The sequence below is a fragment of the Mesoplodon densirostris genome, chromosome 16 (assembly GCF_025265405.1).
Source record: "Mesoplodon densirostris isolate mMesDen1 chromosome 16, mMesDen1 primary haplotype, whole genome shotgun sequence".
NCBI lineage: Eukaryota > Metazoa > Chordata > Mammalia > Artiodactyla > Ziphiidae > Mesoplodon > Mesoplodon densirostris.
This window is the reverse complement of record NC_082676.1, coordinates 44,132,905-44,188,682: the sequence shown is the minus strand read 5'-3', so window position 1 is coordinate 44,188,682 and position 55,778 is coordinate 44,132,905. Positions and strand designations below refer to the sequence as shown.

The window sequence follows — 55,778 nt, the reverse complement described above, 5'->3', positions numbered from 1 at the left end:
TGACCCATGCAAAGATCTGGGGGAAAAATACTCCAATCAGAGGGAAGAGCCGATGTGCTGGCCTTGAAGAACTGCAAGGAGGCCAGTGTGGCTGGAGTGGGGGGAACAAGGGCTCAAAGAGAAGGAGATGAGCTCAGAGAGGCAAGGGTGGAGGCTGGGACGACAGATCATGCAGGGCCTGGTAGGTTATGGCAAGACTGGCTTGGACTCTCAGTGAGGTGAGGAGACTTTGTAAGCTTTTGAGCAGAGGAATAATATATGCCTTGCGTTTTGAAAGGCTCCCTCTGGCTACGATGTTGAAAACTGACTTTGTGTTGTTGGGGGGAAATAGAGAAGCAGTGGGGCACAGACAAGGTCTAAGGCTCCATTCCAGGTGGGACAATGGTGGCTTCCACAATTTTGGTAACTGTGAAGTTGGTAAGGAGGGGTCATATTTTTGGACATATTTGAAGGCAGAGCCGTAGGATTTCCTTATGACTTTCACTCTGAGTGACTGGAAGTGTTACTGACCAGGATTTTTGGCCTTCCCCAATCAACTGAAATTGAGAAGAGGCCAGTGAGGAACTTCAGGCAAGTTTGTATTGGGGTTCCTGCAGCTGTAGGAGGGGGCAAAAACAAGTAACAGGTTTCCTTGCTCGCTCCCTGAGGGGGGCGGGGATGAGCCAGCTCCTTGTATGGGGTGAGGGTAGGGGTGTATCTGGGGGTTGGGCTGGAGGCGTGGCTTAGATGGTTTGCCCACCCCTTAGGTGGTGTTGAGTGCAGGGGGCATGCGCAGTACCCTGTTTTAGCTCCCTTTTCTTCAGAAGTGGCAGTTGCGTTTGTGGGGTTTTTTTGGTCTTTTTGTATCTTTTGTCCAGAATTTGCCCCAACAGCGCATGCATGCAGTTATAGCCCCTTACAGTTTCTTTGTATTTTGTTGCTCAAGGAGACATTTGTCCGGATGCAAGCATTATAGCACTGCAGCAAAGAGTCCCAGGCCCCAGCCTGTCTCACAAGGACACTACTGCCACTGATTGAGAGTGGGGGAATAGCACCGCCATGGTGCCCCCAGCCACCTGGCACTACCACACGGGCCACACAGGCAAAGGCTTGAACCACAGCTCGTCTGAGTTTCAGCAGAACGTCTGTGATCTTTCTGGAACAGAGGATGAGGAGCTGCTTGGGGGCCACCCCCTATTCGCCTCCTACGTCCCTTAGAAGGGTCTCAGGAGTTATGACTCATGTCCCAGGTTCTGACTGTGTATGAGGCTTTCTGCCTCACTCACTGCCCCCTGCCCCCCAAAAGAGCTCCAGATTAAAACTGCTTTGTCTCTTAGTCTAGGATATACCCTCCCTTTTTTGGTACCGTCCTTTTTGATGTGTAGGATGACTATGGAAGGATTGGTTTTGCTGTCTATGTAAGTAATAAACTGTATGAACCTAACGGTGGCTCATTGTAACTTTACCGGTGGAATCAGTCGTGTCTTGGCCTAGCCTTGTCTCATGCACTTGAGGCTGAGATGGGCCCAGATGTGGGAAGCATGATTGGGAGTGATCAGGAGTTCAGGTCTAGACATACTTGGTTTGTGGAGCTTGTCAGACATGGGGCGAGCCATTGGCTATCCGAGTCTGGAGCTCAGGAGAGGTCTGGGATGGAGACAGAAACCGAGGATCATCAACATATGGGTGATGTTTATAGCCCTGAGCCCACCTAAGGACAGGAGTAGGTAAAAAAAGAGGCCCAAGGACTGAGCTCTGGAATCCTCCTTACCAGGTTGGGGAGAAAAGGAGGGATTGGCCAAAGAACCTCGACAGAGAGATGGAGGTGAAGGAGAAACAGGTGAGTGAGGGTCCTTGGAAGTCAATATACAAATTAATCCCAGGAAGGAGCGGGCAAATGTGAAAAGCTGCTGCGGAATCCCTTAAGATGAAGATTGCAAACCAATTCTTGGAGTTAACCATTTATCCTTGGTGACAGTGATGAAAAGTTTTGGTGAAGTGGAGGCTGGGGTGGGGCAAAGGCTGGAATGGAATGGGTTCAAGGGAGCATGGGAAGGGCAGACCTGGGCACGGCAAATACAGACAACTGCTCTGGAATCTGCTTTGCAAAAGGGACGCAAAAAAATGGGGCAGTGGTTGGTGGGGGAAGTGGGATCAGATAAAGTTTGTTTGATTTTTCATTAAAAGAAATATATTAATTCCAGTGGGAATATCAGATTTTTGTATATACCAGTATTGGTTTTATGTATTTGGTTTTATGTATTTATTCCAGAACCAACACCTTACCTTTGCTTATCTGACTTTAAGGTAGTGCTGTGATATGGCATGTCTGGCTATGGAATGGAGTTATGTAATAAGGTATGCTTCATAGTTTTCTAGGCTATTCTTGTGTGTTTTCTCCTCCAGGTGATTTTTAGAATCAGCTTGTCAAATTCAATAATAATCCTATTGGGTGAGGTTACACTGAATTACTGAGTAATCTGACGGAGAACTGATATCTTTATAATGCTAAGCCTTGTCCCCCATGAATATGGCATCTCTCTCTATTCTTTTATGTCCTTCAGGAAAGACTAATAGCTTAAAAAATAAATAGTTCATACATATTTCATGTTAGATTTATGCTTACGTGTTTTATAGCTTTTTGGTGCTACGAATGGTGTTTTTCCTATTATATTTTCTAATCAGGAAATTAGTCTTAGCTGAACAAGAAATGGATTACATTTTTATATGTTGATCTTGCTGAATAAGATTAGTTCTAACAAGTTATCACTTAATGGTCTTGGGTTTTCATACTTTCTGCAAATGATGACTTTTTTGCCCATTGAATCTGCCTCAAGTAGGAAATAGGGTTATGATTGGATGTTCCTGCTGCCCATCATTTTTGCCCTTGGGGAGGAAACAAAAGTTTCTTCTCTTTGAAGTGGTTTTCCACAGAGTTGGGCTGTGGGTTCTGGTTACCGTAATTTACTCAGATTCAGAAAGAAGATAATTGCACCAGGGTGATACGTAACACTGGAAACTTGCATTATACTGACTTGGGTAGAAAACAGATGGGCAATAAAAAAAAAAATTGACAAATATAGGAAAGTAAAATTTCCTTCTAAAAGCTTATTTTAAACTCTTCAGTAAATGGAACTGGAAAATTATTTGTTCATATGGACAAAACTGAAACTGGATTCCCTGTTTCACACTGCACACAAAAAATTCAACAGTACACAAAGTAAGAAGTTAAATAACGGAAGGAAAAGAAGTATTTGAGAAGAATATATAGATGAAAAAAATTTTTTCTAACTCTGGAGATTTATTAAAGAAGTTACAGAAAAGACTAATAATAAATTTGGCCACATGAAACAAAAGAACTTCTGCACAAGAAAGATGATAATTAGAATTAATAATAGCATCTAACTCATAGTTTGAGCATGAGTATCAGAAGAGATTATGTCTGTGAAAGGGACCTGTAAATCACTAAGCAAATGGTGGGTTTTTTTTAAAGTATAATTTCCGTTTTATTGTCTTTCCAGGGGACCGTATTTCTTTAGTCTTTAAGGACTTAGCTCCTTACATGGGCTATGGTGGAGGTCGTGGCGCAGCACCAGCATGTCTAAATCGGGGTGGAGGTGTTCGGTCCTTCCGGGCTTCCCGAGAACGATTCCTGCCTACCTTGCTGTGAATGGCACAACTCACGCAGTAATGTAGTTTCACATACAGCTTGGGAAACACATAGGACAGTTCGCGCCAGGAGCTCACTCACCGTCGAAAACACTCGCTTCGGAAATGTCCCTGACGGCTGCGGCCTCTACGATGTTCCAAATGACGAACTTCTTAATGGCCTTATCCTCGGGCACGCATCGGGCACAGCTGGTGCAGCGAATAGGCTGCACGTGGCCGCGCCCCTTTTTGGCACGACCATTATTCCTTCTTTTCCTGGTCGTCTTGGAAGCAAGGAGGCGAGAGAGCATAGTGGTTGTTTTTAACCTGACCCAGCAAAGCGCCTTATGCTCTATTTAGATTGATTTGATGTTAGGAACACTGGTTCACTCAAATTATTTCAAGTTTTGAAGATTTTGTAGTTAAGATTCCATGATAGGCATCATAAACGGATGGGTTCTTGACACCTTGGTTCCTACAAGCTTCATGCAACCTGCTCCTGCAAAGCTTGCCATGGGATTGCAGTTAGTGAGGGGTTGGTAGCTGCTACAGTGCTAAGAGCTGAAATACACAGAAATTAACCACAGGTCTTTTTTTTTTTTTTTTTTGGTGCATTATAGACTCAGAGCTCTTAAATAGTTACATCAGAGAGATCCTTCTGGTACAATTGCTATCTAGTTGGGGAGGAAGGATTCTTGGTGCTTGCTACCCTGCCCTCTTTCCAGAATTCTCTCTCTGAGGGAGGGGCGGGGGGCATCTCTCTTATGAACCAGGCACTCTTCTGTGCACTGGAAATAGAGTGATGAGCAAGACAGACAAGAATCTCTGCTCTCTGGAGCTTATAGACTCTAGCTGGGGAGTCAGACAATAGATAGATTAATAAATATGTAATATAATTTCATGTAATAGTGAGTGCTATGAAAAAATATCTGAGTATCTGTAGCAGACACTGCAATTGCTCCATTCACGTCCCATCAGTGTTTATCATTCTCATGCAAGCTGGCCAGGTTTCCAGCTGCCAGTACCTGCCTGCCTGAGGGCTCTCTCTGGCTTCTGGAGCCTTCTCTGCCTGGGTGCAGGGCAAATTGGATGCACCAGAGAAGTTAGGCTTTCCCGGAGAGCAGCCCTCCACTGATAGCTGATGTGAGTTGTGGATAAATACCTAGCCCCCTCTCCTCTCAGGTGGATAACTCTGAGGCATGTTTTACCCTGGATTTCAGAGTTCCTCAGTGTATTGAGCTCCAATCATCCACAGCAGTAACTTGTTCCATCTCACAACTTTTATGGGCTCACTTCTGCACCAGTGTTTCCTGGATTACCTCTCAAATAAATTACTTCCCCTTGTCTCAGTGTTCATGTACAGGGAAACCCAAGCTAAGCTTTCGTCAAGAGTAGGGGTAGGGGATAGATGGGAGCTTATAGCTAGGTGCCCACCTGTGGTTACCTGGTCAGGTGCACACCATAGGGTGGGTCATTAAGAAAGGCTCTGGGGGTTGGACAATCTTTCTGAGATATTGCCTATGCCTTTAAAGTGGGCCCTTGGCCACTGCTAAGGGCACAGAGGGGCCGTGATATCCGAGCAACTTCCTGTGGTGATCAGAGTGTGAAAGTTTTTTTTATCAAAAATAAACCCAGCTTATTTATTTATTTATTTTTGCATTCATTCTTTTTTATTAAAAAAATATTTATTTATTTATTTGGTTGCGCCGGGTCTTAGTTGCAGCACGTGGGCTCCTTAGTTGTGGCATGCGAACTCTTAGTTGCAACATGCATGTGGGATCTAGTTCCCTGACCAGGGATCGAATGCAGGCCCACTCCATTGGGAGTGCGGAGTCTTAAGCACTGTGCCACCAAGGAAGTCCCACCAGCTTATTTATTAAAATATGTCCCCACACCCTGGTTGGTAGCTTCTCATCCTGATCCAATGGTCTTATTTCTTTTTCCTCAGCCTCCTTTCCTGCTAGCAAGAATGGGCCCTTTGTTGTTTAAATTACTTTTTGGTGTTTTCCTTTTCTTTCTGATTATAAACGTCACTCTTTTTTTTTTTGTATAAAAGTTTTAAGTACACAAATATATATAGAAGAAAATTTAAATCACCCTGTGGCAGATTAAAGTTGATCACAAATTCTTTGACACGCCTCCCACTGAGAGGTGATATCTTTGTCCCCCTCTCTTAGAATATGGTCGAGCTCTGTGACTGCTTGACCACTAGAATATAGTAGAAGTGACTCTGTGACAGTTTCCAGATCAACACCTTAAGATACTGGGAACTTTCAATTCTTATCTCTTGGAATATTTGCTCTTGAAGTCTAACCACTATGCTGTGAGTAGCCCAAGCCACATAGAGAGGCCACATGGAGGTCCTCCAGCTGACAGCTCTAACCGAGCTCCTGGCCTGCTGATGGCACCAACTTCCAGCCACGGGAGTGATCTGTTTTGAAAGTCCAGCTGAGCTGAGTCTTCGACTCCAGCCCCAGTCACAATCTGACTGCAGCCATCTGAGATTCCCTAGTGAGAACTGCTGAGGCTAGACAATCCACAGCACCATGACACAATGAGAAGTTGCTGTTTTAGACTTGTGGTTGCCAAGGGAGAGGGGATATGGGGGAGGGATGAACTGGGAACTTGAGATCAGCAGATGCAAACTATTCTGTATATGTATAACTGAATTACTTTGTTGTACACCAGAAACTAACACAACATTGTAAATCAACTACACTTCAATAAAATAAATTAAAAAAAAAGAAGTCGCCGTTTTATTTGGAGTAGTTTGCTCTGCAGCAATAGAGTAGAACCGACCCATTGTCCTATGATCCAGTGACCACCACTATTAACATTTTGGTTTTCCTACACATACGTATTTTTAAAGAGGTAATTTTAAAACAAAATGTTCAGAATTTTAATGGAATTTTTTTCAGAACGCACACATTTCTTTGCTCTGGTTATTAAGAAAGCAGAACTAAGGGCAAGAGAAAATATGTTGGAGAGAGAATGAAAAATGATTGGCTTGGGGATCACACTAGCAGACACACACAAGTATGGTTTGGTGTTCTATGTAATTTCATGAAGATATGCTCCTGTGTCTTTTTAAATTTTTTTTATTTTTACGCAGGCCTCTCGCTGCTGTGGCCTCTCCCGTTGTGGAGCACAGGCTCCAGATGCGCAGGCTCAGCGGCCATGGCTCACGGGCCCAGCCGCTCAGCTGCATGTGGGATCTTCCCAGACCAGGGCATGAACCCGTGTCCCCTGCATCGGCAGGCTGACTCTCAACTACTGTGCCACCAGGGAAGGCCGCTCCTGTGTCTTTGAAAACAGCTTGTGCAGACATCTTTGACTGTACTTCTCAGATATTTCTTAGGATAAATTCTTGGAAGTGAAAATTCCAGGGCAAAAGAGTTGGAGGCTTTTTTTTTTTTTTTTTTAAAGCAAAATAATATTAAAAAAGCACCACGTAGAGGACTTCCCTCGTGGTGCAGTGGTTAAGAATCCCCCTGACAATGCAGGTGACATGGGTTCGAGTCCTGGCCCAGGAAGATCCCACATACTGTGGAGCCACTAAGCCCGGCACCACAACTACTGAAGTCTGCGCACCTAGAGCCTGTGCTCCGCAACAAGAGAAGCCACCTCACTGAGAAGTCTGCGTGCCACAGTGAAGACCCAATGCAGCCAAAAATAAATACATAAATAAATAAATTTATATAAGAAAAAAGCACCGGGTTTCTCTGTACCTGAGTTGACCTTACTGATGGCCACACAGGAGGATAGCTCTAGCTGACAGGTATTCCCACTTCCCTGGGCAGGAGGGAAGGACATTTTGCAAAGCGTGCTTTCAGGGAGACATGTTCTGGGGGGCAGGTCATAAGTCTGTGCTTTGCTGTTCATAATGTTTCTAGAAGCAGGTGGGCAAACAAAGCCACCTATGGGTTAGTGACCCTGATGGTTTGGGCCGGGAGGCTGGGTAGAGGGGGCAGGTCTGGCAGGGCTGTGTGCTCACTGAGCCTCCGACCTCTTCCTTTGAGTCTCTGACAGACTTCTGCCTCCTACTTCCCTTTTCTGGTCCTTCCTGGCTTTGGTGGCTACCTTGAAGTGGCTCAATGGTGCCTGCAGTCTCACGGCTCCTGCTCTCTCCAGCTATGACTCACAGAGTCCTTCTACTAACAGGTGCGCCAGGAGTTGGGGGGCCCTCAGAGTGAGGAGGAGGGGAGTTTTTGGGTTTGTGAGTTTGTGGAAAGAAAGGGTACAGAATATTTAGGAGTTAGGCTGGGAGAGACAAAGGGGATTGGGGGAAGGTTAAGGGATTCAAGAAGCAGAGTAGAGCTAGACCGAGATGGGATGAGCAGAGAAGCTTGGATAAATGACTCAATTCATGGTCTATGCAAGGGGGTTTGGCTGGTCCTTTCTTCACAGAGGAGGAAACTGAGGCCCCGAGAGGTGAAATGACACGTCTAAGTGTGCACAGCAGGTCTTGGCTTCTCTTCTTGGAGTGTTTCTTCTTGGATTCTACCTCACCTCCTCCTATTGGTCTCCTCTTTTCCAAGGACTCAGGTGTAAATGTTTGTTGAATGACTGACTGATCAAAATGATTCAAGTTTTTTTCCTTTGTGTCTGTGTTTTGTGGACTAAGAGCCAGAGAAGGGAAAGAAATGCTTGAAAGTTGCATAGGAAGAAAATTACCTAACTGAGCCTTTAGGAACTTGATTGTTGGGCAAATCAGTGGGGTGGGAACCCAGGGAGGGGTTCAGAGAGGGGCTGAATGCACCCGTTGATGGAAATAATCAATAAACAAGAAAAGAGTTTTCTTTGAGCCAAACTGAGGACTATAACTCAGGAGACAGCCTCTCAGAGAACTCTGAGGAACTGCTCCGGAGAAACATGGTTTTCAGCACAGTTCTATATCTTGTCAGAACAAAGAACATCAAACAAGTCAGGGATATGTTCCTTTAAGGTTAAAAACAAAACAAACAACAGATCAGCATGTACACAGCCAGTCAGTATGGCCTTGGCACCTGGGAGTCTTATCATCAAAGGAGTAGCAGCGCTGGCGTCCTGGGAAGGGAGGCGTTTAATCTTTATTTTTAACATGGACGTTCTTTACTTCTGGACAATGCACCCTTTTCTTTAATTATTAAAATAGTTGTACGATGTATGTTTGATAGGCTACACACAGGCTGTTTTACTTAGCATGAAATTCAAGCTAAATCATGTATAAGCCAGAATGACTTCCCCATAGCTCAATATGTGAAAATTTCTTCCATTACACCCTGTTGGTGGTTCTTAGGCCAGGAGTCAGCAAACTGTCCTCTGTGGGCATAAGATGAGGGCTCCACCATGTGTTTTTGTACAACCTGGAGCCATAGGTCCCAGATGAACATTTATAATCGATTCATGACAGGGAACACTAACTTTGAGTCATTTTGAACACTAACTTTGAATGGCGTGCAATGTTATTTCTCCTAAAGAATTCCACTTGTCTCATCAGTAATTTGTATTACAAAAAAAATTGTACTCAATTATTATATTTTGAATTTCCTTTATGAAAAATTTGTAGACATGCATTTCCTCTTTTCTTATATAGGTACGTACATAATAGACTCCATTTGCCTCTTGGTCCACAAAGCCTAAAATATTTACTATCTTGCCCTTTATAGAAAAAGTGTGGCGACCTCTCTCCAGGCTGGGATGTGGGAGGCACCCATGTCCATGCTGGGTTAGGGTGAATCCCACCAGGAAGATGCTTGGGGCAGGAGGGAAGGCTGCTTTCTTTTATTTTTTTAAAAAATAAATTTATTTATTTATTTATTTATTTTGGGCTGCGTCGCGCCTTCGTTGCTGCGAGCTTTCTCTAGTTGCGGCCAGCGGGGGATACTCTTTGTTGTGGTGTGCAGGCTTCTCATTGTGGTGGCGTCTCTTGTTGCGGAGCATGGGCTCTAGGCACGTGGGCTCAGTAGTTGTGGCTTGCGGGCTCTAGAGTGCAGGCTCAGTAGTTGTGGCGCATGGGCTTAGTTGCTCTGCGGCATGTGGGATCTTCCTGGACCAGGGCTTAAACCCATGTCCCCTGCATTGGCAGGTGGATTCTTAACCACTGCGCCACCAGGGAAGTCCCCAGGCTGCTTTCTTTTTTTTTTCTTTTTTTTGCGGTACACGGGCCTCTCACTGCTGTGGCCTCTCTCGTTGCGGAGCACAGGCTCCGGATGCGCAGGCTCAGTGGCCATGGCTCACGGGCCCAGCCGCTCCATGGCATGTGCGATCTTCCCAGACCGGGGCACGAACCCGTGTCCCCTGCATCGGCAGGCAGACTCTCAACCACTGTGCCACCAGGGAAGCCCCCCAGGTTGCTTTCTTAACTGTCTCCTTCTGTCCTCCTGACTCCCGCCCTCCTTGTTCTCCCTGCAGCCTTGGCCTTATGTCACGGGTTCAACCTGGACACGGAAAAAGCAGTCATCTTCCAAAACAATGCAAGGGGCTTCGGGCAGAGTGTGGTCCAGCTTGAGGGATCCCGGTAAGGGCCACAGGGGGACTCCCTGCTCACACACTTTCCCTCCAAGGCTTAACATACCTTAAAAAAAATCACAATTTCCTTGATTTGTTTTTTTTCTTAATTTATCAGAGTTCTACATTCAAAAGATACAAAAGAGTGTGATAGTAAGAAAGTCTCTTCCTCAAACCCTTCCCCCAATTCCCTCCCTAGCAGGGTCCTTGTTGAATGGTTTCTCATATGTTCTTTTGGAGAGATTCTACAGTGCATAAACCTCCACATCATCCTGCACACAATTTGTAGTATACATTATACTCAAACTACAACCTGCTGCCTACTTTTGTAAATACATTTTATTGACACTTGGCTACCCCTACTCCCCACTTGTCATTTATTATTATTTTTTTTTATTATTTTCCAATACTTAAAAAAATTTTACTGGAGTATAGTTGATTCACAATGTTACATTAGTTTCAGATGTATAGCAAAGTGATTCAGTTATTCATATACATATATTCATTCTTTTTCAGATTCTTTTCCCATATAGGTTAGAAAATTGAGTAGAGTTCACTGTGCTATACAGTAGGTCCTTGTTGGTTATCTGTTTTATATATAGCAGTGTGTGTGTGTTAATCCCAAGCTCCTAATTTATCTCTCCCCCTCTCATTTCCCCTTTGGTAACCATAAGTTTGTTTTTGAAATCTGTGAGTCTGTTTCTGTTTCGTAAATAAGTTCATTTACATCATTTTTCTCTGTGTGACTTACTTCACTTAGTATGTTAATTTCTAGTCATTTATTTTTTAGGGCAGTTTTGGAGCTATAGTAGCAGAACAGAGAGGCTGGGACAGAGACTCTATGGCCTGCAAAGCCTAAAATATTTACTTTTACAGAAATAATATTTATGGAAATAATGTTACTTTTCTAGAAGAAAGTTTGCTGGCCTCTGCTCTATACTGTCCTTTGCATTTTATTTTTTTAGAGTTTGCTGATTTTACCAAATAAATGAAAAAAGAGCTTACTTGTTCTTTTTAATGCTTACATCATATTCCATTATTTGGAAGTACTGTAATTTACATTTATATTACATTTAAATCTATTTTTTAAATTTATTTATTTATTTATTTATTTAGGCTGCCCTGGGTCTTAGTTGCGGCACACAGGATTTTCGTTGCGGCATGTTTAGTTGCGGCATGCAGGATGTGGGCTCTTAGTTGCAGCATGTGGGATCTAGTTCCCCTACCAGGGATTGAACCTGGGACCCCTGAATCAGGAGTTCAGAGTCTTACCCACTGGACCACCAGGGAAGTCCCAAAATCTCCTCTTAATGGACATTAGATTGTTTCCAAACTTTTGCTATATGAACAATGTTGGCATTTTTTACATGTGCAAGTATATTTTGGAAGTAAATTCCTAGAACTAGGATTGCTGGATCCAGGGTACATGTGCATATGTAATTTTAATAGATTTTTCCAAATTACCCTCTATGAGGGTGGCAACAATTTGCACTCACACCAGAAGTTTATGCAAACACCTACTTCCCCACCCACTTGCCAACCCAAAGTGTTAGCAAACTTATGATCTTTGTAAATTGAACAGGTGAGAAACGGTCTCTCAATTTAGTTTTAAATTGAATTTCTTTTTTAAAAAAATTAATTAATTAATTAATTTATGGCCATGTGGGGTCTTCTCATTGTGGTGGTCTCTGTTGTTGTGGAGCACGGGCTCTAGGCACGCAGGCTTCCGTAGCTGTGGCTCGAAGCCTCTAGAGTGTAGGCTCAGTAGTTTTGGTGCACGGGCTTAGTTGCTCTGCGGCATGGGGGATCTTCCCAGACCAGGGCTCGAACCCACGTCTCCTGCGTTGGCAGGCGGATTCTTAACCACTGCGCCACCAGGGAAGCCCTGCATTTCTTTTTTAAGGAGAGATTTATTTCCTTTTCTGTGAGCATTTTTTTCCTTATCTGTTGCCCATTTTTCTCTTGTTTTTTTTTTCCTTACTGGTTTGTGGCAGCTCTGACTATACTGAGGAAAGTGGTCTGGGGTATGAGTTGCTCATCTCCCTCCCCCCGTTTATCGTTTGTTTTCTGACTTTGCTTTTGGTAGTTGATCAGATACAGAAATTTATTTAAAATGACTGTGGAGTTGAATGTATTCACTTTAAAATGACCTCTGGGTATTATGTCATTCTTAGAGAGGCCTTTCTCACTCCAAGATTAAACATTTTCCCATTTTTGGACTGTACATAGATTAACTCATTTAATCCTGATAATAACCTTGAGGTAGGTACTGCTATTATCCATATTTTAGAGATGAGAAAATTGAAGCACAATAAGGTAATTAATTGACTTGCCCAAGGTCACACAGGAAGTAAGGGTGGGACTAAATTTTAATTTCAGGCAGTAAAACTCCAAGGCCTCTATTCCTGTCCTCTATGCAATATTGCATCCCTGCCTGAATGGGGAAGTGATTCCAAGTTGGGAAGGTAGACTGTCTACCTTCAATGTTTGGCCTTCAGGATTTGGAAATTCTTGAATTTACTGAAATGACCCCTGGGAATTCAAATGACTGGTTTAGGAGAATATTCACAATAAACAATCAGTGGTTAAAAAAAATTCCCATGTTTTTCTTTGCTGAATCTTCTTCCTGTTTCTGGGGGTGAGGGAATCCCTGTGAGGTTGGCTCCCCCACTTTTATTTTGGGTGGCGGAACTTCCACGGTCTCCTTCTCTCCCCAGATGTCATAGCATTCTCTTGTCCCTGTGGTGAGCTGTTCCCACCTCTCCCCCCAGGCTGGTGGTTGGAGCCCCCCAGGAGATAAAGGCTGCTAACCAGACGGGCGGCCTCTACCAGTGCGACTGCAGCATGGGCAAGTGTGAACCCATCCCCCTGCAGGGTAAGTCACTGCCCCTCGCTGGGACCTAGGGCTAGGGTTCCACCTCTGCACACATATGGACTTGCCAGACGTTGCCTTTGTCTTGGGATCTGTGATGGGGGCCCAGGGAGCCAGCTCCCTGGCCTCTGAGCTGTATGCAGGCACCCTCGGACACCCCTCTGTGTCCCTTTCCATGACCTACGTGCCTCCTTGAACCCCTCACACCTCCATGTCTCCCTGGTTGAGGTTCCTGTCCATCCCCTGTCCAGCTCTTACACAGTCCCGTCCATCCCCGAGGGTGACCATGTATATATCTGTCCCCTCAGTCCCCCCGGAGGCTGTGAACATGTCCCTGGGCCTGTCTCTGGTGTTCGCCACCAAACCTTTCCGGCTGCTGGTGAGTTGCGTTGGGTCATGGGAGTGTCCCAAGGGAAGGAATTGGGGGCCTAAGACTGCTGGGGCTGGGGTCTTGTTGGGTGGAGGTGCTGGGGTGAAAGGACAGGAAGCAGGGACAGCCCCTCCCACCTGTTCCCTGCCCCCTAGGCCTGTGGCCCCACCGTGCACCAAATCTGCAAGGAGAACACCTATGTGAACGGCTTCTGCTTCCTGTTTGAATCCAACCTACTGCTGCAACCCAGAAGGCTCCCAGAGGCCCTCAGAGGTGGGTACAGACGAGCAGCATGAGACTGGAGGGAGCTGGCAGGACTGGGCTGAGGGGCTCATAGTATGGGGGTTTATTTAAAAGTCTTGGTGCAGAAGCGTGAGGGAACTGGGTTCCAATGCAGAGATGGGCTCTGGAGAGGTGCTAGGATCTTGCACTTTGAGGAAAGTCCTGATATAGCCACCCATCTTTGTGAGACAATGTCCCAACCATTGTCCTTAGAGTTAGTGCCTGGACTCAGCCTGGCCATAGTGCCTGACCGTAGCCTTTGAGGCTCTAGCTGGTGTAGCCCTTGTCCACCTCTCCAACTTCTTTCTCAACTCTTCTACCTTAGTCACTGTGTTCCAGCTGCCTTTCTTCTCCAAGAACCACACCAAGCTGTCCCTGCCTCAAGGGCTTTGCACTTACTATTCCTTCAGCCTGGCATGCTCTTTCCCCAGATCTCAGCTGACAACCTATTACTGTCATCTCAGCTCAAATGTTAACTCTTCAGAGAGACCTTCCCTGAGTGGCTCTTCTAATCATTTCCACCATCACGTCCTACCACATTGCCCTGCTTTGCCCTATTCATACCTATATATCCATATTTTACTTTTTTTTTTTTTTTTTTTTGCGGTATGCGGGCCTCTCACTGTTGTGGCCTCTCCCATTGCGGAGCACAGGCTCCAGACGCACAGGCTCAGTAGCCATGGCTCACGGGCCCAGCCACTCCACGGCATGCAGGATCTTCCCGGACCAGGGCACGAACCCGTGTCCCCTGCAGCGGCAGGCAGACTCTCAACAACCGCGCCACCAGGGAAGCCCTTTACTTATTTCTTAAATGTCCTTTCTTCTGGGATGTAGGCTCTGTGATAGCCAGAGATTTTGTCGAGCTTGTTCACTTGCTGCTTGACAAATTGCCCCTGAACTTAGCAGCCAAAAACAAGAAACATTAATTATCTTACAGTTTCTGTGAATCAGGAATCTGGACACAGCCTAGTTGGGGATCTCTGTCTCATGGTCTCTCAAGAGCTTGAGGTTGTCAAACCAGGGGTGTGGTCTCATCTGAAGGCTTGACTAGGGGAAGATCCACATCCAAGCTCACTTACAAGATGGTTGGACTGAGGGCCTCAGTCCACACTGACTGCTGGCTCCTGCTTCCCTCACTTGCTTGTCCCATGGGCTTCCCCACAGAACAGCTCACAACATGGCAGCTGGCTGCCCTCAGGGTGAGTGAACAAGGCAGTGAGAGAGCAAGAGAGTAAGAACCCAAGATGGAAGTCACAGTCTTTTATAATCTAATCTCAGAAGACTTCTGCCATATTGTATTCTTTGGGAGTGAGTCAAAAAGTCCAGCTCACAGGGAGGATGTAGAGAAAAGGGAACCCTCCTACACTGTTGGTGGGAATGTAATTTGGTACAGCTACTATGGAGAACAGTATGGAGGTTCCTTAAAAAACCAAAAATAGAGCTACCATATGATTCGGCAATCCCACTCCTGGGCATATATCTGGAAAAGACAAAAACCCTAATTCAAAAAGACACATGGACCCCTGTATTCTTAGCAGCACTATTTATAATAGCCAAGACATGGAAGCAACCTAAGTGTCCACCAACAGAAGAATGGATAAAGAAGATGTGAGATACACACACACACACACACACACACACACACACACACATAAACAGAAACAATGGAATACTACTCAACCACAGAAAAGAATGAAACAATGTTATTTGCTGCAACATGGATGGACCTAGAGAATATCACACTAAGTGAAGTAAGTCAGAGAAAGACAAATATTACATGGTATTACTTATATGTGGAATCTGAAAAATAATATAAATGAACCTATATGCAAAACAAAAACAGACTTACAGACATAGAAAACAAATTTATGGTTACCAAAGAGGAAAGGGAAGTGGGAGGGATAAATTAGGAGTCTGGGATTAACAGATACACACTACTACATATAAAATAGATAAGCAACAAGGATTCACTGTATAACACAGCAGACAACATTCAATATCTTGTAATAATCTAAAATGGAAAATAATCTGAAAAATATACTTGAATCACTTTACTGTACACCAGAAACTAACACAGTATTGTCAATCAACTATACTTCAGTAAAAATAAATAAATAAAAACTCCAGCCCACAATCAAGATGAGGAGATTATGCAAGGGTGTTAACTCTATCAGGAGGTGAGAATCTTGGGGACCATCTTGGTGGCTCCTTACCCTTGTTCCCCAAACATCTGTTGATTGAAAGAGAGTTAGTAAATGAATGTTTTTATCCAGCTGATTTCTTTCTTTCTTTCTTTCTTTTTTTGTGGCTGTGTTGGGTCTTCATTGCTGCACGTGGGCTTTCTCTAGTTGCAGCGAGCGGGGGCTACTCTTTGTTGCAGTGCGCGGGCTTCTCAGTGCCGTGGCTTCTCTTGTTGCGGAGCATGGGCTGTGGTTGTTGAAGCACACAGGCTCAGTATCTGTGGCACGTGGGTTCCAGGGCGCACGGGCTTCAGTAGTTGTTGCACGCGGGCTCAGTAGTTGTGGAACATGAGCTTAGTTGCTCTGTGGCATGTGGGATCTTCTTGGACCAGGGCTCGAACCCATGTCCCCTGCATTGGCAGGAGGATTCTTAACCACTGCGCCACCAGGGAAGTCCCATATCCAGCTGATTTCTGACACCAATTTCTTCAACTGCTTGGCCATCTTTTTGCTTGTTTCCAAGTTGGTTCTGGAACCAAGGGCAGATATGTCTTCCTTTTACAGTTTTTTTTCTTTTCTCAAGCTCCTTTGAACTTCATTCTCAACCAATAACCTTCCCTCCTTCTTCACAGAATAAACCAAGGCTGCCAGGTGTAAACTCCCTCCACATCCTCCTTCTCCTTGTCCAGATTTCCTCAATGGCACCTCTCTTGGCAGCATCTCACTGGTTTTAGAGGAAGACCTGTCCTTTCCATGAGTAATTTTTCCATCTGGGCTTTTGAGACTCTCTCGCATCACCACCTCTGGGGTTCACATCTTTAATCACTTGCTCTCTCCAGGAACCTAAATCCCACCCCCTCCTTTGAATGTAAACCTGCTCATGCTACCCATAACTTAAAAACAATCAACCACTCAAACTGATAGCAATGAAAATAACCTTCCCTTCCCCAGTCTCCTCTCCATCTCCTGCCCTCTCTCCTTCCCTTCATCACCAACCTTCTTGGAAGGGATCTCTCTCCTTGCCTCCTTTGCCCCCATGCTGTGATCCTTCGCCCTTTGACATCTGGCTCCTGCCCACCCATCATATAGACCTTGCTGTTGCCAGTGGCATCTGTGACCCTCTAAAGGCCAAATCTCTATTCTGTCCTCATGTTCTCTGACTTTTCCAATGTGACCTGCAGATCACCTCTTCCTTCCCCCAGCACCTTGGCTTCAGACACCTCTCCTCTCCTCTCTTCTCTTTCTCTTACTTGTGCCCCTACTGAGGGCTTCTACGAAGCTCCAGCTCCAAGCTGTCTTCCTCTCCCTCCCCTGCCGACCTAAGGGCACCTGATTACAGCTTCTGTTCTTGCCCATGTGCTCTTCGTGTCTGACTGCATCCAATTCTGTGGCTTCAGCTCCCACCCCCACGTTTCTCTCTTCAGTCCTCACTCTTAAGCGTTCCAGACTCTTCTTTTTGAAAACATTTTCATTTCCTTAAAAATAGACAAAACATGCACTCGGCTCAAAGTTCAAAAGGCACTAAGTGATATACTATAAAAACCTCTCCTTCTTGGGTCTCTGAGCCTCCCCTTTCCTTCCTGAGAGGCAGCTACTGTTACCAGCGTCTCATGGCTTCTTCTGGAGGTACTCCATGTACCAATATTTACTGACATAGGCGTCTGTATACTTCACTTTGTGCCACAAAAGGTAGCGTGCTCTACACACTGGATTGTACCTTGATTCTTTTCACTTAGTGTACCTTTGAGATTTTCAAGAAAATTTCTGGCTTATCTTCCCTGTTTATTTTCTATATAAATGTTAGAATCTGCTTGTCTATTTTTTAAAAAGCCAATACTTTTTCTGGATAATTTTATCTTATTTTTTTCACTGATGATACAGTAAAATTGACCTTTCTTTCCCTTGTAGTGTACAATTCCATTAATTTAAAGACATGCTTAGATTTGTGTAAACAGCAACATGAACAGGATATGAAAGAATTCTTTTACCTACTAAAAAATCCTTTGTGCTGGGCTTCCCTGGTGGCGCAGTGGTTGAGAGTCCACCTGCCGATGCAAGGGACACGGGTTCATGCCCCGGTCCAGGAAGATCCCACATGCCGCAGAGCGGCTGGGCCCGTGAGCCATGGCCACTGAGCCTGTGTGTCCGGAGCCTGTGCTCCACAATGGGAGAGGCCACAACGGTGAGAAGCCCGTGTACAGCAAAGAAAAAAAAATTTGTGCTATCCCTTTCTACACTGGACCCTTGAAAAATGGCCAGTTTAAACTGCGTGGGTCCACCTATATGTGGATTTTTTCCTCACTAAATTCATGCTACAGTACTACTGGATCTGAGGTTGGTTGAATCCGCAGATGCAGAATTGCGGATATGGAATTGCGGATGTGAAGGGCAGACTGTGAAGTTATACACGGATTTTTAACTGCATGGAGGGTGGGGACCCCTCATCCTTGCGTTGCTCAAGGGTCAACTGTATTTATTTTTTAATATTAAAAATTTTTTTTTGTGGTACACGGGCCTCTCACTGTTGTGGCCTCTCCCGTTGCGGAGCACAGGCTCCGGACGCGCAGGCTCAGCGGCCATGGCTCTCGGGCCCAGCCGCTCCGCGGTATGTGGGATCTTCCCGGACCAGGGCATGAACCCGTGTCCCCTGCACCAGCAGGTGGACTCTCAACCACTGCGCCACCAGGGAAGCCCGGGTCAACTGTATTTAGAAAGGGACTAATTATAAAGGTGTGGCAGGGTCTAAAGAAGCTACAAGGGAAGGTCCAGAAAACCAGGGTGAACAACAGTGGAGCTATTGCCACCCTAGGCTGATGGGACAAGGAGAGGCAGAAATCCCCAGAATCTGGAAGGACAGGGAGTCATGGGAGTGGGCCTCCTTGAGAGGAGCACTGATCTGTTGAGGGACACGGTTGGCCCAAAGCAACCTTGCAGGAAGGGAGCTGAGGGACATACTCTGATCTCACCCTCTTCCCTCCCTCCAGTCTCCTGTTGAGGCTCCTAATTGGGCAAACACAGCTAGAAGCCAGAGGTTGAAAGAGCCCTGTTGACACGTCCCATGTGGGCTGAGCTCCGGGCAAAGTGGGGAATGGTAGAAAGTGGATTTGGGGCTGGGGCAGAATGGGGGGCTGGAGGGAGGACATCCAGCATACGTTTATACCCACTGTTCCTTTTTTCCCCTGTAACTTATTTCTCCCTTCGTATTTTTGGCAAATTATTTCCTATTCTTCATGAGGTAGCTCCGATAGCACTGCTTTCCCTGACTGCCTTGAGCAGAATGAACCATATTTTTCCATACCACTCTGTCTCATGTTTTTATTTAGCTAGGCACATGGGTTGCATCTTGTTTACCTTTCATTCTCATTGCTCAGCAGAGAGCTGACATGCAAAAAATGAACCCTGAGTCTCTTGTAATCAATTCCTTTTCCTTTTTCCCCAGGGTGCCCTCAGCAAGACAGTGACATTGTTTTTTTGATTGATGGCTCTGGTAGCATCAACCCGACAGACTTTCAGCGGATGAAGAACTTTGTCTCAACTGTGATGAGTCAATTTGAAAAGTCCAAAACCTTGGTAAGGGTCAGTGGGTAGGTTAGGGAACAGCTTGCCTAAGGCTGGCAAATACGTGGCAACCAGGCTGCCACGTTCCTGTCCTGCTTCTACTAGAGATGTTGCCAACTTGCCAGTTGATCATCATTTTCTTTCATGATTTGCTTTCTTGCTCTGTCTGGAAGTGGCCTCAGCCTTCCTCCAGCCCCCTGTAAAGCAGGCAGACTAATTGGTAGGGGTTGGCGTGGGACATGAAACCCACATGTCATCTCTGGCTGAGTTCTAGTGCTGGGAAGTGGGAGCTGATGGCCGATCTCTGTCCTGGTGAGGCAGAAGGACTCACCAGGGGGCAGGGCAGAATTTGGAGGAATTTGGAGACTCGAGTGTTTCAAGATTTATGGAGAGCTTGCTGAGATGGTTAAGGGGGAGGAGGGACATCTTCTCCAGTGTGATACCAGGTGCCCGTTCCCAGTTCTCTTTGATGCAGTACTCTGAAGAATTTCAGACTCATTTCACCTTCAACGATTTCAAGAGAGACCCTTCCCCGGAATTGCTGGTGAAGCCAATAATACAGCTGTTGGGGTGGACACACACGGCCACAGCGATCCGCAAAGTTGTGTAAGCTCTTCCCTCTTTGCTTAGGATGGAAGGAGGAGGTTTTATTTTTCTTTGAGCTTTGCAGGAAGAGGGGAGGTGTTCAGACAGGGCTGGAGTAGAGGGTATTTCCGGTGGAGGGGTGAGTAAATGTGTGGAGGAGGGACTGCGCCTGGTATGGTCATGACATACAAGTCGTGAGTAAAGGTGGGATTAAGGGGGCTGGGAGGGAAGGGAAGGCTAGAGAGAGGCTAGAAAGATCAGTTGAGGCCAGGTCACCAAGGCAACTGAAAAGCCAGTGGATCCATTGAAGGTTTTAGCAGTGGGGAGACGTAACCATATTTTGTTTTAGAAAGTTCACGCTGATCTCTGTGTGCGCGCGCGCGTGTGTGTGTGTGTGTGTGTGTGTGTGTCTGTGTCTGTGTAGAGGCAAGGGTGGGGATTGGGACAAAAGTGCAGGAAGATACGCTGGAGAACCATTGCCTCACATCAGGAGAGGTTTGATGAAGGCACAATTAAACTTATTAATTTTTTTTTAATTTAGAAGGAATAATACTCAGTTAAAAAAAATCAATCTATGCCAAAGTATATAATGGCAATGAAGGTTTCCTTCCCTCTACTCTTTCCCGTTCTCCTGCTACCCTTCCAGATCTTGGGGCAGCTACATCTCAGTGTTTGTCCCAGGAGAACCCAAGTGCCTCCTAGACAGAGCCCAGTTGCATCTGTAACTGCTGACGTTCCTTTCCTAGCATCAAGCGTATCTCTGTCGGCTCGAATTTGACATTTCCCTCCTCTACCCTGGACAGAAGAGAACTGTTTCACAGCAGAAATGGAGCCCGGGAGAATGCCCTTAAGATCCTGGTTGTCATCACAGATGGAGAAAAGTATGGCGATCCTTTGGACTACAAGGATGTCATCCCTGAAGCAGATAGAAAGGGGGTCATTCGCTACGTCATTGGGGTAGGAAATGTGGCTCTCCGGCCTGATGCTTCTGTAGAGGGTTCTACTTGGATACACCCTCCTTCGAATTTGCAAACATCAATAAAATCAAAGTGGGACAAGGCTCATCTCTGCTAGCCCATATGTTCACAACAGTGAACTATTGTCATAATAATGCTATGTAACAAACTATCCCAACATTCAGTGGCTTAAAACAGTAAGTGAGTCTGTGCATCAGCCGGGCAATTTTTCTGGTCCTAGCTGGACTCCCTCATGCATCTGCAGGTTGGTTGGCAGCTCTGATGATCTTGGCTGGGCTCTTTCCATTTCTGAGGGTTGCCGTCGATATCTGTTTGCCGGGCTGGAACGACCAGGGTAACTTGGCTCTTCTGTTCCCTGTGTCTCATCCTCCAGTGGGCTAGCCTGGGCGTGTCCTCATGGTGAAGGCAGAGGAACAAAAGAGCAAGTGGAAATGTTGCAAGCACTTTTTCCAGCCTCTGTTTTTATCACATGTGATAATGTCCGTGGGCTAAAGCAGTACACATGGTTGAGCCCAGAGACAATGAGCAGAACGGAACACTCTGCCAAGAAGAGGAGGGCAGAGCACAGCTTTGGGGAAAGGCCTTGGCTACAGGAAGGGGCAAAGGGTTGGGAACATCAGCGTCCTCAAACTACTACAGTATCTTGCATGACATAGAAAGAGGTATCATCACGGGTCTCTGGCTTGGCAAGTAGGAAACACCTTCATATGAAGGAGAAAGCCCCCCTTGCTCTGAAGAGAGGTCAGCCCCACACCAGGAGGTATGACACAGCAAATGGACCAAAGGCTGGATTTCAGCCCCAATTTCTCCCTTGACAGAATGTAGAGTGTACAACCTGCTCTACCGTACCTGACAGCTCTGTCCCAGGGGCCTTCTGGTGCATTCCTTCCTTGGACAGATATTATTTCAGATTCTTTTCCTGCAGAATTTTCTTTGCTGGAGGAGAGTGCTACCCCCAGAAAGTGTCTGATTCAGCCTCTGTTTTTTGGTAACAGGTGGGAGATGCCTTCTTCAGTAAGAAATCTCGAAAAGAGCTCGATACCATCGCATCCAAGCCGTCTCGTGATCACGTGTTCCAGGTGAATAACTTTGAAGCTCTGAAGACCATTCAGAACCAGCTTCAGGAAAAGATCTTTGCGATTGAGGGTGAGCTAAGGTTTTGTAGTCCTGGAGCAGCTCCAAAGGCAGCTCCTTATCCCCAAACACGTACTTCCCTGTAGAAACAAGAACCTCCTAGCCCTTGGTACCCTGAGCCTCAGCATCAACTTCCTTCTTCTTCCATTTCCCAGCAACTCTGGCCTCTCTTGCTCAATTACTTTGAAATGGAAGGATCTAGACTTTTCTCTCTAATTTTGCAGTCTTGGCTATAGGTTGAAAAATTAGAGGGTAGGGGAGTCAAATCCCTCATGGTATTTTCCCCCAAATTTGGATGTGTTGCCAACATTTGTCTCTTTGGTTCACTGCTGTATCCCCAGTGCCTAGAATAATGCCTAGTACATAAAGGGTGCTCAATAAGTGTTTGTTGAATAAAAGAATTTAAAAGTTGGGAGAAGGTTCATATACAGTCTGGATTTATGATTTCTCTTGAAAATTTGGAAGATTAGACACCGGTAGGACCATATTCCCGCTTGGCAAAAAGTAGTTGGAGCCAAATAGCCACCACCACTTTAAAAGGGGCATATGGCTAGATAAGCAATAAACATATAAATTGTAGCCATTATCTTTTCTTTTTTCCGATTTATTCATTTATTTTTTTGGCCATGCCATGAGGCATGCGGATCTTAGTTCCCCGACCAGGGACTGAACCCGTACCCCCTGCAGTGGAAGTGTGGAGTCTTAACCACTGGACCACCAGGGAAGTCCCTGCACTATCTTGTAACAACCTATAATGGAGTATAATCTGCAAAAATACTGAATCACGATGCTGTACACCTGAAACTAACATTAATATTGTAAATTAACTATGCTTCAATAAAAAAAGGAAAGCATAACAGAGGACATATAAGAAAAATGGGGGTGCACGTGGCTTCCGTCTGAGCCTCCTTTTGTCTGGCCACCATAGCACTGAGTTTCCAACCCCTGTTCTAGGCTCCTCTACTTTCTTTAATGTAAACGTTCTTCTCCTCACAGGTACGCACACAGGAAGTACCAGCTCCTTTGAGTATGAGATGTCTCAGGAAGGCTTCAGTGCTGTCTTCACCTCCGTAAGTGGTCTTTTGTTTAATTGGGGTGGGGGCAAGATGAAGAGGGAGAAGAGCTTCAAAGGTTTGGGGGCTCATCTCTGTGACAGGTGTTTGTTGGGCGGCACCTCTTTGATGGGCAGCGGTGGTCCCTTCTCTCTTCCTTGTCAATCCTGTTCTTTTGTTTTTTTTTGTATATAGTCACCTTTATTATAATTCACGAGTACATTAGAAACTGACATGCATCTTTTTATTAAGACATGTAGATTCTCATGGGCATCTGCTTTCCACTTTTAAGAAAATCCAGTTTACTTGAGAATGGCCAAGATCTTAGTATCAGTACATCAAGTTTCCACCTCATAGGAAACCTGAAAGGGTCTCTTGGGACTCCCAGGTCACTGTATTGTCCACAGACCTGCCCACACTCAAGTGTCTTCTGGAATTCCTTCTAAATTTCAAAAGGCAACTGGGCAAGAGAACACTATTACTCTGCTGGTTTTTAAGGTGCAATTCCAGGGTTAAACATTGTGCCAAAACTTAACATTTTCAAATTGCCCAGGCTTATCTTCCAAAAATAGTGTATTACTCACTTTACTAATCTCCCTGCCAAATAAAGGCCCCCAAAGCATTGTTAACTGCACAAGTCAGGCAAGGCACCTCTTCTCTCCCCGAATCAAATTATTTGGAATCCCAAACGAATGCTAGCACCCGAAGTGCATGACAATCAATCCTATTCTTTTCTTTTCTTTTATTTTATTTTTGCGGTACGCGGGCCTCTCACTGTTGTGGCCTCTCCTGTTGTGGAACACAGGTTCTGGGCGCGCAGGCTCAGCGGCCATGGCTCACGGGCCCAGCCGCTCCACGGCATGTGGGATCTTCCCGGACCAGGGCACGAACCTGTGTCCCCTGCATCGGCAGGCAGACTCTCAACCACTGCGCCACCAGGGAAGCCCAATCCTGTTCTTTTTATTTTTAAAAATTGAGATATAATGGACATATAACATGATAATAGCCTCAGGTGCACAACATAGTGATTTAATATATGTATATAGCATTGCAAAATTATCACCACAATAAGTCTAGTTAACATCCATCACCTTACACAGTTACACAATTTTTTTTCTTGTGATGAGAATTTTAAGATTTATTCTCTTAGCAACTTTCAAATATACAATACACTATTATTAACTGTAGTTATCATGCTGTACATTACACCACCAGGATTTATTTATTTTATGACTGGAAGTTTGTACTTTTTTTTTTAACATCTTTATTGGAGTATAATTGCTTTACAATGGTGTGGTAGTTTCTGCTTTATAACAAAGTAAATCAGTCATACATATACATATATCCCCGTATCTCCTCCCTCTTGCGTCTCCCTCCCACCCTCCCTATCCCACCCCTCTAGGTGGTCACAAAGCACCAAGCTGATCTCCCTGTGCTGTGCGGCTTCTTCCCACTAGCTATCTATTTTACATTTGGTAGTGTACATATGACCATGCCACTCTCTCACTTCGTCCCAGCTTACCCTTCCCTCTCCGCGTGTCCTCAGGTCCATTCTCTACTTCTGCGTCTTTATTCCTGTCCTGCCCCTAGGTTCTTCATAACCATTAAAAAAATTTTTTTTGTAGATTCCATATATATGTGTTAGCATACGGTATTTGGTTTTCTCTTTCTGACTTACTTCACTCTGTATGACAGACTCTAGGTCCATCCACCTCACTATAAACAACTTAATTTTGTTTGAAGTTTGTACTTTTTGACCACTTTCACCCATTTTGCACACCACCCACCACTGCCTTTAGCAATCACCAGTCTGTTCTCTGTATGTATAAGTTTGTTATTTTTAACTTCACATATAAGCAAGATTATGCACTGTTTGACTTTCTCCGATTTATTTCACTCAGCATAATCCTCCAGGTCCATCCATGTTGTCACAAATGGCAGGATTTCCTTCTTTTTAATTGCTGAATAATATTCCATTGTGTACATATACACCACATTTTCTTTATTTGTTCATCCATTGATGAACACTTAGGTTGCCTCCATGTCTTGGCTATTGTAAAAAATGCTGCAATTATCATGGGGTTGCATGTAACTCTTCAGGTTAGTGTTTTCATTTCTTTTGGATATTTACCCAGAAGTGTAATTGCTGGATCATACTGTAGTTTTATTTTTAAAGTTTTGAGGAACCCCCATACTCTTTTCCATAGTGGCTTCACCAATTACATTTCCACCAACAGTGTACAAGGGTTCCCTTTTCTACACATCCTTAACAACACTTATTTCTTCTCTTATGATGACAGACATCTAACAGGTGTGAGGTGATACCTCATTGTGGTTTTGATTTGCATTTCCTTGATGATTAGTGATGTTGAGCACTTTTTTCATGCACCTCTTGGCCATCTGTATGTCTTCTTTGGAAAAATGTCTTTTCGGATCCTCTTCCCATTTAAAAATCAGGTTTTAAAACAAACTTTTGAGTTGTATGAGTTCTTTATATATTTTGGATATTAACCCCTTATTGGATATATGATTTGCAAATATTTTCTCCTGCTCTGTAGGTTACCTTTTCATTTTGTTGATGATTTCCTTTGCTATGTAGAAGCTTTTTAGTTGATGTAGTCCCACTGCTTATTTTGTTTTTGGTGTTAAATCTAAAAAATCATCGCCAGGACAAATGTCAAGGAGATTACTACCTACGTTTTCTTCTTAGAGTTTTATGGTTTCATGTCTTTTTTTTTTTTTTTTTTGGCGATACGTGGGCCTCTCACTATTGTGGCCTCTCCCATTGCAGAGCACAGGCTCCGGATGCACAGGCTCAGTGGCCATGGCTCATGGGCCTAGCCGCTCTGCGGCATGTGGGATCTTCCCGGACCGGGGCACGAACCCGTGTCCCCTGCATCGGCAGGCAGACTCTCAACCACTGCACCACCAGGGAAGCCCCTGGTTTCATGTCTTATGTTCAAGTCTTTAATCCATTTTGAATTAATTTTTGTGACTAGTGTAAGATAGTGGTCCAGTTTCATTCTTTTGCATGTGGCTGTCTAATTTTCCCAACACCATTTATTGAAGAGACTGTCCTTTCGCCATTGTATATTATTCTCTCCTTTGTTGTATATTGATTTACCATATATGCATGGGTTTATTTCAGGAGTCTCTGTTCTGTTCCATCGATCTACATGTCTGTTTTTATGCCAATACCATACTGTTTTGATAACTATAGTTTTGCAATATAGTTTGAAACCAGGAAGTGTGATGCCTCCAGCTTTGTTCTTTCTCAAAATTGCTTTGATTATTTGGGGACTTTTGTGTTCCATACAAATTTTAAGATTGTTTGTTCTATTTCAGTGAAAAAAATGCCATTGGGATTTTTGATAGGGATAACACTGAAGCTCTAGATTTCTCAATCCTGTTCTACCTTCTTGCCCAGGATGGTCCCCTTTTGGGTGCTGTGGGAAGCTTTGACTGGGCTGGAGGAGCCTTTCTGCATACGTCAAAGGATAAAGTCACCTTCATCAACACAACCAGGGTAGATTCAGACATGAATGATGCTTACCTGGGTAAGTAGAGAGGGCAGGGTTACTTTAAGAAGGGGTCAGGATATGGCATAACTCAACTAGTTTAGATGTCCTTGGGTCTTTCATAAGCTCTTGGGATAGGTTTAAAGACAGAAATTTCAAACCTTCATTTTAATTATGTTAACAAAGAGGAATATAGTGCAGGATCCAATTACCCCAAGCTCCCAAGCATGGGGCTGCCCCACTGCCCCTGCTCAAGGGATAGTCCTGTTGGAGGGGGCAGTGCTTTTCCTCTTAGTTCATCATCTTCAGGTTATGCTGCTGAAGCCATCTTGCGGAACCAGGTGCAAAGCCTGCTTCTGGGGGCGCCTCGATATCAGCACATCGGCCTGGTGGTGATATTCAAAAAGGATGCAGGTGCTTGGGAGAAAAACGCTGAAATCAAGGGCAGCCAGGTGAGTGCAGAGTGTGTGGGGCATGGATGTACCAACAGAGGCACCCTGGGGGCTGAGGGCTTCTGGGATGGGCATCATCAGATCCCAAGTATGGCAGAGCTTTGTAAAGCAAAGGGCTTTAAGCTGGAGAGTCATGGGACCCACTTTGCATTTGAGAATGTTGTGTCCTCACTTTTCTAATAACGGTAAATAACAACACTTGACCTGTACAGAGCTCTCTACAAGTCTACCTGTACACAAAGCTGGCATTTGACCAGTCCATAACCAGTATAGACATATTAGTTATTAAAATATTGAAATAATTCTATATCTGTCAATAAATAGCTATTTCCTTGAGACATCCTTCCCCCCTGCACCTGCCATACACTCTGGCCCCTCCCCCCAATACTCTTTGAACTTCCCCATGATCCAGCAACTATGAAGTCAGACAGGGAACCTCAGGGGACCTCTAGGACCCACTCCAGCTTAGCCCATGGTTGGTGCCTGAGAAGTCCCAGGAATTCAATATTTTGAATATCACCCCTGCAAAAGCTGTTTTTTAAAATCCTCAAAAAAGTATCAGCAAACAGAATCCAGCAATCTATAAAAAAGATAGTACATTGTGACCAGTTGTGGTTTAACCCAGGAATGATGCAGGGCTTGTTCAACAGTGTTGAAGAAATGGACAAGCTGATTCTAAAGTTCATATGACAATGCAAGAGACCCAGAATAGCCAAAATAATCTTGAAAAAGAAGAACTAAGTTGGAGGATTCACACTTCCCAATTTTGAAACTTACTACAAAGTTACAGTAATCAAGACATGGTGGTACCAGCATAAGGATAGACCAGTGGTATAGAACTGAGAGTCTAGAAATAAACCCATACATCTATGGTCAATTGATTTTCAGAAAAGGTGCTGGGTCAACTGGATGTCCACAGGCAAAAGAATAAATTTGGACCCTTACCTCACAATGTGCAAAAATTAATTCAAAATAGATCAAAGACCTAAATGTAAGAACTAAAGCTATAAGTCTCTTAGAGGGATTCATAGGTGAATTTTTGTAACTTTAGATTTGGCAACGATTGTTTAGATATGACACTACAAGCACAAGCAACCAAAGATAAAATAGATTAGTTGGACTTCATTAAATTAAAAACTTTTGAGCAGCAAAGGACACTATCAAGAAAATGAAAAGAATGGGAGAAACTATTTACAAATCATATATCTGATAAAGGTCTAGTATTTAGAATATATAAAGAACTTTTACAATTCAACAATAAAAAGCCAACCTCATGTAAAAATGGGCAAAGGATTTGAATAGATATTTCTCCAGATAAGATATATAAATGACCAATAAGCACATGAAAAGATGTTCAACTTTATTCGTCATTAGGGAAATACAAGTCAAAACCACAATAGAGATACCACTAGAATGGCTATTTAAAGAAAAAAATGAAAAATAACTCATGTTGGTGAGGATGTGGAGAAATTAGAACCCTCATACATTGCTGGTGGGAATGTAAAATAATACAGCCCTTATGGAACACAATTTGACAGTTCCTCAAAAAGTTAAATGTAGATTTATCATATGACTCAGAAATTTCACTCCTAGATATATACCCTTTTCCAGAATGAAAATAGTTGTTCAAACAAAAACTTATATGTGAATGTTCATAGCAGCATTATGCATAATAGTCAAAAGGTAGAAAGAACCTAAGTGTTCATTAACTTATGAATAGATAAACAAAATGGGGTATATCCATACAGTGGAATACTATTTAGCCATAGAAAGAGTGAAGTGTTGATACATGCTACAACATGGATAAACTTTGTAAATTTTATGCTACATGAAAATAGCCAGTCACAAAAGGACACATATTATATGATTTAATTCATCTGAAATGTCTAGAGTAGACAAACCCACAGTCAGAAAGTAGATTAGTGGTTGCCAGGGTATGGTGGGGGGTGGATTGGGAGTGACTTCTAACAGTTACAGGGCTTCTTTCTGGGGTGATGGAAATGTTTTGGAATTAGTGGTGATGGTTACATAACATTGTGAATATACTAGAACCCACTAAATTTTATACTTTAAAACAATGAATTTTATGTAATGTAAATTTTATCTCAATTTAAAAGAGCCATTCTGAAAAAAAAATTAATGTAATTCACCATAACAACAGACTAGAGAAGAAAAACGTAATAATATTAACAGATACAGAGAAAGAATTTGACAAAATCCATTCTTTCATGATGTTTTCTTCTCAGCAAACTAGGAATTAAAGGGAACTTCCTCAACCTGAGAAAGAACATTTACAAAAAATCTACAGCTAGCATCATATTTAAAAGTAAAAGAGAATTTTTTTCTCCTAAAATTGGAAACAAGGCAAGAAAATCCACTCTTACCACTCCTATACAACATCATACTGGAAGACATAGCTGGTGCAATAAGACAAGAAGAGAAAAGAAAAAAGAGCATGTGGAGTGGAAAGGAAAAAATAAAGCTGTCTCTATTTGGGGATGACATGATTGTTTGCATGGAAAATCCCAAAGAATCTACAAAAAAGCTATATAACTTATTTCAGTGAGTTCTCAGGATACAAGATCAATATGTAAAAATCAGTTGTATTTCTATACTAACAATGAACATTTGGAAATTTAAATTTAAAGAAAAAGGACCATTTATTAATACAATAGCACCAAAGACCATGAAATACTTAGGTATAAATCTAACAAAATGTGTACAACATCTTTATACTGAAAAGTACAAAACACTAATGAGAGAAATCAAAGCCCTAAATAAATATACTGTATACTGTATAGAGAAATATACTGTATTCATGGACTGGAAGACTCAATACTGTTAAGATGTCACTTTTCCTCAAGTTGATCTATAGACTCAACACAGTGCCAATCAAAATCCTATTTTATTTTGTAAAACTGACAAGCTAATTCTAAGATTTATGTGGAAAATCAAAGAAAGTAGAATATCCAAAACAGTTTTGAAAAGGATCTTATGTAAATACCATTAGGTATTTAGCAGAAGGTTCATACACTATGTGATTTTAAGGCTTTCTATAAAGTTACAGTAAGCAGGACAGCGTGGCATTGACAAAAGGATAGACGTGAAGATCAGTGGAACAGAATAGGCCTGAAGTATAAGCCTGACACATATTGATTTTCAATAAAGGCACAAAGACAATTCAATGGAGAGTTCAATGGTGCTGGAACAATTGAACATCCATGGTAACAAAACAAAACAAAATCCTTACCCATATCTTGTCAATTCAACCATGTTAAGGTTAATTTAAATCGATCATAGAGCTAAATGTAAAATCTAAAACTACTATACTTGTGGGAGAAAGCATAGGATAAAATTTTTGTGACCTTGTGTTAGGCAAAGAATTCTTAGATATAACACTAAAAGCATGGTCCATAAAGAAAAAAATTGATAACTAAGATTTCAAAAAAATGGAAAGTTTTGCTCTGTTCATTAAGAGAATGAACAGATAAGCTACGGAGTGGGAGAAAATATTTGCAAATTTTACTTCTTTTTTAAAAAATTACATATCTGACAAAGGATTAATCCAGAATATATAAAGGATTTCAAAACTCAAGAATAAGAAGTCAAACAATCCAATTCAAAAATAAGCAGAGTATTTGAACAGACACTTCACCAAAGAAGATATGTAAATGGCAAATAATCACATGAAAACATGTCCCGTGTCATTAAATCATTACGGAAATGCAAATTAAAACCACAACGAGATACAATTGCACACCGATTAGTATGGTTAACATAAAAAAGGAAGTAAATTGGCAATATCAAGTTCTGGTGAGGATGTATAGCAACTAAAACTCTCAGAGATTGCTGTTGGAATGGAAAATGGCATGGCCTCTTTGGAAAAGTTTTCAGTATCTTACAAAGTTCAACATGCAGTTGTCATAACACTCAGATATTTACCCAGGAGAAATAAAAATAGACGTTCACTGGAAAACCTGTATATGAATGTTTCTAGTAGCTCTATTCGTAACTGCCAAAAGTTAGAAACAACCTGAATATCCTTCAACTGGGGAACGGATAAACAAACTGTGGTACATCCATACAATGGAATACTAGTCAGAAATAAAAGGGAACAGATTACTGATACACGCAAAAACTTGGATGAATCCTAAATGCTTACTCTAGTTGAAAGAAGCCAGACCCAAAAGGTTACATACTGTATGGTTCCATTTATATAACATTCTGGAAAAGGCAAAACTATAGGGTCAAAAAACAGATCAGTGGTTGTCAGGGGCTGGTGACTGAGGGAAGAGGTTGATTATAGCATAAGGAAATATTTTGGGGGTGATGAAACTGTTCTGAATCTTGACCATCGTGGCAGTTACATGAATTTATGTGTTTGTCAAAACTCATAAAACTACACTAAAAAGTCTGAATTTTTTTGTATGGAAATTATACCCCAATAAACTTGACCTAAAAACAAAAAAATCCTGTTGACTTTAGGATGAAGCTTAAATGCCTTTACTGGACCATTGAGAGGCCTCCCTCAGTGGTATGTGGGGCAGAAGTCAGACTGTAGTGAGTCATGTCTTGACGTCCTCTGCACTTTCCTTCCTAGAACTTGCCCCAGAAGTTTGAAATTTCCATATACATCTCCCTTTTATCTGTTACTATTCCCCTCCATTCCACCCTGCTGCACCTAGAGCCTTGGAAGGCACTGTCTCCACTACCCAGCCTCACGCTTAGCAAATAGCAAACCCTTGTTTATTGAATGAAAGAATGACTAAATGGATGATTCCTATGGATGAATTCTACCTATTTACATTGAACATATTTTGGTGTTTTTTTGAACATACTTTTAAAATTCTTTTTAAAGGTAGACATTATTTCTCAATATCATGCAAAAAAATTCCTGTGGCAATAGTTGTTTTTCAGCTAAGCCAGTTGATTCCTTGTTAGCCAGACTGCCAAATCTGACTTACTTCCCTAAAGACTTGCAATATATTGAAAGGATATCCTGTCTGGTCTTCCAGGCTTTTCTGTCTGTATTTTCAAATCCAACTTCTTCGCTACCTTAATCATCTCCCTGGAACACCATTTGGGGTAGATCCTCACCCACTACCTGTCAACTCTATCATATACTCCTCTAACTGGCAGTACATTCAAACAAGGGTTGATCATGAAACAGAGAGGATCACATCCGCTCCAAAGGGCTTTCCTCAGCAGGCAGGATTTTTCTTCACAGGGAGAAAAATCCCCGTGCTCTGCTTTAGGTGGAAAGAGGTATGTGATCTTGGCCTTATCTCTTTCAGATCGGCTCCTACTTCGGGGCCTCCCTCAGCTCCGTGGACGTGGACAGAGATGGCAGCTCCGACCTGGTCCTCATCGGGGCCCCCCATTACTATGAGCAGAGCCGGGGGGGGCAGGTGTCCGTGTGCCCCTTTCCCCGCGGGGTGAGTTGTTGATGAGACCCGGGCTGGGCGGGGTCTGGGTGTGGAGGGGTCACCTGGGGTGGGACCTGACACTGTTTTTGTTCTGCAGAGGGCTAAGTGGCAGTGTGGTGCTGTCCTGCGAGGGGAGCAAGGCCACCTCTGGGCCCGCTTTGGGGCAGCTCTGACGGTGCTGGGGGATGTGAACGGGGACAGGCTGACGGACGTGGCCATCGGGGCCCCGGGAGAGCAGGAGAACCGGGGTGCTGTCTACCTGTTTCACGGAACCTCGGGACTGGGGATCAGCCCCGCCCACAGCCAGGTGAGGCCCAGTCACTGTCTTTGTTACACCTGTAGCCTCTTTGCCAATCTGTCCCTTTCTAATTCAATGTTCCGACAGCTGCCAGATCAGTTCTCCCAGTAGTCCTTTTTGGAAGCTTCAAAAATAATACATACTTCACAGAAAAGATTCATTCTTACCACAACTAGAGGAGGTGCACAGGGCCATCATCACTCCCACTTTACAGGTGAGAAGATGAAAGCTCAGAGGTGATGAATGGTGAGCTGGAAGTGTTAGGATGTAGACATTCCTTTCCTCCTAATCTCAGTCTTGGTAGGATGACCAGCAGACCCGGTTTGCCCAGGTCTGTCCCGGTTTTAGCACTGAAAGTCTCACAGCTCAGGAAGCCCTATGGTTGGTCACCCTTCCAGGACTGCATGCTTCACGGGCTTGTGACTTGTGCAGTTACACGGGGCTCCGCTCAGAACGGCGCTGTGCTTAGATTAAGGCTCTGCTCTGGCCATCTTGAAACTCTTAATAACTTTTGAACAAGGAGTCCTACATTTTTTTCTCCCCACTCGATCCTGCAAATTATGTAGCTGATCCTGATGGTTGGTCACTTGAAATGTGGGTCACCACAACTGGTTTCCTCTCTAAACTGGTTCCCTGTTTCCTGCTGGATGAAGTCCACTGTCTGGAGGGACCCCACGGTCTGGCAGTCTCCCATCACAGCCTGCCAAGGCCGTCCAGTCTGCTGGCTTCTGGTCTCTGTTTTTTTTCCAGCCTCACATTTTTCTTCTGTCCTTTCTCTCTCTGTCTCCTCATCACTCCTGCCAAATCCCTCACCCTAGAGGTTCAACCCTACTCACACATCAAAATCACCTGTAGGTCTTAAAAAACAGGTGCCTGGGCCCTGCCAGTAGGGGTTCTGATTTAATTGGTCTGGGGTCAGGGCCCCAGGCATCAGTAGGGTTCTTTCAACATTTTATTTAGAAAATTTTCAAAGTTACTGCAAAGTTGAAAGAATTGTCCAGTGGACATCCATATATTTATGAGCTAAAATCTACGATGAATATTTTACTAGATTCACTTTATCACATCTCCATCCTTGTATTCATCCTTTTTCTACCTGTCCATCAAGTTCATCGTTATTTTTTCTAATGAAATTCAAAGTAATTTGCAACACCAGTCCAGCTTCACCCCTAAATACCTCAGCATGTATATCATTAACTAGAATTCAAAATAATCAAATATGTTTATTGTTATTTTTAAGATAAAATGTACAGACAGGAAAAGCACAAATCTTTAGCCAGTCAAAGAATTTTTTTTTTTTTTTTGCGGTACACGGGCCTCTCACTGTTGTGGCCTCTCCCGTTGCGGAGCACAGGCTCCGGACGCACAGGCCCAGCGGCCATGGCTCACGGGCCCAGCCGCTCCGCTGCATGTGGGATCTTCCCAGACCGGGGCACGAACTCGCGTCTCCTGCATCGGCAGGCGGACTCTCAACCACTGCGCCACCAGGGAAGCCCAAGAATTTTGAAAAATATAATCCGCAATCCTATCAAGATGCTGAACATAATTATCACCTTAGAAAGTTCCCTCCCGCCCCCATCCAGTCAATTTCTGACGAAACTCTCTCCCAGAGGAAGCTACTGTTCCAATTATTTTCCACCACAGATTAGTTTTGCCCATTCTAGTGTATGGAGTAGTACACTACATAGGCCCTAGTGTTTTTCACACACTCTTTAGTTGCAGCCCGGGCTAAGCACTACTGCCTTACGTTCTTCCCTCTGTGTCACGGAGCCTCTTTCCACAATTGTGTGAATACTATAATGTGCCTCTTTTCATTGGCACCTGTTGTTTCTCTGTGTAAATGGGATTTGAAGGCTCTGGTTTTACTTCATTTTTATTACAAAAGCTTTACATGCTTGTACAAATTTAAAAATCTAAAGTAAACAGTACCGCAGGTTCAGACATTTGGTGTATGTGCTTGGCTTAGGAGCCAGCGGGGCGAAGCTACCGTCTGTGGGATTATGACTGAACGCCTCTTAAGTCAGAATCCCGCCAAGGCGGAACGATGCGGCAGCGCCGCGGAAGCCTCGGTTGACCTCGGATAGCCGGTCCCCCGCCGGCCCCGCCGGCGCGCCGCCGCCCGCGTCCCCCTGGGGCGCGGCGCGGCGCGCCCCGCTGCGCGTCGGGACCGGGGTCCGGCGCGGAGAGCCCTTCGTCCTGGGACACGCGGTGAGGCCGGAAAGGCGGCCGCCCCCTCGCCCGCCACGCACCGCACGTTCGTGGGGAACCTGGTGCTAAACCATTCGTAGACGACCTGCTTCTGGGTCGGGGTTTCGTACGTAGCAGAGCAGCTCCCTCGCTGCGATCTATTGAAAGTCAGCCCTCGACACAAGGGTTTGTAAAATAATAAGAAAAGAAGAAGAAGAAAAAAAGCCAACAGTGCAAGTCTTAACACCCTCCCCTTATCTGCACCTGGAAAGGAAAACAAGGTAAGGGGAGGGTCCACACACCCACACCTACATACCTGCTCTCACCCACCCACACCCCCCATATACCCACTCCCACCCCACAGACTTTGGAATTAAAAACAAATGCAAAAAGGGTCATGCAATACTATTGCTCTACTGTTTGCATTTTTTACTTGCTCTTTTCCTGTGACTGGGGCTAGGGTGATCAGTATGCGGACGAGCAAAACTGCTGTGGCGCCTCCCAACCACCATTATTATATAATTTCAAAACAAAGTATCCTTCCAACAGAATACGCTAACTTTTTCTCAGAAAAATTTGCAGTGTAATGTACGTGCAGTAAACACACAAATCTCAAGTGATGAATTTTCCTATCTGTGAACTCGAGTAAGCACCACCCAGATTAAGATATAGCACATTTCCAACATCCCGCACTTCCTCATTCTTCTTTCTAGTTGATAAATTCACTTTAAAAAAATGGCAGTAAAATATCCATGACCTAAAACTCACCATCTTAACCATTTTTATGTGTACACTTCAGCAGCATTAAGTACGTGACAAAATCACTTTTAAAATTTCTTAATATATTTGGCTGTTATCCTTTCAGTGTTACTTTTGCACATAGATTAAAGAGTCAAAATTGTTCTTAACAGCTTATTATAAAAAGCAACAATTTCCCCACCCACACTGTGATTTCCTCTTCATTTTCCCTCCCCCGAGGAAACCACTTTCAGCTCTTTCAATGATTCTCCATACTTCCCAAGGGCACAGTTATTTTGCTGCTTCTTGATTTTTGTTTTTGCATTGACTTCCCACTATGGAAGGTGACGACTGAGCTCTCTTTCAGGACCCTCTTGCCACATATTCATACGCTTCCCATCCCCCCCCATTCCTTAAATTTATATGATAATTTTGGTTAGATCTATGTTCAGTGTTTGCATTTTCCTGGCCATGTAGAAGAGATTCAACTGAGTCAAATAGTATACTATATCACTTCTTTTCTGTGATACTTTTTGTTTTCCCTGGAAAACCCAGTAATTGATGGACACTTTGGGTATCATCTCAAGGTTGTGATCTAAAGCTTAATAGTTACCCTAATTCCTTGAGAAGGTGTGGGAGATATGACTGAGTAGAGCCCAGACAATCTCTCCTTGGGTCATCCCAGGAGACTGAGTTACACTCTTCCCTGTTCTTTCCCACCCCTTTCTCTCCTCCTCTTTTCTACCCTCAGCGGATCACAGGCTCCCAGTTCTCTCCGAGGCTCCAGTATTTTGGGCAGTCACTGAGCGGGGGCCAGGACCTCACAGCAGATGGACTGGCGGACTTGGCTGTAGGGGCTCAAGGGCATGTGCTGCTGCTCAGGTGAGAGCACACCAGGTATCTTCTTTTTCTTTTTTTTTTAAACATATGTACTTCTTTTTAATAATTTTTTTTAAATTATTTATTTATTTATTTTGGCTGCATTAAGCCTTCGTTGCTGCTCGGGCTTTCTCTAGTTGCGGCAAGCAGGGGTTACTCTTCATTGCAGCGTGCGAGCTTCTCATCGCGGTGGCTTATCTTGTTGCGGAGCACGGGCTCAAGGCATGCGGGTTTCAGTAGTTGCAGCACGCAGACTCAGTAGCTGTGGCTTGTGGGCTCTAGGTGCGCAGGCTTCAGTAGTTGTAGCACGTGAGCTCAGTAGTTGTGGCTCACAAGCTCTAGAGCGCAGGCTCAGTAGTTGTGGTGTACGGGCTTAGTTGCTCCGTGGCATGTGGGATCTTCCCGGACCAGGGCTCGAACCCGTGTTCCCTGCCTCGGCAGGCAGATTCTCAACCACTGCGCCACCAGGGAAGTCCCCCGGGTATCTTCTTTTTAAGGAGTGGCTTTGCTGTATGAAGACCCCTGAGGGCCCTCTGTTGTCCCCCCACAGGTCCCAGCCAGTGCTGAAAGTTGAGGTGACCATGGAGTTCACACCCCGGGAAGTGGCAAGGGATGTGTATGAGTGTCGTGAGCGGGTGGTGAAAGGCCAGATCGCTGGGGAGGTCACAGTCTGCCTCCGTGCCCGCAAGAACACACGGGACAGGCTGAAAGAAAGTGAGGCTGGGTGGGAAGGTCTCGAGAGGTTAAATGACTGGGGACATGGACGGGTGGCCCAGAGTAAAGTTCTCACAGGCTCCGATAGGCTTCTTCAAGCTTGGGTGGAATGAGCAGGTGGTTCCCCTGCTGGGGGGTGGGTGGGGAGCTCAGCAAACACCCCTAAAGAAGTAAGCATGTGGCACTCCTTTACACTCTCATTTCTCCAGAGAATGAAGGGCCCCATCCCTGTGAGCTAACCAGGTCTTTTTTTTTAAACTGAGAGATGACTCGTTTAAAGGGGAGGTTGAGTTGAGGAAGCTAAACACAAACTCACAAAGCATTCAGATATGCATTTTATCACAACTAACTTGACTTCCTTCCTTGTCTCTATTCTCAAAGAGTGGCATTGTGCTTGGGGTGAGGAAGAGTAATGGTGGTTCTAGAGGGAAACAAGGGGAGGGGATAAAATTGGTTTCTAGCAGTAATCTTACCAGACTGAGGAGATAGCAGTCAGAGTTCGGGGCAGCCAGCATGGCTAGAAATTGAGAGAAAAGCCTTGGAGACTAGAGAATTACAGAGAAGATGTCCTAAAATCTACATAGAAATTTCCTGTAAGTCATTGGCTGACTTCTAAGCCATGCATGTCCAGATCAATACTCTTAGAAACTCAGTGGAAGACAACAACTGGAGAGCTCAAGAGTTGAACAGAAATCTAGGAAGCTGAGATTTGAGAGGGACCTTAAAAAACACCTTGCTCCTTCTACTGGGACAATGTCCATTGAAACCAGCAAACCAAGAGAAACAATAGACAATAGAAATAGACCCATAGGTGATTCAGCAATTAGAATTATCAGATAGGAATTTAAAAGATAAGTAAAATTAATATCTTCAAGAAAAAACAGGAAATGATGGAGAACTTCAAAGAAAACCTGGAATTCATGAAATAGAGTTAAATGGAAACACTAGCACTGAAAAATACACTGAATGAAATTGAGAATTCAATAGATAGATTTAATAGTGGATTAGAAGCAGAACAAACAGATATATACTACTATATATAAAATAGATAAACAGCAAGGATTTACTGTATAGCACAGGGAACTATATTCAATATCTCATATAACCTATAATGGAAAAGAATCTGAAAAAATATATGTACAACTGAATCACTTTGCTGTACACCTGAAACTAACACAATATTGTAAATCAACTATACTTATATTTTAAAAAAGTAGAACAGAGAATTAGTGAACTGGAAGGTAAGTAAATTGCAAGTATCCAGATGAACACACAGAGAGAAAAAAGGATGAAAAATAAACCATAGGAGACATATGGGGCATGGTGAAAGATCTAATAAACATGTAATTGGAATTCCAAAAGGAAGGGAGAGAGAGAGAGAGAGAGAATAAGAGAGAAGCAACAGTTAAACCTAAATGGGAAAAGAATGTGAAAAAGAATAGAAACATGTATGTGTATAATTGAATCACTTTGCTGTGCACCTGAAACTAACGCAACACTGTTAATCAACTATACTCTAATATAAAATAAGAATTAAAAAAAAAGAAATGGTGGTAAAGAATTTTCTAAAATTGATGAAAAACATCAAGATTCTCTACCAAATTAGGAACTTCCCTGACCATCTGGTTGTTAAGACTCCCTGCTTCCAATGCAGGGGGCGTGGGTTTGATCCATGGTTGGGGAACTAAAATCCCATATACCATGTGGCCAAAAAATAAATAAATAAATAAGATTCTCTACCAAATCAAAGCAAGATAACATTAGACATTGTACCATCCCAAGGCACAAACTGCTGAAGACCAAAGACAGAAAAAAAGTTAAAAGCAGCCAGAAAAACTATACTTAATTTTCCAGTATGTGACAGAATAGCTACTATTTATTGAGCAGTTACTGTGTGGCAGGCACTATGCTAAATGCTCTGTAGGCACTATTTCGTTTTTACTATTGGGAAGGTCCAATTATTATCTTCAATTTAAAAATAAGGAATTGAGGCCCTGAGAGAGGTCAGCTAACATGTCCAAATTCAGATAGCTGGGCCTCCACCTCCTGCCAGTCTGACTCCAAACCCAGGCTCCTCACCACCATTCTGCCCTGGCCCTTCAGGAGAGACCCAGAGCATCATCACATACGACCTGGCTCTGGACCCAGGTCGCCCACATTCCCAGGCCATCTTTGATGAGACAAAGAACAACACTCTCAGACATATAGTGACGTTGGGGCTGAGTCAGAAATGTGAGACCCTGAAACTCCGGTTACTGGTGAGCAGAGGGTGACCATACTCCTGGGTCCTCCAAGCATGGGGTGGGCTTGGGATGCTGAGGAGGGCAGACCACCAAACCCCCACTGTCTCTCAGAATTGTGTAGAGGACTCAGTGACCCCCATTGCCCTGTGTCTCAACTTCTCTCTGGTGGGGAAACCCTCGTCCTCTTCTGGGAACCTCCGGCCAGTGCTGGCTGTAGATGCTCCGACACTCTTCACAGCCTCGGTGAGTCTGGGAGTTGGGGTACAGCAGAGGTGTGGAAGGGACCAGAGGCCAAGGTTGTTGAAGCTCATTTTATTTCATTTCACATAATTTTATTTCAAGATTTCCTTTTATTGTTTCATTTCACATCTTTTCATGATTTCCTTTCATTTTTCTCATACTCTGTTTTTGGCAGTTTCCCTTTGAGAAGAATTGTGGCAATGACAGCATTTGCCAGGATGACCTCAGCATCACCTTCAGTTTTATGAGGTGAGTTTCCTGTCCTCATTTTTACCCCCAGACCTGCACCATGACCTGCTGCTCTGTTCTTCTCCTGGCCCCCAAGGGAGCCCGGCACAGAGCAGCTGCTTCAGAGGTGTGTTTCTGTGGCTGCCTCGTGCACTGTCTCCTCTCTCCGAGTGTCCGCGCCTCCTTCCCGCCAGAGCAGACTCGCTGCAGGAAAGCCCTCAGCATCTCATGGCCTGGCTTGTTCCCACCACAGCCTGGACACCCTGGTGGTAGGTGGTTCCCGGGACTTAAACGTGACGCTGACTGTGAGAAACCAGGGCGAGGACTCCTACAGAACACAGGTCACCTTCTTCTACCCATCTGGCTTGTCCTATCGGAGGGTGTCAGGAGCCCAGGTAGCCAAACCCTTCTCAGGCTCCATCTGACTTTGCGTTCCCTGCCCCCATGGCTGGTGTTTGACATCATCACCTCTGCCTCCTTTGCCTTCCAGAACCAGCGCTCACAGCGGTCCTGGCACCTGACCTGTGAGTCTGATGTCTCCACTGAAGGGTCTGGGAACTTGAAGAGCACCAGCTGCAGCATAAACCACCCCATCTTCCCATACAACTCAGAGGTCAGGCTGCTGGCTCCTCCTCCCTTCTTCTCCACTGTCTTCCTCTGAATTCTTCCCTAGTTTTTCTTCTTCTTCTTTCCTCCTCCTCCTCTTCTTCTTCTTCTTCCTCCTCTTCTTCTTTTTCTCCTTCCCCTTCTCCTCCTTCTTCTTTTGCTATTTCTCCTTCTTCTCCTTCTCCTCCTCCTTCTTCTTCGCTGCACTGCATGGCTTGTGGGATCTTAGTTTCCTCCCTAGATATTGAACCTGTGCCCTCAGCAGTGAAAATGCATGGAGTCCTAACCAATGGACCGCCAGGGAATTCCCTTCTTTTTTTTTTTTTTTTTTTTGCGGTACGCGGGCCTCTCACTGTTGTGGCCTCCCCCGTTGCGGAGCACAGGCTTCGGATGTGCAGGCTCAGCGGCCATGGCTCACGGGCCCAGCCGCTCTGCGGCATGTGGGGTACTTCCGGACCGGGGCACGAACCCGTGTCCCCTGCATCGGCAGGCGGACTCTCAACCACTGCGCCACCCGGGAAGCCCCCCTTCTTTTTTTTTAAAGTAGATGTTTCTTTTTTTTGAAAAACAGCTTATTGAGATAAAATTCATCTACCACACAATTCACCCACTTCAAGTATACAGTCCAGTGGCTTTTGCAATGTTCACAGTGTTGTGCTTCCATCACCATGGTCAATGTTATTTTATTACCCGAAGAAAAGACCCTGCTCCCCTCAGCCATCAGCCCGTGTCATCCCATCTCTCCCAGCCCTAGGCAACCAATAATCTATCTGCTGTCTTGAGATTCACCTATTCTGGATATTTCCTATAAATGGAATCATATAATAGGATTGCTTCTTCGACTGAGCATCATGCTTTCAAGGATCATCCGTGTTGCAGGATGTATTAATACTCAGATTCTTTTTACTGCTGAATAATATTCTGTTGTACGGATGTGCCACATTTTATTTACCCATTCTTTAGCTGATGGACATTTGGGTTGTTCCTTCTCTCTTACTCTTGTCACTGTCTCTTCTTTCTCCAACTCCAGATCACCATCAATATCACATTTGACGTGAACCCTGATGCTTTCTTTGGAAACAAACTACTTCTCAAGGCCAATGTGACCAGGTGTGCTATGCCTGGCCTCCTCCATTTTGAGGCCCCAGCCCCCGGCCCCCCTGCTCAGGGTGGACCATTGCCCTCTTCCCACTGGTTCTCCCTTCAGCTCATTTGTTTACTCAACAAACACCAACTGAGCACCCACCACGTGCCAGGCATGTCCCCCTGTGCTGGTGGGACAGTGATGGACAATACAGCTGTGATTCTTACCCTCACAGAGGTTATAATTTAGGGGCAAATATAGACAGGAAAGCCGATGATTATGATACAGTATGAAATGAATGATGTCCAGTCTTCTTGGGAGATTGGTGTTCAGAGAAGACTATACATTCAGGCTGTGAGTTAGCCAAGCAAAGGCATGAATTGAGGCTGGGCATGAAGACAGTGAGAAGGAAGTGTGGACCAAGCAAAGCCCAGAGACTGCAAAGGTCAGGCTGAGTTTGAGCACAGGAGGCAGGATTGAAGGAGTTGGTTAGATATGGGCCATGTCATGAAATGATCGATGAGTGCTCTTAGGGAATTTGCAGTTTAACTTGGGAGTGACGTGATCACCTTTGCATGCTAGAAAGATCACTCTCCAGGAGTGGGGGGGATTGGGGTGGGAGTCATTTTGAATTCAGGGGACCAGTGAGAAGAAGGCACCCTTCTGCAGGCATCCATCCTGGTGAGTAGGGATGGGCCTGGGCTACACACGGGCAGCCCTGGTCTTTCCTACAATCTCTGTTTCCTCTGTTGGATTTAGAGGACAGCGTTTAGGATGTTGAGAAGACAGGACTTGGTGGTTGGTTGGTGATGGAGGGTGAGGGAGAGGAAGAAGGAGAAGGAAAGGCTGATTTTCAATTCTCAAGAGCTGACCAGAATTCTCTGTTTCCCTTCAGTGAGAACAACATAACTGGGAACAACAAAACCGAATTCCAGCTGCAGCTGCCTGTGAAATACGCTGTCTACGTGGTGGTCACCAGGTACTGGCTGCTGGGACTTTTAGTTCTGCCTTCACCACTGGGCTGGACATGGCACATTGAGTATCTGTGTGCACGAGTCTGTGCACGTGTGCCTGTGAGTGAGTCTGAGGATATGTGTGTGCATATGTGTGTCTGTACGTGCATGTGTACGTGTGTGTGTGAGGGGCCCAAACTGGCACATGCTGCAGGCCCCACCCACACTGCCCCTGCACACCATCCCGCTCGCACCCTCTCAGGGCTGCGTTACCCGCGTGCCTGTTCACCCATTTACACACTTAGCCCAAGACCCCCTCCCAGGACTCCCCTGATGTTCTGTCACCTCCTGCCCCTTCTTTCTCCCATCAGCCTTGAGGTCTCGACCAAATATCTCAGCTTCACAACCTCAGAGAAGACCAGCCACACTATAGAGCATCAGTATCAGGTGGGGAGCTGAGGGAGGGAAATCGAGATGATGGGAACACAGAAAGAATGATAGGAGGGACTTCCCTGGTGGTCCAGTGGCTAAGACTTCACCTTCCAATGCAGTGGGCATGGGTTTGATCCTTGGTCGGGGAACTAGGATCCCGCATGCCGCGTGGCCAAAAAAATATGATGGGAAACATGCATGAGGTGCCTGCTTTGGGCCAGGCTCTGTTCTAAGCTTGCTGCGAATCCACACACACCACCACGTGCATCCGTATGTGTATACATACATGTATGTAATTAACTCATTTTATCTTCGTAATGACCCTGTGATGGAGGTACTGTTGTCACCCCCAGTTTATAGACGAAGAAACTGGGGCTCAGAGAGGCTAACAGAACATGCCCACAGTCTCACCCCTAGTGAGTGGAAGAGCCACTGCTTCCAACCAGCCTGTCTGGCTCTGGAATGGGTGTTTAACCCCTGTGCTCTCCTGTCTCTCAGAAAGCATCAAGAGGCAGGATGCTTGGGTCTGTGAGGCCTGATTCGGTCCTGGGCTGTCGGGAGTGGGGAGCCTGATTCTAGTTGCTGGTGGGGGCAGAAAGGCCAGAACCCTGATATCTGCCCCTCCCCCCTACACAGTTCAACAACCTGGGCGGGAGGAAGCTCCCCATCAGTGTGGTCTTCTTGGTCCCCATCCAGCTGAATCAGGTGACCGTGTGGGACCAGCTCCACGTCACCTTCTCCCAGGTAAGCACAGCTGGGCCTGAGGATTGGGCCCAACTCCTCTCTCCACAGCCCTGGTCTTTCCTAAAGTCACTTCTGTTTCCTCTGTTGGGTTTTGGAGCCATTTCTGACCCTCTCCTGGATCTTGGTTTTCTCACCTCCCGGAGGGTGGACCCAGGAGCCCTCACTTCAATCTGGCCTCACAGTGTCCCTCTTTCCTCAGAACCTCTCCAGTAGATGCCACACCAACAAGAGTGACCCTCGTCACTCTGACTTCCTGGAGGAGCTTAAGAAGACCCCACTGCTGGTGAGACTAAGCCCAGCCTCAGCCTCAGGGCCACACGCAGAGTCCGCACTGCCCCCTCACCCGGGCCCAGTACCGGCTCTCAACTGCCGGCTGAGTGCATGGGATGTGGCCTGCATCCAGCTTTCCTGCTCACCTCTCTCTGCTCCTCCCTTCCCCAGAACTGCTCCATCGCTGTCTGCCAGAGAATCCAGTGTGACATCCCATCCTTTGGCGTCCAGGAAGAATTCAAGGTCACCCTCAAGGGCAACCTCTCATTTGACTGGTACATCAAGGTATGTGGGCGCCTGAGGCTCGGCTGGGCACAGACGAGATCCTCCAGGGCCAATGGGTCCAACTCCCATCCTCTCTCTCCCACAGACTTTGCATAACCACCTTCAGATTGTGAGCACTGCGGAGATCTTGTTTGATGATTCGGAGTTTGCCCTGCTCCCAGGACAGGGCGCGTTTGTGAGGGCCCAGGTATCTGTCTCGGACACAGAGGGACCGCTGGAGGCAGGAGAGGACGCTGGGCTTGTGGGAGAGAGGGGGCCGGGAGGAGGAGTGAGGGCTGGGGTTGGTGGGCACAGGGGATTTAGTCATGGGGTTTGGGGAGCACACAAGGTCTGACTGGGGAACCCCCAGAAATCCAGAGTCTTTCCCCCCTGATGCCCTGCCCCCTCCTCTCCCTGCTCCAGACAGAGACCAAGGTGGAGCCTTACGAAGTACATAACCCTGTCCCGCTGATCGTGGGCAGCTCGGCTGGGGGGCTGGTGCTCTTGGCCCTCATCACCGGCGGCCTGTACAAGGTAACTCCCCCGGGGCCCTCTTCCTGCCCCTCCCCTCCCCCCACCCCCACGGCTTCTCACTCAGCAGCGCCTTCCTGGGTTCAGCTCCCAGCTGTGCCTCGGGCAGCTCAAAGAGCCTCAGTTTCTTCAGCTGTTAAAATGAGACTATAAATACACATTCTGTGGAGCTCTTTGGGTTCATATCTCTAGAGCACTTAGAATAGTCTCTGGTACAGAGTAAACACTATATAAAGAGTACTTATTATGGGCTTCCCTGGTGGCACAGTGGTTGAGAGTCCGCCTGCTGATGCAGGGGACACAGGTTCGTGCACCGGTCCGGGAAGATCCCACATGCCGCGGAGCAGCTGGGCCCGTGAGCCATGGCTGCTGAGCCTGCGCGTCCGGAGCCTGTGCTCCGCAACGGGAGAGGCCACAACAGTGAGAGGCCCGTGCACCGCAAAAAAAAAAAAAAAAAAAAGAGTACCTATTATTATATTTTAGATTTCTTTCCCTCTTTTCTTTCTCAATAGTGATGCCATCCCCCTCCTTGTCCCACTTTCCTCAGATCTATTCTGCACTCCACCACGTTATTCTTTGCATCTCTTGGTCCCGCCATCTCCCAGCCTGGCCTGCATGGCCTTCACTCGCCCTCCTGGCCTTCGTGCCCTTACTCCCCTGCCTCTGCCTCCACAGCTTGGCTTCTTCAAACGACAGTACAAGGACATGATAACTGAAGCTGGCCCTGAAACTGCCCCCCCACAGTAACAGCAGCTCCTTCCCCACTCCTTGCTGAGTGGCCTCCCCTGCAGCAAACAGGATGTGGTTGGACCGAAGAGCGAGTGGGTCCCCAGGCTGCTGGACGGACACATCTGTTGGGAGACCAGGGCGGTGATGTCTCACTCAGGAGCAACCTGCTTGGGTTTCCATTCCTATGTGTGTGTGTGTGTGTGTGTGTGTGTGTGTGTGCACGTGTGCACGAGTGTGAACTGTGTGTGTGGCTCAGATCTCTCTTGCATGAGGACAAGTGCCTTCGGCACAAATCTCAGGCAGAAGGGAGTTGCTTGGGCTTCCTTGTGTGTGGGTGGAGGTGCCATTGGTTCTTCCTCGGGGACAGAGGTGATGGCAGCTCTTGTGGGCAAACACAAAGGGAAGTGCAAGAAATCCTCCCCCAGCTATAGGAAGTGAGACCTCCTTTCGTGGGTGAGCCCTCAGGCCAGCAGGAGCCCATGCAGCTGGGCCTGAGACTACCCGGACAAGCCAGCAGGAACCTGTGCAACCCATTCCACACTAGAGCTGATGTGTTCAGTGCGCAATGGTGCACCTCCCTTTATGTATTCACTTTATTATTTTAATGCTACTTTTATTTTTTGAATGGACGAACAGGTCTGTAGTATCAAAATCAAAAGACACACAAGGGTGTGTGATGAAGTTTCCCTTCCATCCTGGTCTGCCAGCCATTTAGGTCTCTTGTAAAGGGTAGTCCAGGTTATGCGTTTGGGGGTCTCCTTCACAAAGATTCTAGGCATATGCAAACACACACAAATATACACACACACAAGCTTTTTTACTCAAATGTCAGCATGCGTTGTTTATACTGTTCTGCATCTTGCTTTTTTCATTAATATGGCTCAGACATTGTTTTATATCAAGACATAAAGTACTTTTTCATTCTTTTATATAGTGCACCATGTTCCACTGTGTGGGTGGATCCTAACGTCCTTAACAGTCTCCCTCTGATATATTATTTCCAACTTCTCGCAATGACAAACAATGGTGAATTAATAAATTGAATATAGGTCATTTTTGCATATGTGTAAGACAATTTATAGGATACGTTCCCGGAAGTCTGAATTCTGCCAGAAGCAACCCCAAGAGAAGAATTTGAGTGAAAGAAACTTATTTAAGAGAGACTCCAGGAAATACCAGTGGGGGAGGGACGTGAGCTGGGGAGGGATAGGCAGCCAGTAAAGGGTATATTATCAACAGAGGGACCATTATGAGCTCGTGGAGTGTAACCCCACTGGGGAGGTCTGGGACGCAAAGTAGAACACGCACCTTGACAAATCCCACCTGAGCAGAGAAGGAGCTGGCGCATGGATACACCAATTCCACATAGTTATTGGCTGAGGGTTGCTCTTCGTGGGGAAGGAAGTGCTAATTCCCTGGCACCTCTGGGCCGGCCCTGAATGTAGGCAGAGAGGCTCTGGTGGCCAGAGAAAGATCTACAGATGCTGCCAGTTGGAAGTCTGCCAGGTGAGCATAGCCCCTGGCAAGGCCCACAGGGGTCCGGGCAGGGTACCAACAGCATTTTCTATGAAGAGTGTGTACAGATGAAGTTTTGATAGCTGTTTCTAGGTAGCCCTCCCTCCTCTGGGGCGTTCTCCCACTGCCCATCACCCAACCTTTCCAGTGCAGTACCCACGACTCTGCCCTTAGCACCCATCCTAATGCTCACATCAGTCCTTCTAAGTGGCCATCTCTTGCTATTTACTGATGTCTGAATTTCACTTATGAGGAAGTTGAGACTTAGAGAGATCATCTCAACTGCCTGAGGTCATACAGATAAAGAGGAGATGGAGCTGGGATTCAAACCTGTTTCTGTCCGGCTCCAAAGCTTTTCTCTTTTACTGTCCCAATGGCCTCAGAGGAATGGCCTGCAGCAAGCACGAGGGAGGTTAGCAGGGAGAGAGTGGCTGTTGTTTAGCTGTTATAATATCAGGTGAACCATATGAAATCGCTGACACGTTTGTTGACAAAAATGGCAACTGCATGCAGTTCATTGAGATACAAGAAAATCATAGCTTAGATGGACATCTGTTCCAGATGTGATAGGAAGGAAGGTAGGTGAGGGAAGTGTCCTAGGGGAGATGACCCCTGACTCAAGTAGTGGCAAGAGTCTTCCAGTCAGAGGGCAACACAGGTGGGGCTAGAAGAGTGGGCAGGACCTTGGGCATATGTGCTCTGTAAACTAGAGTGAGGAGTTTGAGTTTTATTCAAAGCACAATTAGATGTCATCAAAGGATGACTGATAAGACAATGGCGCTTTGTATCTTTGGGGGTGTTGCAACACATGTCACTTGAAATTGTTTTACACTATTTCTTCTTCTGACTTCAAAATCCATTAAAAATCCATTTTCTTCTTCCTTAAGTTGAAAGACAAAAGACCTCAAGATCTCCAGATGTCCTTAACTGACCCAGAAAGGAGAGGGCCTCTCTACCTGCAGGCACCTGTCCTTGGATTGGCAGTCAAGACTCAGAGTCCACATCGGGCTCTTTGCACTGGAAACTTGTGTTGAATTCAGTCAGATAGGAGCTTTATGATAGGTTAAAAAGTAAATTATTTCTAGTGACAAATTACCCTAGCATGATCACAAAGTTACTAATAAACAGGGCCATAAATCTCTGGTGAGAAGCAGATAAACTCAGGAAAGTCTGTCCTTGTTTTTACTTTTTGGGGTTCAGAATAAACAAATCTCTGCAGTCTCCACCCTTCTTTTCTTACTTAGTAATAGGTTCTTATCAGGGACACTGTGGAAGATTGTTATATTGTTATATTAATAGTTATGACCCTCGATGAATTGTGTCTCCCTGCATCCCACTCCCTTGCAATGTGGCATTGCTGCTGCTCCCATCAAGTGGTAGGGTCTTCCTCTCTACCCTCTGGAATCTGGGCTGCTCTTGTGCTTTACTTTGACCAATAGAATGTGGTAGAAATGCTACTGTGCAAGTTCCTGGGCCTAGACCGTCAGAAGCACTGCAGCTTCTGTGCTCACCCTCTCAGACTCCTGAGACCACTGTGCTGAGACCAAGCTAGCCTATTGGAGAATGAGACAACTGAGGCCCTCAGCTGACAGCCAGCACAACCGCATGCATGAGGCCATATTGGACCTTCCAGCCCAGTCCAACCATCCAACAACTGTGGCCACAGGCAAGTCCAACAAAAGAACTGCCCAGATTGTCACTTCCCAGAACTGTGAGAAATCATAAATTGTGGATGTTTCAATCCACTGTGTTTTGGAGTGGCTGGTTATGATGCAATGGATAACTAATACAGCCAAACAATGAAAGAACACTTCCCATTTTCCTTTGTGGCTAGGTGTGGCCATGTAGCTAGATTCTGGTGAACGGGATGTGGGTAGAGTGAGGGAACAACTTTGGAGTCAGGTCCTTTGAGAGAAGGAGTAGGCTCCATTTCTCCTTGCCATCTTTTCACCAGCTGGAGTGTGAATGTTCTGGTGCACCATTTTTTCTTTTTTCAATTTTCTTTTTTTTTAAACATCTTTATTGGAGTATAATTGCTTTACAATGGTGTGTTAGTTTCTTCTTTATAACAAAGTGAATCAGCTATACATATACATATATCCCCATATCTCTTCCTTCTTGCGTCTCCCTCCCTCCCACCCCTCTAGGTGGTCACAAAGCACAAAGCTGATCTCCCTGTGCTATGTGGCTTCTTCCCACTAGCTATTGGTTTTACATTTGGTAGTGTATATATGTAAATGCCACTCTCTCACTTTGTCCCAGCTTACCCTTCCCCGTCCCCATGTCCTCAAGTCCATTCTCTAGTAGGTCTGCATCTTTACTCCCATCCTGCCCCTAGGTTCTTCATGACCATTTCTTTTTTTTTTTTTTTAGATTCCATATATATGTGTTAGCATACGGTATTTGTTTTTCTCTTTCTGACTTACTTCACTCTGTGTGACAGACTCTAGATCCACCACCTCACTGCAAATAACTCAATTTCGTTTCCTTTTATGGCTGAGCAATATTCTACTGGATATATGTGCCACATCTTCTTTATCCATTCATCTGTCGATGGACACTTCGGTTGCATCCATGTCCTGGCTATCGTAAATAGAGATGCAATGAATATTGAGGTACACGACTCTTTTTGAATTATGGTTTTCTCAGGGTATATGCCCAAGAGTGGGATTGCTGGGTCATATGGTAGTTCTATTTTTAAATTTTTAAGGACCCTCCATATTGTTCTCCATAGTGGCTGTATCAATTTACATTCCCACCAACAGTGCAAGAGGGTTCCCTTTTATCCACACCCTCTCCAGCATTTATTGTTTGTAGATTTTTTGATGATGGCCATTCTGACTGGTGTGAGGTGGTATCTCATGGTAGTTTTGATTTGCATTTTTCTAATGATTAGTGATGTTGAGCATTCTTTCATGTGTTTGTTGGCAATCTGTATATCTTCTTTGGAGAAATGTCTATTTAGGTCTTCTGCCCATTTTTGGATTGGGTTGTTTGTTTTTTTGATATTGAGCTGCTTGTAAATTTTGGAGATTAATCCTTTGTCTGTTGCTTCATTCGCAAATATTTTCTCCCGTTCTAAGGGTTGTCTTTTCGTCTTGTTTATGGTTTCCTTTGCTGTGCAAAAGCTTTGAAGTTTCATTAGGTCCCATTTGTTTATTTTTGTTTTTATTTCCATTTCTGTAGGAGGTGGGTCAAAAAGGATCTTGCTGTGATTTATGTTGTAGAGTGTTCTGCCTATGTTTTCCTCTAAGAGTTTGATAATGTCTGACCTTATATTTAGGTCTTTAATCCATTTTGAGTTTATTTTTGTGTATGGTGTTAGGGAGTGCTCTAATTTCATTCTTTTACATGTAGCTGTCCAGTTTTCCCAGCACCACTTATTGAAGAGGCTGTCTTTTCTGCATTGTAATTTCTTGCCTCCTTTATCAAAGATAAGGTGACCATATGTGTGTGGGTTTATCTCTGGGCTTTCTATCCTGTTCCTTTGATCTATATTTCTGTTTTTGTGCCAGTACCATACTGTCTTGATTACTGTAGCTTTGTAGTATAGTCTGAAGTCAGGGAGCCTGATTCCTCCAGCTCCGTTTTTCTTTCTCAAGGTTGCTTTGGTTATTCGGGGTCTTTTGTGTTTCCATACAACTTGTGAAATTTTTTGTTCTAGTTCTGTGAAAAATGCTGGTGGTAGTTTGATAGGGATTGCATTGAATCTGTAGATTGCTTTGGGTAGTATAGTCATTTTCACAATATTGATTCTTCCAATCCAAGAACATGGTATGTATCTCCATCTGTTTGTATCATCTTTAATTTCTTTCATCAGTGTCTTATAGTTTTCTGCATACAGGTCTTTTGTCTCCTTAGGTAGGTTTATTCCTGGGTATTTTATTCTTTTTGTTGCAGTGGTACATGGGAGTGTTTTTTTAATTTCTCTTTCAGATTTTTCCTCATTAGTGTATAGGAATGAAAGGGATTTCTGTGCGTTAATTTTGTATCCTGCTACTCTACCGAATTCATTGATTAGCTCTAGTAGTTTTTCTGGTAACATCTTCAGGGTTCTCTATGTATAGTATCATGTTATCAGCAAACAGTGACAGTTTTACTTCTTCCTTTCTGATTTGGATTCCTTTTATTTCTTTTTCTTCCCTGATTACTGTAGCTAAAACTTCCAAACTATGTTGAATAATAGTGGTGAGAGTGGGCAACCTTTTCATGTTCCTGATCTTAGTGGAATTGGTTTCAGTTTTTCACCATTGAGGAGAATGTTGGCTGTGGGTTTGTCATATATGGCCTTTATTATGTTGAGGTAAGTTCCCTCTATGCCTACTTTCTGGAGGGTTTTTATCATAAATGGGTATTGAATTTTGTCGAAAGCTTTCTCTGCATCTATTGAGATGATCATATGTTTTTTCTCCTTCAATTTGTTAATATGGTGTATCACGTTGATTGATTTGCGTATATTGAAGAATCCTTGCATTCCTGGAATAAACCCCACTTGATCATGGTGTATGATCCTTTTAATGTGCTGTTGGATTCTGTTTGCTAGTATTTTGTTGAGGATTTTTGCATCTATGTTCATCAGTGATATTGGCCTGTAGTTTTCTTTCTTTGTGACATCCTTGTCTGGTTTTGGTATCAAGGTGATGGTGGCCTCGTAGAATGAGTTTGGGAGTGTTCCTCCCTCTGCTATATTTTGGAAGAGTTTGAGAAGGATAGGTGTTAGCTCTTCTCTAAATGCTTGATAGAATTCGCCTGTGAAGCCATCTGGTCCTGGGCTTTTGTTTGTTGGAAGATTTTTTATCACAGTTTCAATTTCAGTGCTTGTGATTGGTTTGTTCATATTTTCTATTTCTTCCTGATTTAGTCTTGGCAGGTTGTGCATTTCTAAGGATTTGTCCATTTCTTCCAGGTTGTCCATTTTATTGGCATAGAGTTGCTTATAGTAATCTCTCATGATCTTTTGTATTTCTGCAGTGTCAGTTGTTACTTCTCCTTTTTCATTTCTAATTCTATTGATTTGAGTCTTCTCCCTTTTTTTCTTGATGAGTCTGGCTAATGGTTTATCAATTTTGTTTCTCTTCTCAAAGTACCAGCTTTTAGTTTTATTGATCTTTGCTATTGTTTCCTTCATTTCTTTTTCATTTATTTCTGATCTGATCTTTATGATTTCTTTCCTTCTGCTAACTTTGGGGATTTTTTGTTTTTCTTTCTCTAATTGCTTTAGGTATAAAGTTAGGCTGTTTATTTGAGATGTTTCTTGAGGTAGAATTGTATTGCTATAAACTTCCCTCTTAGAACTGCTTTTGCTGCATCCCATAGGCTTTGGGTCGTCGTGTTTTCATTGTCATCTGTTTCTAGGTATTTTTTTATTTCCTCTTTGATTTATTCAGTGATCTCTTGGTTATTAAGTAGTGTATTGTTTAGCCCCCATGTGTTTGTATTTTTTACAGATTTTTTCCTGTGATTGATATCTAGTCTCATAGCGTTGTGGTCGGAAAAGATACTTGATACAATTTCAATTTTCTTAAATTTACCAAGGCTTGATTTGTGACCCAAGATATGATCTATCCTGGAGAATGTGCCATGAGCACTTGAGAAGAAAGTGTATTCTGTTGTTTTTGGATGGAATGTCCTATAAATATCAACTAAGTCCATCTTGTTTAATGTATCATGTAAGCTTTGTGTTTCCTTATTTATTTTCATTTTGGATGATCTGTCCATTGGTGAAAGTGGGGTGTTAAAGTCCCCTACTATGATTGTGTTACTGTTGATTTCCCTTTTTATGGCTGTTAGCATTTGTCTTATGTATTGAGGTGCTCTTATGTTGGGTATAAATATTTACAATTGTTATATCTTCTTGGATTGATCCCTTGATCATTATGTAGTGTCCTCCTTGTCTCTTGTAACATTCTTTACTTTAAAGTCTATTTTATCTGATATGAGCATTGCTACTCCAGCTTTCTTTTGATTTCCATTTGCATGGAATATCTTTTTCCATCCCCTCACTTTCAGGCGGTATGTGTCCCTAGGTCTGAAGTGGGTCTCTTGTAGACAGCATATATATGGATCTTGTTTTTGTATCCATTCAGCCAGTCTATATCTTTTGGTTGGAGCATTTAATCCATTTACATTTAAGGTAATTATCAATATGTATGTTCCTATTACCATTTTCTTAATTGTTTTGGGTTTGTTATTGTAGGTCTTTTCTTTCTCTTGTGTTTCCTGCCTAGAGAAGTTCCTCTAGCATTTGTTGTAAAGCTGGTTTGGTGGTGCTGAATTCTCTTAGCTTTTGCTTGTCTGTAAAGGTTTTAATCTCTCTGTCTAATCTGAATGAGATCCTTGCTGGGTAGAGTAATCTTGGTTGTAGGTTTTTCCCTTTCATTGCTTTAAATACACCCTGCCCCTCCCTTCTGGCTTTCAGAGTTTCTGCTGAAAGATCAGCTGTTAACCTTATGGGGATTCCTTTGTATGTTATTTGTTGTTTTCCCCTTGCTGCTTTTAATATTTTTTCTTCGTATTTAATTTTTGATAGTTTGATTAATATGTGTCTTGGCATGTTTCTCCTTGGATTTATCCTGTATAGGACTCTCTGTGCTTCCTGGACTTGAGTAACTATTTGCTTTCCCATATCAGGGAAGTTTTCAATTATAATCTCTTCAAATATTTTCTGAGTCCCTTTCTTTCTCTCTTCTTCTTCTGGGACCCCTATAATTCGAATGTTGGTGTGTTTAATGTTGTCCCAGAGGTCTCTGAGACTGTCCTCAATTCTGTTCATTCTTTTTCTTTATTCTTCTCTGCAGTAGTTATTTCCAATATTTTATCTTCTAGCTCACTTATCCGTTCTTCTGCCTCAGTTATTCTGCTATTGATCCCTTCTAGAGAATTTTTGATTTCATTTATTGTGTTGTTCATCATTGTTTGTTTGCTCTTTAGTTCTTCTAGGTCCTTGTTAAATGTTTCTTGCATTTTCTCCATTCTATTTCCAAGATTTTGGATCATCTTTACTATCATTATTCTGAATTCTTTTTCAGGTAGACTGCCTATTTCCTCTTCATTTGTTTGGTCTGGTGGGGTTTTACCTTGCTCCTTCATCTGCTGTGTGTTTCTCTGTCTTCTCATTTTGCTTAACTTACTGTGTTTGGAGTGTCCTTTTCGCAGGCTGCAGGTTCGTAGTTCCTGTTATTTTTGGTGCCTGTCCCCAGTGGCTAAGGTTGGTTCAGTGGGTTGTGTAGGCTTCCTGGTGGATAGGACTAGTGCCTGTGTTCTGGTGGATGAGGCTGGATCTTGTCTTTCTGGTGGGCAGGTCCGCATCCGGTGGTGTGTTTTGGGGTGCCTGTGACTTTATTATGATTTTAAGCAGCCTTCCTGCTAATGGGTGGGGTTGTGTTCCTGTCTTGCTAGTTGTTTGGCACTGTAGCTTGCTTGTCGTTGAGTGGAGCTGGGTCTTGGCGTTGAGATGGAGATCTCTGGGAAATTTTCGCTGTTTGATATTATGTGGAGCTGGGAGGTCTCTGGTGGACCATTGTCCTGAACTTGGCTCTCCCACCTCAGAGGCACAGGCCTGGTGCCTGGCCGAAGCACCAAGACCCTGTCTTCCACATGGCTCAGAAAAAAAGGGAGAAAAAAAAAGAAGGAAAGAAAATATAAAATAAAATAAAGTTATTAAAATAAGAAGTAATTATTAAAAAATTTTTAAAAATTTTAGAAGTAATAAAAAAGAGAAAGAAAGAAGAGAGCAACCAAACCAAAAAACAAATCCACCAATGATAACAAGCACTAAAAACTATACTAATAAAACAAAAAACCAAATAAACGGACAGACAGAACCGTAGGACAAATGGTAAAAGCAAAGCTATACAGACAAAATCACACACAGAAGCATACACGTACACACTCACAAAAAGAGAAAAAGGAAAAAAAAATATATTGTTGCTCCCAAAGTCCACCCCCTCAATTTGGGATGATTTGTTGTCTCTTCAGGTATTCCACAGATGCAGGGTACATCAAGTTGATTGTGGAGATTTAATCCGCTGCTCCTGAGGTTGCTGGGAGAGATTTCCCATTCTCTTCTTTGTTCTCACAGCTCCCTGGGTTCAGCTTTGGATTTGGCCCCACCTCTGCGTGTAGGTCGCCTGAGGGCGTCTGTTCTTCGCTCAGACAGGACGGGGTTAAAGGAGCAGCTGATTCGGGGGCTCTGGCTCACTCAGGCCAGGGGTAGGGAGGGGTACGGATGCCGGACGAGCCTGCGGCGGCAGAGGCCGGCGTGACATTGCACTAGCCTGAAGCGCGCCGTGCGTTCTCCCAGGGAAGTTGTCCCTGGATCACGGGATCCTGGCAGTGGCGGGCTGCACAGGCTCCCTGAAGGTGAGGTGTGGAGATTGACCTGTGCTTGCACACGGGCTTCTTGGTGGTGGCAGCAGCAGCCTTAGCCTCTCATGCCCATCTCTGGGGTCCGCGCTAACAGCCGCGGCTCGCGCCCGTCTCTGGAGCTCCTTTAAGCGGTGCTCTGAATCCCCTCTCCTCATGCACCAGGAAACAAAGAGGGAAGAAAAAGTCTCTTTCCTCTTCGGCAGCTCCAGACTTTTTCCCGGACTCCCTCCCGGC

General features: G+C 44.5%; 1 protein-coding gene, 1 non-coding gene and 1 pseudogene across 2 annotated transcripts; 1 reads left to right on the top strand and 2 right to left on the bottom strand.

Annotated features, from left to right (window-relative positions):
- Nucleotides 1-3,537: 3,537 nt before the first annotated feature.
- On the bottom strand, nt 3,538-3,938 carry LOC132476347 (small ribosomal subunit protein eS26-like; annotated as a pseudogene).
- Nucleotides 3,939-7,760: 3,822 nt separating this feature from the next.
- On the top strand, nt 7,761-45,680 carry ITGAM (integrin subunit alpha M). Its single transcript, XM_060077793.1, has 30 exons — nt 7,761-7,788; nt 10,021-10,126; nt 12,888-12,991; nt 13,297-13,367; nt 13,514-13,631; nt 19,260-19,390; nt 19,839-19,984; nt 20,767-20,920; nt 21,936-22,086; nt 23,071-23,144; nt 26,554-26,683; nt 26,954-27,096; nt 32,391-32,531; nt 32,620-32,829; nt 36,497-36,627; nt 37,175-37,338; nt 39,442-39,596; nt 39,693-39,824; nt 39,997-40,070; nt 40,303-40,444; nt 40,540-40,662; nt 41,686-41,765; nt 42,635-42,718; nt 43,064-43,139; nt 43,761-43,868; nt 44,068-44,151; nt 44,310-44,423; nt 44,509-44,610; nt 44,826-44,936; nt 45,609-45,680. The coding sequence occupies exons 1-30, from the start codon at nt 7,761-7,763 to the stop codon at nt 45,678-45,680; spliced, it is 3,459 nt and encodes a 1,152-aa protein (XP_059933776.1).
- TRNAR-CCU (transfer RNA arginine (anticodon CCU)) lies at nt 11,334-11,406 on the bottom strand. Its single transcript has one exon. It is a non-coding gene; the product is annotated as a tRNA-Arg (tRNA).
- Nucleotides 45,681-55,778: the final 10,098 nt, after the last annotated feature.

Bases quoted from the DNA above. Each gene is read 5' to 3' on its own strand.
- ITGAM (XM_060077793.1), top strand. From the start codon at position 7,761: ATGACTCACAGAGTCCTTCTACTAACAG. The intron at 19,985-20,766 runs GTAAGCTCTTCC...TACCCTGGACAG, and splicing joins ACAGCGATCCGCAAAGTTGT to AAGAGAACTGTTTCACAGCA. The intron at 36,628-37,174 runs GTGAGAGCACAC...GTCCCCCCACAG, and splicing joins GGGCATGTGCTGCTGCTCAG to GTCCCAGCCAGTGCTGAAAG.